Below are 72,089 nucleotides of genomic sequence, written 5' to 3' on the forward strand. Positions count from 1 at the left end.
TTCGTTGAGTTCTTTAAAATCCCTAATAGTCCCCTCTTGCCAAATGTCCCCTAGCGTTACCAACCCCACCGATTCCCAGTAGGTCCTGATAATCACCCTCATCTGCTTATCCCCCCATGTCAAAGCAACCAGCGGTATCTGCGGGGAGCATAGGAATGGATCCTCCATCAACCGGCATGCTCGACGCCACATTTTCCACCCAAGCATCATCCCAGGGCGCTCCCTCATTTCAATCTCAGGCAGCCAAATTATTTCCCTTGAGTAAAACTGGGTACAGTCCTGCCCAAACAACCTGAGTTCAGGGGTCACTTCGTCGGAGAGCCACTTGGCCACATATTGTAGTTGACCCGCCACATAATAAACTTCAAAATTAGGCAGTCTAATACCTCCATTTTCATAGAAGTTCTGTAATTCCCATAACGCCACTCTATTCCGAGTACCATGCCACAGGAAGTCCCTACACATACTGTTCAACTTAGTGTTGTGTAGAATATTACTAAAATAATGTAGGAGCCTAGGTAGGACCACCATCTTAAGCATAACCCCTCGTCCCATCATTTCTAAGGGCAGCTTTTCCCAAAACCTCATACTGTTCCTAATTTTTCCAAAGGCTATTTTGGTGTTGTGTCTATGTTCCTCTTCCATCGTGTGGTACACGTCTATTCCAAGGTAGCGAAAGGAGCCAATCGCCCATGGTATTTGTAGTATCGGTAACCTATCTACAGGTCCCCCTATAGCTACCTAGCGGGAATATGCTGGATTTTTGAGGGCTCACTGCTATAATTTACAGCTCTGCATACCTCTCCATCACTTCAAGAATGTATTGGAGATTTTCTTCCGGGTATTGCAAGTATAATAACAAATCGTCTGCATATAAGGATATCAGGTGTTGTCCCCCCCTACCTCAATATCTATCATATCATATTGTTGCCTGAGGTATATTGCCAGGGGTTCCAGGGCTAGGATGTAAAGCATCGGGGACCAGGGGCACCCTTGCCTGGGGCCTCTACTAAGTTGCCATCTCTCAGATATCACCGATCCTGTTCGAACTCTGGCTAGCGGCTCACTGTATAGGATCTTCGCCCACCTGATGTAACCTGGTCCCACTCCGTACCCTCCCAGGGCCGCCAATAGCCATGACCACTTAACCGAGTCAAAAGCTTTTACTGCGTCTAAAGACACAATTGCCATTTCACCCTCATTCCTGCCACCCCATTCGACCACCCGATGGAGTCGCCTATGGTTGTGAGTTATATTCCTATCCGGGACATAACCCGTTTGGTCGGGATGTATTAATTTACCAATTACTTTCCGCAATCTGTTTGCCAGGACAGCCTATCTTGCTATCCTGGTTCAACATCGACAAAGGTCTATAGGAGCCACAGCTATGCCCTGGTTTGTTGGGTTTGGGAAGCGGTATTATGATCGCTTCTCTGAGCGACTCCGGCTACCTTCCCATCTCAAATGCTTCATTAAGCATTTCTAACATCGGGGGGAGCACTTCCTCTTTGTATACTTTATAAAATTCACTAGGGAACCCATCTGCTCCTGGGGTCTTACTGGTAGGCAACTGCCTCACAACCTCTTCCAGCTCCTCCAAAGTAATTGGTGCATCAAGCTCCTCCCTCTCCTCTTCACTGATCTTGGGCAGTCCTATATCTTCTAGTGTTTCGATAATCTCCTTTTGACCACCTCCCACCTCGTCTCCATATAGCACCCTGTAATAATCCGCAAACTCCTTGTTGACTCCTTCTTGAGTAGCCACTACATCACCATCTTTTTTGGTTATTGTCCTAATCGGAGGCCTAGGGTCTCGTTTTTGTATAGCCAAGCCAAAAGGCGGCCTGTTTTATCCCCACCCGCATGCTGTCTCTCTATGTACTTTTTATAATTGAGATTACAAAGCCTTTCCCAGTGTTCCGCACACTGCTGCTGTAGTTTGAGTACTAGCGCAGTATCCACACTGCCACTTTTTAATGCTTTTTGTAGCTCATCCTCTGCCCTCTGTAGTTCAGCCAAGACCCCGCCCTGTAGCCCCTTTGACTTAGCAATAGCAACCCCCCGCATCACCACCTCAAAGTCTTCCCATACTGTGCCCGCAGAGTCAACACTACCGGTATTCACCTCAAAATAGTTAATAATCTCATCCCTTATATCCTCTCTAAAGACTGGATCCTTGAGCGCCTCTGCTCGGAGGCGCTATGTAGGGTTCCGCGCCCTCGGGGGGCAATATTGCTATCCAAGGATCAGAGGCGAGTGATCCGAAAGGACCCAAGCCTTGTATTCGATTTGAGTAATTTCTGTCATAACGTCTGCTGTGGCAAAAACATAATCAAGCCTTGTATGCAGCTGATGCGGGGCCGAGTAGTGCGAATATTGCTTCTCATTAGGATGTTTCATTCTCCACGTGTCTGTCAAGCCAAAATCTACTAGCAGCGTCTGCAACACTTTTGCCGCTGGGGTGGGCCTATCCATCCCGCCATCAGATCTGTCCACCCTAGGGTTCAACACACAATTAAAGTTCCCACCCCAAATCACTGCACTCCCCACACACATACTAAGGTTGGTGCACAAAGTTCTGAAGTATGCCGCCGTGTTGTGGTTGGGGGCATACGTATTTACAATGCATATCTCTGTTTTCCACCAGCCCTCTCAGTATGACCATCCTCCCATCTGTCTCAACCACTTCCTGTATTAGCTGGAACGGGACATGCGGCGCCACCCAGACTAGCACTCCTCTAGCGTAGGTGGAGTATGGCGAACCCACCCCAGTCCCCTTCCATTTTTTCCCCACCAACTCCATCTTCTCCCGTGTCAAATGCGTCTCCTGTAATAGTGCAATATCTATCCGTTGCCTTCTCAGATACAGCATGACCTTATTTCTTTTCAAGTAACTGTTAAGGCCCCTGACATTCCACATTATTATCTTAAGATCTCCCATAGCTTGTTAATATTCTCCTCCCTGATTTCTATCCGATCCCACCCATTCATGCAATGCAAATACAACACTCTGACTCTTCCATATAGGCTCATGATAAAACTTAAACTCTCCATGACTATGTACACACTCAACTCCTCGCCTCCCTCCCCTCTCCCCGCCCATCCCTTCCCCAACAACACCCTCCCCAACTGTTGCCCAACTCCATTCCTGGATCTCAGGCACCCCCACATCTAGCCCTGTCTAGCGCAAGCTTGCTCAGGGCTCAGTAGGGTCAAGCCGCCCTAAAGGCCGCTAAACTAATAATATATCGGGGTAGGTTGCTTCCATCCTGTTGCTCCTATTTCTAAATTATTACACTTTATATTAATGCTGTACAGCTACCGATTGCATTTTCAGCCACTTTATTCCATTCCATGCCGAGCACAAGGCTCGAGTGTTACTCAATGTTCAGCAGGTCACACTTTCCAGTATAACTAGGTTCACTCTCCCACTTACCCCCTCAGTGTCCATGATACAAGTTCTTCATTCGTCATACTCCTGCCGGTCACGATCCGCTTCTCGGTCTGGGCAACCCTGCAGGTCCAGCCATGTCACCACATCCTCCGGAGTATAAAAAAAAAGCGCTCTGCTCTTATGTAACACTTTCAATTTTGCCGGGTACAGAAGCATATTCTTGATGCCTGCTGCCCTCAACCTCCTTTTGACGACCATGTAGCTGTATCTCTGCCTCTGCACCAGCATCGTGTAATCCGGGTATGCTGTGATGTTGGTGGATGCTCTCTCTATCGTTCTGCCCTTGCGAAAATATTCCAGGATCTTCTCTCCATCTCTATAGTTCAAGATCCTCGCGATGATCGGTCTCGGCGGGGCCCCAGGTCGAGGTTTCCTCATTAGGGCGCTCCACCGTGAACCCCTGTGAAAGTTTATCTGCTCCAATCTCCTGGAGGATCATGCTCTCCACGTAGTTTGTGGGGTCCTGGCCCTCCTCCCCCTCCGGCACGCCGACCACTCGTATGTTATTTCTCCTCGCCTTTCCCTCCGCTTCTTCCATTCGATTTTCTAGGTTAGCAACCTGCTGTTTTAGCACATGAACTTCTTTTGAATTGTTCGTGCTGACATCTGTGTTAATCTTTACCTCACTTTCCAGACCACTGGTTCTCTCTGCCAGCGCCCTGACATCTTGTTGTAACAGGGTAAGTTCTGTTCCCACTGCATCAATTTTGTTCTCCAGGGCCGTTCGTAGGTCCGCCATTGCCTAGCCCCATTTAGTGCTCAGCTCCGTTATAGCCTCCAGGATCTGGTGCTTATCTCCCTCTGGGGCTTGTCACGACCATGCCCTGCACAGATGTTGTGGGGGTACTGTGCGTCTTTGCAAAGACCTTCATTGTGGGTTGTTTGGTCTTGGCTCTTAGATCTTTCCCCGACATAGTGCCAATTTTGTTATATATAGTTGAACGAGTGGAGCTTGGCACTGCGAGAATCCAATACTGGGGGCTCCAACTGAACTCCCTCTGGGCGGGCCCCGCGCGTCCGTTTTGCCCTTTCTTCAGAGGCAGTACTGCGCAATAACCATTGGTGTCTCATCTGGGTCCGGGAGTCATTGTTCCAGTAGTAGGCGATCCAGATGTTGGCCTGTTACGATTCGGCAGGGCCTCCCGTACCTTATTATCAAACTATGCTCTGTCTGGCAGTCCCCCTGCTCCTTGCTCCGCTCCACCATGGTGTTACTTAATGGGTTATAATTGGGCAGTTCGTCTGATCCTTGTCTGGGCGCTCACTGTCAACAAGCTGCTTGCTCATATCTTTTTTGCAGTTTGTTTGTTCCAATTTCCGATTGGCCACTCATGTTTTGCTGCCCCAGACAGATCCCGTCCCCCAGTGGTCGTTTCCTGCTTTCCAATGTCCAAGGTAATCTTCCTATAACTAGCTCAGCACTTGGCATGGCCTAGCCTCTCATCCGAGTACCATACTCGCGCAGCATTCCTATCTGGTTTTCTTCAAAGCAGGTGTTCACTTGTGTGTCTTGCCTGCCATTAATGCGCTGCACTCCCTCTGCACACCGTTGTTAGCCCAGGACTTAGGATATGTGCCTGCTGCTACAATGTTACGCGATGCACTGTGCTTTGTAACAGCTCCGGGTCCGGTACGTTGTAGCCCTAATACTCTCCCAGGCTCTTGTCTGTGTCGGTCGGCTCCCACCGGGCCACTCAGCCCCTATTTCCTGCTCCCCTCCGTGCTCCGGTGTTCAGGGCTGCGGGGGCCGCTGCAGGCAACAGGGTGGTCTCCGCTATGGTCCCAGCACTTCTCCGGTGGGCGGCCTCACTCTCCGGTTAATCTGCCATTGGTGCGCCGCATGTGCCAGATGGCGGTGCAGGCTTTCCAAGTGGGCTCCTCCTCCGCGTGGGGCGCTGGTTCTGACACCCCCCCGCACTGTGATCCTTGCGACCGGGGCTCAGTTGCTGCTCTAGTGCATTCCCAGTGTAGCCGCCAGGCTGGGGCTACCAGTCTTTGCCACGGGCTTATTACGCCTGCAGCTGTTCCGAAACAGTCAGTTCCCCTCCGATGTTATGCGATCCTTTGTGTAGTGGCACCGGCCATTTTGTTTTACTCTCGTTAGTTTGGGTCCGCAGCTTTTACCCGCTTTTCCAGCTTTATTCCTTCATATCTGCGCTCTGGATTGCTCGTAGAGTTACACCGGCGCTTCCGAAGTCCTGCATTTTATTTTTATGCGGGAACGCATGCTGTGGCTTCTGCTTCTTTGTCTGATTATGTCGGATCGACAGGAGCACATACAGAAAGCGTCCTCCTGCATGGCCTTATAGCCACGCCCCCCATTAAAACACATATTTATATCTTTCTCCTACTGCAGCGTGCGGCATATCCCTTCAGCAGCACATTTGCGCGTGTTGCGCAAGTGTGATAATCTATGCCGGCCCACAGTGAGGCACGACTAGTGATTTGTTACCGAGTTGGGGGGCCCCCTCAGCATGGCTCACAGGGGGGCCCCCACATTTTGTGTTACGCCACTGCACTGCCCACCCTATCTATTATTCCTCTGCAATCTCGCCACCTGAATTCCTGAAGCTACTAGCCATCAGCTATCCATTGGGATCCCAGAGAGACCTGTGCCCCCTGCTCTACTAACCAATATCCTTTCCTCAACCTGTGCAGGCGGAATCACAAGATCTATCGTGAACTCCTTGCTCACATCAGGCACATTCCCAGCCACCTTCAAGACATCCCACATCAAACCCCTGCTCAAGAAAACTTCCCTTAATTCTCTTCTACCAGTTAACTACAGACCTATCTCTTATAACCGTTTCATAGCTAAAGTAATTGACCGGGCAGCCTACTCCCAGCTTTGCCTTATAACCTAATGCAACCACCTCCTTGGCCCCCTCCTAGTTTGGGTTCAGACCCCTATGAGGAACTGAATCATCCTTAGTCTCCATCTAGGATGACCTCAAAAGAACTGCAGACTCAGAATGCTGTGTTGCACTAATCCACCTCAACCCCTTGGTGGCCTTTGACACTATCAACCACCACACCCTCACTGACAGACTCCACTCGCTCGGCATCAGGGATACAGCATTGATGTGGATATCCTCCTTCCTCCCCAACAGATCACAAATTACCCATGTACCTCCTTCTCCTCGACCCCATGACCTTTCATCAACGGAGTACCAGAGGGCACTCCCCAATCACATCTGCTCTTCAACCTGAGTCCTCTCCCCAGTCTCATTCGCTCAAACGGCCTAACCTGTTACAACTACGCAGATGACACCAAGATCATCTTCAAGATTCCTAAGACCTCCTCCATCCCCTCCCCTGACGTCACCTCATGCCTCACAGAAATCGACCACTGGATGATGGCCAACTACCTCCCACTCAAACCTGGAAAAACTGAAATCATGATCTGTGGGAAGATTGCCCTCTTCCACCAACCAACTCATGGTCATCCTTCCTAAGGCCCTCCTCCCACTACATCCAACTGAGTAAAGAAACTGGGATGTACCATGGATGCAGATTTGACATTTTAATCAACTCTGTTTCCAAATCATGCTATATACACCTTTGTATTCTCTGATGCATCTTCCCCTACCTTTCCTACGCGTTCAGAGTCACAGCAATCACAAACACTGTCCTCTCTCGCCTAGAGTATGCTAACTCCCTTTACCTGGGCACCCCTGCATATCAACTCAGAAAGCTCCAAAGGGTCCAAAACACTGAAGTTAAGCTCCACCTACGCCTTGACCCAATAGAGTACATCACACCTGCCCTCTGTGTCCTCCACTGGCTCCTTCTCAGGCGATGATCCACCTTCGAAGCCATGTGCATCACCCGCCGTGCTCTGCACGAGACAGGCCAAGAATACCTACAACTCAACCTCACCCATACAAACTCAACAGAAAACTGTGATCAGGCACTGCACTCCTCCTTGTTATCCCCCATTTAAATTGACCAGAATAGGGGGATCCTCCTTTTCCATCCAAGCACCCACAAAATGGAACACGTGTCCCTTTAGCATCTGCCGCATAGAGGATCAGCTCGCCTGCCAGAAGGCCCTCAAGACCTGGATCGCACCTCACCCCCATGTCCTGAACAACCCTTTCCACACCTCAGGCTTTTTAACCCTCTGCCAAAAAGTTCGGGCATAAATGAGTCCCTCAATGCATGTGTTGAGCAATGCAGAGAAAGGACCTAGTAGATCGCAGGACCGGATCTGCACTACGTCAACAAAACAAGAATGCAACCAATACAACCAAGATGCATGGGTGCATATCACTCTCCATGTCAGTGGAACATAGCCGCAGGCATGGCCACCCACATGCACACATCCGCAATCATACGCTACTTGAAGACACATCGCACAACACCTCTGCCAATAGAATGCAGCTAAGTCCCATGAAAAGAATTTGGTCTAGCTGGAATCATACCCAGTCTCCTGGCATTGCTTACTTTCCTGACAACCTCACAGCACCCATCCACAAGCCAGCTCCATATGGGTCACTAGTAGGCACATGGCCACCTATATCTACTTTCGTATTAGCAAACAAGCTTTCTAATCACATCTGATGAACTTCTCATACCCCTTTGGTCCCCTATGGGTATTCACCTACAGCGCTTTGAGGCCATACCAATGGGAATAAGTCAATACAAATGCCATAATACATTACATGTTCATGCTTCTTGTCTTAATCAGCTTAAAGTGCATCATAATTGTTGTATCGTCTATTCCTGCCTGTGTGGGTGAACACTCAACGACTATGTCAGAGAGTGTGTGTGATGTCATGGGCAGAAAGTGTATCTGTATGAATACTAGATATCTCGCAGATCTGTTGTATGCATTGTGCAGTTCCTTTATTAACACTCCATGCTTAGGTGAATTTAGAATACGATGGATGGGGTACGCTAATGATTTGTTCCTTTTAGATAATACCCATCACAGCTTACAATGTTTGTTAGACCTATTATTTAACACATGGAATTAAACAGACTTTCCATCAATGTGACAAAAACAAAATTGATGGTATTTTGTCCTGGAGCTTCTTGTATTGACAGGAGATGCTCATTGAGATTAGGTGAACAACCCATAGAACAGGTTGCCACATATACATATCTTGGCTTTGCCCTTGATCCCCGCCTGACGTGGGACTTGTATTTAGCAGAGCTTAAAGTGAAGGTACGACAATAAATTGGGGTTATTTACCGTTTTGCAAAGTTACATTGCTGCTTACTTCCTGATCTCGTTAATTCGTCTATACAAATCTAAAATTAGGCCCGTTAACTTGTAGAGTATACCCCTCACACTCCAGCTGGGGGGGCGTACATGGACTTTAACTGCCCATCAGCTCGAGCTTTGGTAGGCCAGAGCGAAGCCAGGGCCTCTGCTCAGGCTGCTGGTCGTTAGATCCCATGTACGCTGGCCAGCCGAGGCGTGAAAGCTATTTGCATCGCAGGATTTACCGAAGTGCGGATTGTTTTTATTATTTTTATATCCGACAGGAGATCAGCTCTGCGCGACCCCATCTCCAGTCTGAGAAAAAAAAAAATTGCTGCCGCCATTGAAATGGAAAAGGGACTAGGTCCCTTTTTTCGGATGACAGTGGCCATGGAAAACAAGTTCCAAAATGGTCGCTGTGATCTGTAAAGTGACCTAGTCCCTAGTCTATTTGGATGGCAGAGCGGCCAGACGAGAGAAGCATCGGTGACGAGAGCGCAAGGCTCCAGTCCCACAGGTAAGTTGGGGTGAGGGAAGGGGAATTCGTTTTTTCTAATATGGGAGGCAACAGGGAGAGTTTGTAGAATATAGCCTTCATGCTCCAGCTGGGGGGCGTACATGGCCATTAATGGCCCACCAGCCTGAGCTTAGGTAGGCACGAGCGAAGCCAGGGTCTCTGCTCAGGCTGCTGGCCGTTAGAGCCCATGTACGTGTGCCAGCCAGGGGTGTGAAAGCTATTTCACCCCAGGATTGACTGAAGTGCAGATATTTTTTTTGTTTTCATCCAACAGGAGATCAGCTCTGCGCAAGCCCATCGTCTGAGAAAGAAAAAGTAAAACAAATTGTTGGCGCCATTGAAATGGAAAAGGGACTAGGTCCCTTTTTTCGGATCACAGTGGCCATGGAAAACATGTTCCAAAATGGTCGCTGTGATCCGTAAAGGGACCTAGTCCCTTTTCTTTTTGGATGGCAGTGGCCAGACGAGAGGAGCATCGGGAACGAGAGTGCAAGACTCCGGTCCCGCAGGTAAATTGGGGTGGTGGAAGGGGAATTGGGTTATTCTAACATGGGGAGGCCCTGTTGCCTCCCCCTGTTAGAAAAAAAAAGGAAAACAAAGTGCACCCGGGGAAGGACCTCCGGTGAATAGAACAACGGGCGGGGATTGTGTATTCTCTCCTGCTGTTCCAGCTACCTGATGGGCTGAGCGCCCTTCCCCAGGTGCGAATATTTATTACTTCAGTCCGATATGAATTCCATTGATACTAACAGCCTGAATTTGATTTTTAAGGTGAAAAATGCCCCAGTTGATTCTCTACTTAAGCTAAATGGTCACATGATTCGGTGTACGACTCTAGAGAGTCGAAATGTATATATCCAACAGTTACATAGAGAGCGTCAGCCTTGGTTCATGCACCTTGGAGTGTCTGTGAATGCTTACTTATCAACAAAAATTATGTTGCAGCATAAAATACTAATTTATGATCTAAAGAAGGACCAAACTGCAGTGAATTTATCAACTAAGTCTCTGGCGTGCGAATATTTAAAACAATATTCTGTAAAACCAACTGGTGTAACTGATATCTTATCCTAATAATTGGATTATTATTAAATATCTACGCACACAATTTAATGTAGCTCCTACTGGTCAAGTGAATGGAGGAAGAACGGGTGTCCCAAGGTGTAGGCGTTACTGTATATTGTGTGGATATATTGTAATAGAGACAGCAAAACATTTACTGCAGACATATGAAGCTCTGCACATATTGCGATGATCCACGTTCCTGGCCTGAGCTTGCAAAACCGAATTGCTGTATTACACCCCAATGGCCTTCACACCAAATTGAAGACCTTAGAGTGGTTTGCAGCAAAAAACGGCTTAGAAATAAATAATGGTAAAACCAAGGTGATTGCATTCCTAGGAAAAGTTAAACATTCTCGATCTAAAAACTACAAATAGTTTATTAATAATAAACAGATGGAAATGGTTAATTGTTACAAATATCTATGGGTGATAATAGATCATAAACTCACCTGGAAACAACATTGGTACAAAACTAAAATGAAATGTCTGAGAACTGCGGGCGCACTGAGTCACTTTATAGGATGGCAAGGAGGATTTTCTGTTAATACTGTTTTAATGGTTCCATGTGGTTAATATCACCGTAAAAATATCGCCATACAAAAATATCGGCATATTTTTTCAGCAGTATTAACGCAATGAACCTGCGGGGGATACCCCCGCAACCCCTATATTATTTTAAAGGGAGCGGGGAGCACCCCCGCAACCCCGGATCCCAATAACCCCAAATATTATCCCCACTAAAAATATCACCTATGGCCGACTACCATATATACAGCAATATTTCTGGTGGGGATAATATTACCTGATACCGTTTTAATGTTGTGTTCCTCAAAAATCGTATCCTGTCTTTTATATTCTGCAGAAATATGGGGAATTAATTTTAAACATGAATTGAATAGGTTTGAAGCAGACATTTTAAGTTATTTAGAATGCCAACATTTTTATCATGTGAATATATTTTATTAGACTGTAACATAAGATATGCCAGTGATATACTAGAATATAAAATGGCAATGTTATACATGACATTGAGCTCTCTTAATAATACGTTGATAGTTGAATTGATGAAAGTATATAATGAGATGGAGAATCCTCACAATCTAAGTGTTGTTGATTCATTGTGCACTGTATAGTAGATGGATTAAAGAGAATGCCCTAGCATGGCGCCACTACTCCTATGCTAAAGCTTAACGGCTACTTAAAATGTTGATCTATACCTATGCTAGGTTATTGAAACTGCAGAGCATTTCCTGTGCCATTGTGAGAGTGTTAATCAGCTGCAAACCAAATATCTGAAAAAATATAACAATGCCGGCAACACTGAAAATATGGATGTGATATAGATAACACTTCTTTGAGGCAATGACATGAATCTTATCTTCCATCTGATGCAATTTTATGAGCTTGTTTTAACCACCTTAAGAGATTTGACCTTTGGTATTATGGTTTTATAGATATTTTCTACATGTGATTTTAGCTGTAACTTGTGTACGTGTTTATTTCATGTTTGTTTCATATGTAAACCTTTTGTGGGCTATGCCCATATTAATTATAAATAAAACCGAATTATGATTTAATATGAACTATTATAAGGGTAATAATGTGGCACTAGTTTGCCATATCACAAGACTGTGGATTAGGATTGTCCATTTTTAAAATACTGATTTGAAGAACGCTCTGTGAATTGTTTTATCTATTATTTTAAACTGGCATTTTGAGTTACAACTTTTTTTTTTTTTGAAATTTCAATTTTATTGGTTTTACAGATGGAAACTTCAACAGTATTCGTACAAATATTACTTACAAAGCAAAATATAAAGAAAGAGACAACATTGCCAATATAGCATAGTTTAAGTAAAAATAAGTGTAATTTAATGTCCCTCTCCCCTTCCCATCTTCTATGTCCGTAGGCGAGGCGGAAAACATTCTATTGCTTCGCGTTATGGTCTTTAGCGGAACCTTGACATCAACAATAAACAAAGGCGCTTATATAAAAGGAAACAGCTCTTTACAGGCACAGTCAGCTAATTAAATGTATCTTTCTGAACGTTTTGGCACATTGTGCACACAATTGTTCATGTGATATATTTGGCACGGAATTCAGACCATTCATTTTCAACAGAAGTGCAATCTCCGTGAAGGGCAGCAGTCAGACTATCCATTCTAAAGATATTGCGGGTGACACTTACCCATTCCGCCTTGGTGGGGAGGTTGATCTTTTCCAGGTGATCGTGAGGCAGGCCCTTGCGGCCAGCAATAGCCCTAAGCCCATTTCTGGGGCTTTAAGGATTGTCTCTTTATCTTCAATTAGGCCGAATAAGGCCAGTAAAGGGTGTTTCTCCCTCTCCTCTTAATCTAATTCTTTGATCCAGCTGAGAATTTCGTCCCAGTATGCTTGCACCGCACTGCATCCCCACCACATGTGCCAATAGTCTGCCCTCTGCCCACAGCCCCTCCAACAGTATGGGCTTACGTCCTGGTACATTTTGGCAAGTCTGAGCGGGTCGTATTGCCATCTGTATAATAGTTTGAGTGCGTGTAGTTTGTATTGGCTGAATATCAATGATTTTGCTGTCTGTCTACATATTCGCAGCCATACCTCTTGTGAAAGGTGTTCTCCCAGATCAGTTTCCCACCTATTCTTTAGTTTGGTCGAGGGGGCTGTATTTACCTCTATTAGTGCTGTGTACATTGTGCTTATTAGTCCTCTGGAGCCTGTGCAAGTGTCTAGAAATTTCTTAAAAGGGGTAAGGTCCCTTTGCAATTGTTCTTTCCATACCTCTCGTTTCATAACGCCTTTCAATTTTAAGTATTGAAACACTGATATTGGGCCTATGGCAAGTGCTTCTTCAAGTTCTTGTATTTTTATGAAGGCCTTGTTTCTCCATAATTGTCCTGCTCTCTCTAGCCCAGCTTCGTGCCATGATTGATAGCTCAATGGTTCAGGTATGTCATCACGCACCCAGAGATGTCCCAGCGGGGAAGGCCACGACATGACCCGTTTCATATTTTTATTTGGTTTCCATATCGCCCCAAATGGTCCCAAGGATGGGGTGATTTTTGATGCTATTCCGCAATTGGGGGCCAGGGACTCATAGCCATTCTCCTACAGTAAATGGGCAGAGGTGAAAGCTATCCAGGGCTATCCATTGTACGTCTGTCTGCTGTCTCAGGTGCTGAATTAATACTCGTAGTTGGGCTGCTTTATAGTATAGTTCCAGGTCCGGAAGGCCCACCCCTGCATGATCCTTCCTGAAATGAAAAAGGGATATAGGGACCCTAGGTTTTTTGTTCTGCCATAGGAAGGCCATTAGTGATTTCCTGGTGGCAGTGAAATATTCTTTAGGCATTTTAATGGGGACCATCTGGAATAAGTACAATATTTTAGGGAGGATTACCATTTTAATAGTGTTTAAGCGGCCCAACCAAGAAATCATGAGTCTAGCCCATCTCTTCATGTCTTTCTGCAATATTAGTGACAGAGGGGGTAAGTTAGCTTGGTACAGGGTATCAGGTTCCCGGGTGACGTTGATGCCCAGATATCTAAGTTTAGTGAGGCTCACCTTCAATCCCAAGGGGGGGAACCTATCCACTTCGGTGTCTCTACTTTTATCAATCGGGAACAGGATTGATTTCTCAGTATTAATTTTGAGGCCCGCTAACTGCCCATATTCATCAATTATGTCTAGCGCTGCCGGGATAGAGTCGAGGGGATCGATAAGGTGTAGAAGTATGTCATCGGCATAAAGGCACAGTTTATATTCTCTGTCCCCTACTTTAATACCTCTGGCCCTGTCATCAAGTCTCAGTTTCTGTGCTAATGGCTCGAGGGATAAGACAAATAAAATAGCGGATAGCGGGCAACCTTGCCATGTCCCTATTTCTAATGGGAACCATCTGGAGTAGCCACCATTCACGGACACTGATGTCTGCGGGCATGTGTATAATGCCTTTATGGCAAGGCAGAGTTTTGGGCCTAGTCCTATTAACGCGAGGACCTTTTCTAGGAAGTCCCAGGCAACCCTATCGAAGACCTTTTCGGTGTCAAGGGACAGGAGGGTTGGGTCACCTTGCATTCCCTGTGCTTCATGTATCAGGTGGAGTGTCTTTATCATTGTGTCAGCCCCCTGTCTCCCCATTACGAAGCCAACTTGGTCTGGGTGTATTAATTGTGGCAGGTGGGTTTCTAATCTGGCTGCTATGACTCTTGCATATATTTTGGCATCTATGTTGAGGAGCAATATGGGTCGATATGATCCGCAGTGTTTCGGATCTCTGCCTTCTTTTGGTATGACTGTGAGGAGGGCCTGTGCAAAGGTCAGGGGTGCGAGGCCTGTCTCGAAGATGTCGTTAAATAGGGTTGTTAGGAAGGGGGCGAGGACGTGGAGAATGATTTATAGAAGCCAGGGGTGTATCCATCGTCCCCTGGAGCCTTTCCTGTTTTTAAAAGCTTGATGGCATCCATTACTTCTTCTTCCCTGACCGGTGTTTCTAGGGATTCGGCTTCTATGCGTGTCAGTGCCGGGAGTTTCACTTCTTTGAGGTATTTATCAATGGTCCATGGTTGGGGAGGTGGGTCATTGGTGTATAAGTCTTCATAAAAGAAGGCAAATGCTTCCCATATTCCCTCGGGGGAGGACTCTGTTGTGTCCAGGAGTGTGCCGTCTGTCCTCTCTATCACATCCACCCACCTCTCTGCCCTCTGTGCACGGAGTCGATCCGCCAGAAGGGCGTCTGCCTTGTCACCTTTCTCGTAGTAATTTTGTTTCAGATATTGCAAGGTCTGAGTTGTTTTGCCCACTTCCATTATTTTTAGTTCCTCCCTGAGTTCTTTGGCCTCGTTGATATATTTCGATCTCTCGTATGGAGTTGATTGTGCTCGTTTTTCTGCCGTGTTCAACTTCTCTCTAATGTTTTTTTCTAATAGGGTACGTTCCCTTTTTTTCCGGGCACCCTCTCTGATGAGGATACCCCTCCATGTTGCTTTGGCTGCCTCCCATACCGAAGTCTTTGTGACCTTGCCCATGTCATTAGAGACAAAAAATTGTTTGATCTCGTTTTCAAGGTCATCCCTGAAGGCCATATCTGACCATAATGATTCATTGCATCTCCACTTTGTATTTCGGGGGGCAAATCCCTCCCACCGTATCTCCACCACGACCATGTCATGGTCTGACCATGCAATGGGGTGTATGTTCGCAGTTTGGATTGTTCCTAGGAGGCCCTCGGAGAGGAATAAATAATCAAACCACGTGAGAGTCTTGTGTGGGATGGAGCGAAAGGTGAAGCCCGCTGTCTGCCGGGTGGAGGTAGCGCCAGCTGTCAGTGAGGCCATATATGGAGAGGGTTGTTTTAATGTCGGCTTCTTCATGCGATTGTGGTGGATTGAGTACATCTGCCTTACTTTGTCTGTCTAGGGAACTGTTCATCCAAGTTCATCCAAGTGTTAAAGTCGCCCCCAAGGACTGTATGGCCTTGTGCCATGTTGAACACTTTTTCGGTATTTTTGTGGAGGAATCTTTTTTGACCCTGATTGAGAGCATAGACCGTGGCAAGAGTGATAAGCGTGTTGTGAATGGTTCCTACGACCAGCGCAGCCCTTCCTTCTGTGTCAACCCAGGTGTTCAGAATCGCCATACGGAGGTTCTTCCGGACCAGGATCCCCACACCCGCCTTTTTAGAAATTCCCGAACTCCAGAGGGAGTAACATACACCGCCAACTGGAATCGCCCTTTCTTCTCCCTTCAGATAGCGTGTTTCTTGGAGGAATAGGATGTCAATGTTAGACCGTTTGAATTCTCTGGCCACCAAGGATCATTTCGCGGGGGAGTTTAGGCCCTTTACATTGAGTGTGCACATGCGCAGTTTATTGTTGCTAATTGTGGTCGACATTGAAAGTATTTGCTGTCTGTTTGATTGACAAGTGTGCCTGTTTTAGTGGCTCTGTTGACTCCTGAAACCATATATTAGCTGTTGGTGCTCTGCTACTAGGTTGCAACATGATTGACCTGACGGTTGTCAGTGTGCGTGCCGCACGCACTACGGATAGCACGAATAGAGGTTCATCTTCTTCTCCTTGCCCCCCCTTTAACGCTGAGTTGACCCAGTGTTGTACCCTCCCTACCCTCCACCCTTTGCGGCGTCCGATCCGGCCGGGTTGACATCACCCAGTTGCTTTTGGACCACCAGTGTTAACCGCACAACGAGCGGTCCTATATAATAGACAACTTAACTTTGAGCCGCCAATTTTGTCATTCCAAGTGGGAGGTTAAATACCTCCCATCGCCCCCAAACACTTTAGCCCCAGAGTGAATATCATGTTTGGGCGTGTTCTAGGTCCGATTCATTCCCCCCCCCTTTCCCAACCGGTTCCTCTAATCATCGAGATCTGCTGCTATTCTTCAATGGTTGACTGTTATTTGAAGGTCACCTTCGTCTCGTTGTGACCTTACTCCACTCCCATCCTTTGATGTTTATCCCCAAGGGGAGTGGCTGGATTGATTGGGGGATCAGTGTTCCAGGTCCGGGGAGGCATTCATCCTCCTGAACTTTCTGGATCCTTGTATTGGCCTTCGTAGCGGGCCTCTAATACGCCATTCTCTATCCTCATTCCTCTGCTCACCCATGGCTGCTCCCTCTGCTTGGGCGCCCAACAGGTCCGCTATGCAGGTGGAGATGTCGCTCTCGGAGATTAATTTCATCTTGGTTCCTTCCCATTCAAATGTGAGTGAGAATTGGTAGCCCCACCGGTATCTTATGCCCTTGTCTTTGAGTAATTTGGTGATCGGTAGACACTTTATTCTCAGTGCCACTGTGAGGGAGGATAGGTCTTGGAAGATGGCGATGTTCGCTTCCCCCATTGCGATCTGCGGCATGAGCCTGGCTTTCTCCAGGATTTGAGCTCTGTCTGCATAGTTATGGAACCGAGCTAATACCGTTCTCGGGCCGCCTGGCTTGGCTCCAGCTCTGTGGATCCGATCAGTTTTTGGATCATCCTTAAAGAGTAACTAGGGTTTTCTTTAGGTGTGACTCGGAATTCCCTCTCCGTCTCTGAAATGCCAAATACACATATGTTGTTGCGACGTTCTCTATTTTCCAGATCGTCGACCTTTAAGCAAATTTCTTCTTCCTTGTTTTCAATCTCTGCAAGACGCTGGTCTATTTGTATTTCCAACGTACTCGATGAGGTTTGGTTATGTTCAACTTCCTCAAGCCTCTCCTCCATTTTGTCTATTCTATTTGTAATTTTGTCTATCTTATTCCAATGTCTGCTCTCATGCCCTGCCTTTCAGTGAGCAGGTCAGTGATGTCCGCTTTGGTGAAGGCCGCCTTGGGTCCTTTCGATGCCATGTTCATGCACTTTGATGTCTGGGGCGTGTCTGGAGCTGGTGAGAACTTGTATCTTGCCAGTTTCTGGCTAGAGTCCATAAATAAAGGAACCGCTGATGTAACAGTAGGTAGGGATCTAACTGACGATGATTGGGGCCTGCAGTGAGCTGGGCAGAAGCATGGACAGTGTCCTATGTTGTGATAGGCACTCTTTTGAGCATGACCTGCTGCGGGATTAGACTCTTCTACTCGACTTATCGCTGTCTACTCACAGTTTCAGGGGTGCATCTTGTGGGCTCAGAGTTTGCAGTCACAATTTCATGTCAAGGCGACTCCAGATTGATTCCAGGAACTTAAGGGAGAACTTCGAGGGTCTCTTACCGCTATCTGGCAATTTTGTTGAAGACACAGCTTTAGTAAATAAGATTTACCTCCTCATTCATGCATGGATGGCCTCCCATGGCCTCTGCCTCAATGACGACAAAACAGAGATACTGATCCTGGGTTCTGACTCTAACCTTAAAAAACTCAGCCCCAACTATCTTGCCTTCAACATAGATGGCAATATAATTAAAGTGGCAACCGAGGTAAAAACACTAGGTTTCTACCTTGATCCCACATTATCTCTCAAAAAACCAGTCAACACCATGGCCTCCTCCACAGCATACATCTGCAAACTAATCAGGACCTGCAGGCCCTACCTCACCAAAACTAATTGCATCACACTAGCCAACGCACTAGAAATGTCCAAGCTGGACTATTGTAACGCCCTTTATGCGGGCACTAATAAAACGGTCATAAACAAAATGCAAACACTGCAAAATAATGCCCTTAGAGCAGCCCTGGACATACCTCGTAGAGCTCACATCTCTAATATCAGGAAAGACCACCACTGGTTAAAAATCAGAGACAGAGTGCTTCTCAAGACGTTATCTCTCACCCACAAAGGACTGAACAACAATGCACCTCCTTACATATCGGCTAGACTGACCAGAAAATCTTCCAGTCACCATAGTAGAGCCTCTAACCATTTCCTACTAGAAACTCACAGATTTAGGCGAGTTAAATCGGGTGGTGCTAGCTTCCCGGTTAGATCCGCCCAAGCCTGGAATGCACTCCCCATTGCATTAAGAGCTAATCTTCCCTACTCTAGATTCAGATGCAAGGTGAAAAGTTGGCTCCGGGCCAACGACAAATAACAATCGGAGCCTTTGCACTAGACCTAGGATCACTGCATACTACTGCCCCAATATGTCTGAAAATCTGGATTTTAGACCATCTCATCGCCCTCTCTGGGCCGTGAGATATCCATTAACTTATACTTTTTGCATATATATACTGTAAATATGCTATTATGATATGTATTGCATCAACTGTTTGTATCCTCTGTATGTAACCTAAGCTTAAGTAATCTTGTACATGCTGAGCCTGGCTACCCCAGGGCTTTGAGCGCATTATCAAATAATAAACATAAACATTACTGTGTACTTTTAAACTTTCCTCTTCTTAGGCTTCGTTTTGCTCAGATGACTGTCCTCTTTTCCACTCTTTGCTCTCCGCCAGTCCTCTTTTTACTTCTTCAGGAGGCCTCTCTGGCATTTATGTGCCCGAGAGAAAGCCCGCGCAACGAGCACGCCGTCAGCATGCCAAAAGCGCACTTAAGGCAAACCTGTACCTGCCCGTCCATGCACGGGCCATGCATGGCCTGCATATAGGACTCCTTGAGAAGTGTTAGTCTGGGGCGTAGCGGTATGTCTTCATTAGCCCCTCACAATACTAGATGGCCTGTGGGTTTTGATATTAAGGCACTGCCTGCTGCTGGCCTGCAATAAAGGTTGTTGAACACCCGTTCTCTAGTGGCCAATTCCATGTACTGCCACAATTTAGTGGCAACCCATCAGCCAGATCTCCTCTGGGAGACCTGGCTATGTGAGTCATCTGGCCCTTCTATTGTTCAAGGCCTGCCTCGTAATTATGAAATGGTGCATGTTGACTGCATGGCGGTCCATCCAGGTGGTAGAGTGGCCATTATAAATAAGGCCAAATACAAAGTCGTTTGTATTGTGCCAGAGCACTCCCATAAAATGGAGTGTCTCCTAGCCCATATCTCCTTTTCCCCCACCTCGACACTTACTATACAGGTGGTCCTCCAGCCTGCTGGGGCATATAGTCTGTTCTGTGTGGAATTTCCGGCATTTGTGCTGGAACTCCAAGAACAGATATCCTAACCTACTGACTGTTGGCGATTTTAATCTCTCTACCAGCTCCACAAACGCTGGTCAGGTAGCCAATTTTCTGTCTCTGATGTCTGACCTTGAGTTTCCTCAGCAGACTCTGGAACCTACCCATCAACTGGGCAATATCCTTGGCTTCATTTGTGCACCTAGGGTCTCCACCATATCCTTAACTTCATTTGTGCACCTAGGGTCTCCACCATTGTGTCTTCTCCTTGTCCTGTAGCATGGTCCGACCACATTCTAATTCCCTTTATTATTCATCAGGCAGATCCTATTGCATTTCATTCTAGGCCAGCTATCCCCAGACGTAGCTGGCATAAGGTATCTAACCATGAGCTAATAGGCTCTCTTCAATCACGCTGTGGCCTTGGTGCTCCCTGTTCCCCGACTCTGCTGGAGTCTTCAGTCACAGCAGTAGCTGATTTGCTAGAACCTCTTAGGATCGGCAAACAAAAAAATCATCTGTCTGAGCCCTGGTTCTATGAGGAACTCAGGGGTGAAAATTGGTATGTAAGCAGGCGGAGAGAAAATGGTGAGCAAGTTACTCCTCCAAAGCAAAATCTGTTTTTTGCCACGCTCTGTCATTTTATCAAAAAGAAATTACAAAGGGCAAAAAAGGTGGAAAACACTATTAACCAGCCTAAGGCCCTGTTTGAGCTGGTCCAATGTTTATTATCATCCCCCACCAAGGTGGGCCCATTGCATTGCCCTCACAGGACCTTTGTGACTTGTTCTCTTCTTTTATTTACACAAAGATCACGACTATCTGTACAAATATTGATGGTAGGGCAGGTCAGCTGTCTGCTGATTCTACTCCCAATGATTTATCTCCTTCAAATTCTACCTGGTCTATTTTTCCTGTCTTTTCAGACGAAGAAATACTGGGGACTATTGGTCATCTTAAATCTGCTTCTCCTGCTGATGCTATTCCTCTGGCCCTTCTTAAGGAAATCACAGGTGATTTGATCTCTTTACTTACTACATCAGTTAATGCCTAATTTCGTGATGGTGACATTCCCACCACTCTTAAGCATGCACTAGTGATCCCCCTTCTTAAGAAACTCTTCCTGGACCCCGCAGTACTTGCCATTTCCCTCCTGCTGTTTCTTACGAAGCTGCTAGAGGTCTTGGTCTCGCCTCTGCTCTCCACCTTCCTGGAGTCTTCTGGGTTTTTCAACTCCTTTCAATCGGGTGTCCGTCCTGGAAGGTCTAAGGAATCAGTTTTGAATTCTGTACTGGATGACCTAGCTCACTTGGTGGATCAGGGCAGTCTAGGAGCTGTTCTGCCGTTAGACCTTTCAGCCGCTTTCGACGCGGTTCATCATCCTACCCTGATCTCCCGTCTATCTGCAGCTGGTCTATCAGGCCAGTTCCTGGTGTGGTTTACTGCTTTTCTGACTGATCGCTCCCAGTCAGTTTCTCTTCCCCCCCCTTTTGCTCCAAAGCTGTACTGTTGTTGTGCGGAGTCCCTCAGGGTTCCACTCTTTCAACAATATTATCCAACATCTATATTAGGCCTCTTCTTCTTATCTTATCCCATGTGCTCTGGTACTATTCCTATGCCGATAATGCACAGATCCTGGTCTACCTGGACCTTACCCGTTCTGATACGGCGGCTCGGCCCAAAGAGGTGCCTTAATGATCTGTGGTCGTGGATGGTGGCCAATTGGCTAAAGTTAAACAGCAACAAAACTGAGGTCCTGGTTGTTGGTACCAGTTCCCCTCTTTCGTTTTGGACAACTGATTTTTGGCCTGCATCTCTGGGCCCCTTTCCTCTGCCGTCCCCCTCAGTTAAGAATGTGGGGGTAAAAATTGCTTCTTCACTTTCAACGGATGAGCAGGTGGCGGCGGTATGTAAGGCTGGTGACTTTAAACTGTGCATTCTCTGGAAAGTTTTCCCCTTTATTTCGGCTAAATTTCGAGCCCCAGTCATGGCCACCCTTGTCTTGAGCGCAGTGGACTATTGTAACTCATTGTACCTGGCTCAGCCATGGTTTCTTATTAACTGTCTCCAACTACTTCAGAATGGTGCTGCCAGGGCTATTCTCCATCCCCCTATTGGGGCCCGCATATCTCCTCTGCTTAAACAGCTCCACTGGTTGCCCCTTGAGAAGCGGATCCTTTTTAAGTCAATGTGCATTATTCATCGTGCTTTTTATGGACCGGGGGCAGAATATCTACAAGCGAAATTTCAGTGCTATGTTCCATCTCGTTGTCTTCGCTCTCTGTCTGCCCTAGTAGTTTTTGTTCGCCGTGTTAGACTTTCTCGCATGGGCAGGCGTGCTTTTTGTTTTTTTCAGCTAGGGGCTGGAATGTCCTCCCTCTTCCTCTCCATGCTACGGCTGACCATCTGGCATTTCGCTGCTCACGGAAAACACTCTTGTTTTGAACCCTCCTTATAAAACTGTTGCTTACCTGCTACCAGTGCCATGATGCCTTCGGGCGATCGTTCGCTTAACAAATGCTGTTAACATAACATAACATCCCCGGCAAGACCTGTGTTGTTGACCTCATAGAAGGGATTAGCTATGCGCAGGTCCTAGCTCCTGAGAACAGATATTTGAAAAGTTGCATGATGGCAAATAACTCTAAACCGACATCTCCTACGAAATCAAAAAAACATAGCACAATTTCTACTGGACAGACAGTTTGGTTTAACCACAATAAATCACTAACAAGGGATAAGTCTTTTATTTTGGATGAATCATTCCTGAAGTTGTGCCGCATCATGGAGGTTTCAAATATACACCATAAGGAACGGGCTTCTTTGAATTGTATAGAGATCTCTAATGGGTTCTTCGCAACCAACGGCTATCCTTGAGGAAAATTATTTCCAAAATGTTATTGATCCTAACTTCTTAACACCCAAAAATATTGCCATGAGTAGACAGTCAAACGTGTTACCCAGTGTGGATTCACTGGGTCCTACATCAATTTCAGCCCTACATTTGGTTTTAGAGTTGATGCTTAGGCTCCATGATAATATCAAAGAAATTGAATCAACGAATGCTCTTAAATTGACATCATTGGAAGCGAATATTTTAACCCTGAATGACTCGCTTTTTAATGGCAAATTTCTTCAACTGAACCGTGTGGACACAGAAGAAAATGTGCTGTCTGCCACAACAGATAAACATCTGGATCAACAGAATCTGGCCACTGCTTCTCCTATTTTAATGTCTGCTACATCGGATGAACATTTGGATCAACAGAATTTAGCCACAGCTTCTCCTATTCTTATCAGCCAAACACTGATTAGTCCATCCGTTTAGACTGATTTTGTTTCATGATTAAGTATGTCACCTGCTCTTTTTGAAACATCAGAACCTGATCATATTTCTTCAATTGGGCCAGAGGTTCACAAGGCTATTATAGTTTCGGATTCCATTCCACAAATAATTAACACCAAATGAGCAGCTAAGAAAAATAATAGGAAGGAAAAAAAATCTAAAAACTTACCAGCGGCAAAAAGGTATCAGCGTAACTCAGCACTGAACTATCTACGTCAACTACCTGCGTCAGACAGTACCATTGATCTTGGAGCACAGAAGAATGTAGCTAGGGTTTTGTCTTCTGACCTGGTCTGTCGTGGGCATATAGATAGGCAAAATGGAGGGACGCATACATCCAGGTTGGCAACCATTCATTGGGATTGTGTGAACATATCCACCATCTTGGACATTGGCACAGATCCTTGTTTCCCACCTTTACTAGGTGATCGAAGGTAACTGTTTGGCAACTCTACCTTGCCTGTATTGGATACAACTACTACTTGCCAGGAGGATGGCTCAGGGGCAACGCGCTCGCTTTCTAAGCAAGACGAAACAGAGCAACACACGTTCAATCCGCAGTCAGCGCTTAGAAACCTCTTGGTATTAAGTGTGTTATAAATAACCAATTATAAATTATAAAAACTACCATTCTCAGACATTCAAGGGGTCGACAATCAAAAATAACATCCTTTTTACAAGCTACCAGAAATCCCACTATTCAGTTTCTAAATACACAACCCTCCCATATTGAGACCACTGTTCAACCCGTTGCTTCTACTATTCTGCCACCTACCTCTGAGGCTAGGGCTGAGATGCTTCTACAACAACCGGCAACTTTTGCAAATTAGATGGGAAATGATGAAAAACATTTCCAGAGGGATAAAGAAATGTCCTAAAGGAAATGCTCTAAATCCAAAATTGGGGGATGGTAAAGTATTTTGACACAAAATGATTTGATTCATTTGAATAGAACTAAGGTTTTTGACATTTTTCATCAGATTCCTCTTCTGAGATTTCTGCATTCGGATGGTATTGACTTAATATCTCTCCCCTTGGTAAACAGCAACCGTATGATATGTCATTTTCACTCGGTTTTTGTATCTAGAATGGTCTGGGACCAGTGCATAAATCTACTCTTTGGGGTATGCTATATATGACGTAAAGACAGAAGATGAAGCAGTCATTTCTATCTATCCCTCCACTAGGGAGAACCCCTGGGTCACACACATGCCAGTAATTCTGTACAACATTCTATTGATTCTATGGCAGTGCAACAAGATTGGTCTTGGGTGGAGATGGCATTAAAATCTTTGGCGGGTTTGCAGCTGGGGCAGATTCACTCATAACCCTCGCCAGATTAAGGCTCTCTCATGGAATGTGTGTGGGTTGGTGAATTTGAATAAAATGTTCTGTACCTGTGACTTTATGAAGGACCAGAATATACTTATGTTTCAGGAGACTATGATGACTGCCCATTTTGATTTATCAGGCTATTGGACTTATTCTGGTCTGGTCACTGTCATGGCCACATGGCAAGGAACACAAGTTACATCACTTAAAGGGTCCAGTTGGACCCAGTCGCAGCGCCTTTGGTGCCAGGCTCATGAAAAAGTGTGCTCTCCACACTTTATTCCTAGTGCACGTGTTATTTCATCTCTTGTAGGGCCCCCACGTGCATCCAGGCCGGGCGTGGCCATAGGAATGCATTGGGCTACACGTGCAGCATCTTCTGAGAGTGGCAGGGTGAAGCCATCAAGCAGAGCAAATGGGGCGTGGCTGGGACCAGGCTATTTAAGCCTGCCCCGCCCGCATGCCAGCTCTTCGCGTTAGTCTGCTCATGCAGCGTAACGCTCACTGCCGCATGAAGTGCTTCTTACCTGATTCCAGCAAAACCATCGCCTGAAGCACTTCTTACCTGTTTCCAGCAAAACCATCGCCTGAAGCGCATCTTACCTGATTCCAGCAATACCATCGCCTGAAGCGCATCTTACCTGATTCCTGCAATACCATTGCCTGAAGTGCATTTTACCTGATTCCAGCAATACCATCGCCCGAAGCCTACCATCGCCAGGAGCGCATCTTACCTGCTTTCAGCAATACCATCTATCATCGTCTAAAGCGCACCTACCTGACTCCAGCAACACCATCACCTGCAGCGCTCCTTACCTGCTCTGCAGGTCCGACACTTACGCGGGAGCTGTTCTCTACCGGCATCCTCGCGGCTGCAGCCATCCCTCACCTACCAAAAGATCTTCGGACAGCTGCTCCTCATCGGACGTCGCCAGGACATACCTGCAGGAGAAAAGGACAAATAAGGTCAGAAACCGCATAAAGACAATTCGCTAAGGTCGCACACTACACAACCTTCATGCTGACCCTAGGGCCCAACCTTACCATCTATTTTGGGACATTGTAAACTCTTCAGGGCTCTGTTTGGGCTCACTTCCAGCACTGCGACTCCGCTGGGCCTTCATCACCTATTGGGGAGAAAGAAAGACATTACTATGGGCCTCATTACGACCCTGGCGGTAAGTGAAAAATGATGCCGGTAAAGAATTACCGGCATCGCTTACCGCTAGGTCCGATTACGATCCGAGTAAGTGCAATTAGCGGCACCGTAGTTAACTGTGCCGCTAACAGCACCACGGGCGCGGGAACGCGACCCCCCCATGCCAGAAATAGCGGCATGGCGTAAATTGGGGAACATCACGAGTCAAGCGGACATGCTCTTAACGCCCTTGCGAAGGCCGTAAAGTACCTTACCGCCATGGTGCAAATACCGCCATCGCGTACCAACCGTAAATGGCCATGTGCAGTGTTCCCAGCTGCCACAGGTGCACACAATCAGCACAGGTGGAGGCAATACAGACTCACCAAGTACAAAAAGAGCACACCCCACCCCTTCCCACACCCAGCCACACCTCACAATGATTCTAGCAATGTTGGGGCTGGAGGACCTGATTGCAATGCAAGTGCTACAACAACAACAACAGGCAGCACAGAGGAGACGCAGGAGGAGAAGGAGGGCAAGGCAGGGCCAGCAAGCCCCACCAGCACAGCCAATGCCACCACGCAGGCAGCCCCCAACCCACGCATCAGAGCTAGTCCACTCAACCTCACCACTGAGCAGATCCACACATTGTACCGTGTGGACCGGGACACCATCACCACCATCGTGGACATGATACAGAACGACATTGTCAGCATGATTGAAACACCCACCGCCACCCCCCCCCCTACTGAAGGTAGTGTCCGTGCTCCACTTCCTGGCCACAGGCACCCACCAGCACACAGTGGGGCACTTGCATGGCATTTCACAACCATTATTCTCACGTACGCTGATCCAAGTGCTCGATGCCCTCCTCAAGCACACAGACAACCACATTTCCTTACCACGGTCTGCCCAGGAGATTGCAAACACCAAAGTGGGTTTCCATGCACTCGCCGGCATACCTGGTTGCATTGGTGCCAACGACTGCATCCATGTGGAATTGGTGGTCCCACATGCCATTGAGGTAGCGTACCGCAACCGTAAACTATTCCACTCAATCAACGTGCAAATGGTATGTGACTCCAACAGGATCATCACACATTGTTGTGCGCGATTCCCCGGATCAACCCATGATGCAATGGTCCTGCGTAACTCCACAATACCACGCTACATGGAGCGACATGCAGGGCCAAGATCCTGGCTACCCGGTGAGTCTCACGTCATGGCCATGGAAATGTGAAGTGGGTAGGTGATTTACGTACCAATGCATACTTTATCTGGCTGAAAGGAGGGGTGGGGGATGCATACTTTACCTGGCTGAAAGGGGGGGGGGGAGATGCATACTTTACCTGGCTGAAAGAGGGGGGGGAGATGCATACTTTACCTGGCTGAAAGGGGGGAGGAGATGCATACTTTACCTGGCTGAAAGGGGGGGGGAGAGATGCATACTTTACCTGGCTGCGAGTACCATAGGCAATGGAGCCAGCTCATACCCTGAAGCAGCCCAAACTTTAGATGACACCTGAACACATAATGCCCAATGTAAGCAGCCCTACCATGTCAATGAAGGTGTGTCCCAACCATGACACAACCATCTGCAAGTGCACTGTACTGAATCGGACCGCATCCACCTCAAAGAAATGCACCTACATGCAATGACTTCAGCCAATACACAGCACCAAACACCATCAACTGAAAGGCCAGTCCCCCATAACTGCGCACAAAGGAGGCACATGATGGACATAAACATCAATACACCACTACACAGACACAGAGGCCAAAATAAATTGCATAACAACATTTGTAGTGCTCAGTGAGGTCATCATGAGGCTGATAGCAATGTTGCTATGATGAGAGCATTGATATCACTGGACATCTGCCAGATCACCAAAACAACCGCTATGGACTAACACAGTGGATGGGCACTGGACCCCCCTTAATACACTGGTTGATGGCCTGCAAAACAGTCCATGAGAGGAATACACATATACCAGTCACATAGTGTGACTCCATTCGTGCATGTAAATGTGGTACAAAGTAAGAGATGAATGCATGCCATGCTGGCACATCATGATTTTAAGTTTGATGTCATGACTGACACATACATTGTTGCCCACATACAGATGATGCAGGCTATCCCTTGAAGAGGTGGCTCCTTACCCCAGTCCGGAACCCACAGAACCAGCACGAGGAGGACTATAATCGTGCACATACACGAACCCGTGCGGTGATTGAGCAGACATTTGGCCTCTTGATGGCACGGTTTCGCTGCCTCAGCAGGTCTGGTGGGGCACTCCTGTACTGACATGAGAAGGTGGCGAAGATCGTCATGGCATGTGGAATGCTACACAATACGTGCATCAGACGAAATGTGCCGCTGCCCCCTGAAGCTGAACTGCAACCACCTGACAATGAAGATGAGGAGGGTGCAGATGGGGCAGCACCTCAGGGAGGAGGCGATGCACAGGAGGGACGTGCCATGCGTCAAACTCTCATTAACCAATGCTTCTAGCACACACGGATGGTGTGTGTCACATGGAGATGGCACTTGGGGCACTGTGTGTGTCTGGGACATGCACACTGTGGGCTGTTCACCAATAAAGCACACATACGCAATGTCCAGACATGTGATTTGTGCACAAGCAAAAAGTGTATTGATAATGTGATTTAAATTAACCCAACCACTCCCCCCCTCAACTCCCCAACACACCCACTCCCCCCTCCCCCCTCAACTCCCCAACACACCCACTCCCCCCTCCCCTCTCAACTCCCCAACACACCCACTCCCCCCTCCCCCCTCAACTCCCCAACACACCCACTCCCCCCTCCCCTCTCAACTCCCCAACACACCCACTCCCCCCTCCCCCCTCAACTCCCCAACACACCCACTCCCCCCTCCCCTCTCAACTCCCCGCAAAAGTGTGTGGATGCCTGTGGTGACGTGCATAATGTGTGATTGTTCCACTGGGTGGCCTCTATTGGCAGCGCCCTCTTCCGGCCCCCGGGGCACCCCTGCCTGAATTCCGCAGGTTCCTGCCCGATCAGCAGACGGGGCTGCTTGGGGTCGAACTGGCAGCGGAGAAGGTACTTGACTGTTCACGAGGACGCATGTCCCTCATTGTTTGAATGAGCTCCGAGAGCATGTGCCGCACCGCGGGGAGTTCTGCACAGATATCTTTGGTGGAGGATTGTATGGCTGCCTTCACAGTATCTGCACATTGGTGCATTTCCGCCCTTGCACCTCCACATTCGGCCACATGCTGAGTCAGGAGTGAAGACAGTTGGTGTTGGCGTGTGATGATTTGGTCCAGCGACTCTTGGTTTTTTTGGGCAATGGATATTGCCAGTGGCGTGTCGAAAGTGCTGCTCCCCTCCTGCACATCTTCCACTGGGCATGGAGTGGCTGGCCATGAGTCATCAGGGGATTGCCCCTGTGTGCCATCATCATGCTGGCTGCATGGGGACAAGTAGGGGCAATGAGGGTGGGCAGTGGGGGGACATACTACAACATCAGCATCCTCCACATCACTTTCCGAGCTAGCTGCAATGGCAGCAGTCTCCCCAATCGTGCTGCTTCCTGCAGACACAGTCCCTTCAGTAGGCACCAGTTGATGGATGTCTGTTGCTGGTGGTACCGTGGTGCTTGCCTTGGTGATTATTAGTGCCCTGGCCTGTGTTGTGGCTGAAGATTTTGGCTGCTGTGGGGGTTTGTTTTGTCCAGCAGAGGTGGAGGGTTGGTGTGGTGGTACTTCGGGCCTGGCCTTCTTGGCAGGTGTGGTGCCAGTGTCTTCATCGCCAAGGTCTGAATGAGAGCCTGTGGTGGAGCAAAGGAGGGAAAGTGTTATTGATGGGTCTGCGGACATTGAACAGGCATTGTGATGACTGCCATCATTTTGATAACTAGATGGTGCACATTGGAGGCAGTGACATACAGGTTGTCTCCCTTTTGGGTGGAAGAAGCATGGAGGAATGTGGGTGCCTACAGGAAGGGTGTGCATACTGCATGTGTACAGGGTGGAGGTCAAAATGCCTGTAGGCAGTCTTCTGCTGATGTGTCGCGTTAACCCTATTAGGCAACATTGTGCTTCACATGATTCTGGAATTCAGTAAGTTTGGCAAGGCTTGATTTAAGGCACTTACCTGAGTCACCTGATGTCGGGGCTCCTCTCTCCATTTCTCAGACCCCCTCGATGCTCTCGATGCCAATGGTTGTGGCACATATCTCCTCCCACAGCTGCAATTTTATCGGTGACTCTGCTCCTCCACCAGTTGCCATGCCCAGACAGTATACTCCTTACGCGGAGCCGGAGATCGTCCCACCTTTTCCGGCACTGTCTTGCATTGCAGGGTGTTGTGCTAACTGCACTGACCCGCTGTGCTACTATGGCCCATATGGCCTTCTTCCGTGCTATCGCCGGTCTGGTCATCTCTGTTGAGAATACGACATCAGCTTTTTCCTGTAGGATTTCGGCCAACATGTTGAGCTCCTCCCTAGTGAAGCGCTCCTGCCGCAGCCGATCGCAACTTTTTTTTAACAACTTTTGGCATTCGGACGATGGGTGGATGTAGGTGGAGGTTTGTGGCGAGTCTGGGGGTCAGATGTCCACTGGTTGCGGAGGATGGCAATGGATTGTGTTTTTAAAGATGGCCGCCGTGCTCTTTCCCGTTCCGTAGCGATGACGCAACTTCCGGATCCGCTTATTTACGTTCAACGCTAATATCGGTCACTGCTATTTGCGGTGATCGCTAATATCTGTGGGAGGGGTGGCGGTAGTGCACCTTGCACGGCATACGATGCCGGTAGGTGCCGTTTTTGGGACGTTACCGGCATTGCGCAGATTACATTAACGGCATGGTGCAATGCACGTGCCCGAGAGGTCGTAATGTACCGCTTTTAACGGTTTCTGCCCAGCACGGACACGTTAGTTGCGCCATGCCGGTAATGTCCATTACTTACTGCCAGGGTCGTAATGAGGCCCCATGGATACAAACACTAATCATGGGAAAAAAGACATTGCAAACGAGTACAGACAATAATCATTGTTGAAGAACACTTTCTTTGAAGTGGATCAGTCACAGCCGGTCTGGGGTGCCACGCGCATGGATCAGAAAAGGAACTAGGTCCAATTAAAGCGCCCCTGCACCTGAGAAGCAGGGCAGAGAGCTCATCCTCATAGTTAAACAGGTGAGACTATATGGGCAAACGCATGTTCAGCACATCCTGGGAAGAAGGATTCGAGAATTACAGCCATATCACAGCATCCTCACGACCTCTCGTATCCTCAAAGGGGCAGTTTCAACCACCAGAGCAGTCCACAACACGGGAGCAGGGGAAGAAGCCTGATCCAGGGAAGCAAGATCCTGGGAGGGCTGCAACCGTGCCCCAACGTCCCCACAGAGTCCAGGTGAGCATAACAGCCACTCGAGCTGACATGGGTCGACCGAGTGGGTGTCTCATAATTGCCATAGACAATTCTCTTCAAATAAAAACAGAGCTAAATAGCTCAACAGATTTTTTTTATGATGGTGGGAAATTTGTCAAGTCGTTCCAATGTAGAGGTCCCTCCAGGCAGAGTCTGAAACACATTCACTTTGCACTGACATGGTTGTTTGAGGAATGACTGGTTGAAGGCCATGCCCATTCCATTGTCCTGGCTGGGGATGTTAACTCAAATTGTGTTGAAGGCTGTATATTGAATGCAATAAGTGGGAATACCCATTCTTCCAATTTGGGTATAAATAGAGGGAGTAAATGGGATTTGTTTCTGTCTGAATGGGAGATGTTTCAGCTCCAATGTGTACCAATGGATGAGACACATATCTACACATGACATAAAGGTCTCTATCAGTCTCAGATTGATTACATTTATATGTCCTTCCTATTAAAAGGTAACTGCGGCCTGTGACAACTTTTTGATCCAGAATTGGGTGACCATCTGATAATAACTTTTGCTTTTGTCTGTTTGCATGTGTTATTTGAAAAATGTCCTCTTGTATCTTGTCTTACCCTGGATGGGGGGTGGGCATAGAATTAAGTGGAACGAATGTGTTATCTCTATATGTGTTTCAAACTCAATCATTTTCCGACTAGAGAACATATTAAGGGCTGGGGTATATATGAAACACCAGTCTCTAACTTGAATTGTAGATTCTGTCACTGATTGACGACGGTATTGAAACCTTGCGACATTGGGTTTTGGAATGCCCTACTGTCAGTCAGAAGAGAACTAAGTATTATAAACACCCTGATTGCTTTGATACTACTGTCTCTAGGGTACTATTGTGGTCTAGACTCCTGTGGTGGGAAAACGTTGCCTTGATGATCCCCTTATGCCATTTTTTAAATGATCGTTTGGGCTGTTTAGTTTGAATGCAATTCCTTTTTTGTATTTTCTTGTTAAAAAAAACTTTGAATATTATGGATGTATCTAATTTATGACGATATATGTGCTATTATAATGTTTGTGTAAGGTTTATTTTAAACCAAATCACAATAAAAAATAAATAAATAAACACCCTATGCTCCCATTGACTCCATTGCACCACAAATTATGAGGCAGATTGCACCATTCACCTTGTCTCTTATCTCGCCTCCCTCTTTAATATCTTCTTCTAAACCCACACATTTCCTGCCTGGAACAGAGTAGCCACAGCCATTCCCACTCTAAGAAACCCATCACTGACCTTAGCAATCCCCCTATCTGCAAACCCGTCCCTCGCCTACCCGACCACTCCAAAATCCTTGAGAACTGGCAACTACTAAACATGGGAACTACTATGAGGTTCAATCTCAATTTGATACCCTCCAATGAGGTTTCAGGAGTAAACACTCCCCTGAAACAGACCTTTCTTTTTCAGCCCACATATGCTCACCAATTTCTTGACTACTGCTCACTTATCCTACTTCTCTACTGTCCTCATCCTACTTGATCTGTTTGCACCCTTCAACACTGTGGAATGGCCCTCCCTCCTATACACTCTCTCCTCCCTTGGCTTTAAGGACACTATACTGGAATGGCTGCCCTCCAATATGTCTGGCCACTCCTTTCATGGAACTCTAACACCTTCCTCCCTTCATCCATTCCAGTGGGTGCCCCTCAGCATCGGTCCATGACCCACTGCTCTTCACCCTCTAAATCTCCTGCCTAGACAAACTAATGTCATCCTTTGGCTTTCACTGTCACCTCGTTTCTGAAAAAACCCATAATTATTTTCCCTCATTCAGCCCGTCTATCTCCAAACACATCAACAACTTCCTCATAGATGTCTGCTAATGGATGGCTCTATGCTGCCTGATATTATACTCCTCCAAGAGCAAAGTAATCTTTCTTCTTCATCGAATGCCAACTACCTTCCCTCTCATTCTCTCACAACCTCTGCATGTCATCATCCAAGGTTTTCACCATTGGGGTTCTCTTTGACAGCTACTTTAACTCAAATACTTCACTTCCACTTCCACTGCTGCCAGGATTAACCTTCCCATTATAGGAAGATCCGCTGCACCTCACTAACTACTGACCTAACCCCTGAGATCCTCTTCTCTCCACAAACATTTCATCCGCCGAACCTCATTTTGTCTCATGCTTCCTTTACTTCTCTCTATTTAACCCCAACCACTGGAATGCTATCCCCCTTAGGTACCAAAGCCAACCCATCAGTGAAACGATTCATGACCTAACTCATGCTCATTTAGCTCGCCTGTGAAAGGGCATCTCCAAACCCTCTCTATCCCAAAAAAACTGGCCCCATTCTAAATCCCCTGGACACCCCAAACACAAATGTAAATATCTACATTTGCTCTGATGTAGTTGGACTCTGGCACTAGGTCCTTAGTGTAAAATGTATTATGCCTGTTCCCCAGTCTATGCCTCATTATACCACACCACTATCACCTGGTGCTTTCCAATCCAAACAACCATTGCATATTGTAAAGTCAGCCAACCCAGGGCATGCTTCCACCAACTGTAATGATTCCAATCTAAGTAACTTCTGTTAGAAATTACACCATTATTATTTTTCAATCAAGTAAACTTACCTGCCAGATGACATTTCTAAATACAAAACTGAATTTGGAAAAAATGTTATGACAGGGCATTGCACTTTGGGATGCAAGGGAGGATATCTGCATTTATGGTTAGGGTGCCTGTGGAGCGGAGTGCAAGATGTGGATTGGCCTTCAACCACAAGCCTTTAAAGGAGGGGGTGAACATGAAGAGGAATTGAGGGAGCAGAAAATGTTGGAAGTCATGAACATCATGGAGGAGGAAAGAAAGCAGAAAAGGTTGAAAAAAAGGAAGGTCAAGTAGGAGGGGAGATAGCAAAAGAGGTTGGATCAAGAGTGAGAAACAAAGCAACTGAGGAGAAGCTAGAACCTGTGGGATACTTTCATCCACGCATCCAAGCCCTACCACATCATTGTGCATTACTGGCATGGGAAACATCATAATGGCCGCCGGAAAGCATGCTGCCTGCCAGAGATCATCCAATAATGCGCAGTGAAAACCTGACAGATAGGCCACCATCCACTTTTGCCTCTGTCAGTGTTAATACAGGAGACCATTGCCAGCCCCATCCTTTGGCTGCCCACAGAGCAAAATCCGTGCAAAAGAATATAGCGCTGGTCAAAATCCATTTTTAATTGATGTCAAAAATGACCAAAATCATGGCTCACAGAACCACTAAAAACGTCCCACCTCCTTGTTGGGGGGTCAACATCATTCTCCCGCAAGAATCTACATGAATCTGAGGTCCACAGAAGTGCACCTATATTTGAACAACGTATAATTTGAGGACTGCTTACTGGTAAGGCAGTTGTCAAAAATGGCTGCAATACCGGTGCTTGACACTAACCGGCGCTAGCGATCTAAATTCTGACAGGAGACTTGTATTTCAGAAGCTAAACAGCATCCTAAGTTAGCTGAGACTTCAAAAGGCTTGCTGGTCAATGAGAATTCTTAACACCTACTCTTCCCAGGCCCTAGACCAACAGCACAGGATATCACAGGGTCCTGTTGATTAAAAGGGGAGGAGAGTTTCCCTGCAGCCTGGAGGAAAGAGACAATGGATGCCTTCAGCTGAACAGAATATGCTGATTTTGGGTGTAAACTATCAACATTGCTCTGGGGAAGGCAAGACACATGATCTCTGAGTCAAGCCAAGTTCCCGGGGGCGGGGGCAAACAAATGGGTGTACTGAATTGAGAGCAAATGTATGTTTTATTAAATTGCTTATAAAATATTGTATCAAGCTGACAGAAATGTACAATTTGGGGATTCTTAATATGAAAGTTTCACTCACAATTTGAGACTAAGCTGGACGTTGTGTGATGTTCTGAGACCGAACCCCGCGATTTATTAATATTGCAGACACTGTGGTTATATCAGAAAAATGAAAACTTACTGTAATATGCGCAGAGAGGGGGTGTACCTCCGTGGAAGATTTGATGAAAAAACAACATGGCGAAAACCACTAAAAGCGCAAAATGTTGTCATTTCTGAACCCAACCTCTTAGAAATATCAGGGTGGAACAGAGACCTGTCTTAATTAATCTATGATGTGTACATGTAATTTCAACAACTTGTGTATCTGGGAAATCTGTGTTTTGGGTAAAATTGATTTTCTATACGAAACCAAAGGGGAGTGTTCTTTCCTTAAAGTCATAAAAATGATACCTGATGACACAGGATGACTCACTACTCTGTTCTCCAGTCAGAGGACAGTAAATCCTTTAACCTATCAGAACCCTTAGTGGGTTGGGCATAGATAGTCAGCCTTACCACCCACTTTCAAAAGACATAGAAAGAACCACTGAAAGCCAGATAGGGACGGCTCTTTCCACTTTCTTGCGCAGCACTTTGCCGGACCAGACAATATTCAGAAGGACCATAGACTCCAGATAGTCTCCAGAACTTGAAGCAGAGAGGCCTGAACCAAAAGCTGAATCCTTCTCAGCAGGCCTCAGAATCCAGCCACCTAACCAAACTATTGAACAGCCGGGCGAGCTGTTTTATTCTTGCTAGAACCCTGTGCCAGAACCATACCCAGACCAGACTGCTGTGCAGTGCCGGTAGCAGACCCAGACCATACCGCTGTGCAGTGCCGATAGCAGACCCAGACCAGACGCTGTGAGCAGAACCAGTGGCAGAGAGTGCAGTCCAAGGCCCCTTCCGGTCCAAAAACTAAAAGTGAGTATTCAGCCAGATCTGTACAGAACCAATCTCTTAGTTTAAAATAATCTTATCCCATCCATTTCAACCTGTCCCGAACTGCATAAAATCTTGTGTCCATTCTGTGATTTCCAACGTGTCAAAGCGCAATTGTCATTCTGAAATCTTGACTTCATTCTGAAAATCTACCTCCACAAAAAGGTCCCTATCTTTTGAACCGTATGTCCTAGAAGCGAGATTTAACTTTCATTTTAAAGCTAAGAATCTGAGCTTTCCAACAAACCTAGTATAACATCCTTATGGTTTTTCTGTAATCACGGTCGACGCACTCGGAAAAAGTGCCGCAAATTGCAATTTGACTCAATTCTGCCACTTGTAAAAATAGCTGCTTCTTGCTTTCCACTGCTGAAATTCGTTTTCACTCTGATAATCATTCCTGAATCATTGCTAGTGTTGACCTGAACTAATTCAAAGTAGCTATCACCTACCCTGAATCTCCTATAAGAAATTAAAATCATTTTTAGCATATTTTTCACTTCATTGCAAATCACATGTAAAAGTATTTTTGACTGTTTAAAAGCATACCGGTTGCTCTAAGCTTGATAGGGGGGAACTGAAGTGCTTTTGATTGTATTCCTGAAAACCTGTGTGCTCTTCTTTCCTTCTCTTTATATGGCATCAGGGGGGGAGTGAATCGCCACAAGGGGAAAAGTGATCAGATTATCTCTTGTTGAAACCATATCCAGTTTATTCTGTGCTGCATTCTTTCCATCATTTCTTTTCCTTGAAATCATATAAAGTATTCTCTGCTACCTTATCCTTTCTATACCAACTCCTAAGTAATTAAAGAAGTGTGCTAGTGTAATATTATCCATTGTTGATCACTGTTATATTCATAAGTGTGCTATCAAATATGAATTTATTCATAAAAGTGTGAGATATATATATATTGTTTAATTTTACAAATAAATCTTTTAATTTGCAAAACAAACATACTTCTTGGCTCAGTGAGGTCAGGGGGATTCAAAGAGAGGGGCGTTATATAAGGGTTCATCATCCAGATTTATGAACTTGTCATAAAAATATATAAATAAGGGCTTCCATTGGGCATCCCAGAGTAGGCATTGACTTAGTTGGAGTGCTGAATTGAAGTCATTTACAAACCGTGGCAGCAAAGAGGGAAGGATTGGAGGAGAACCATGAAATTGGGAAGCAGGATGATGGGAAGTCCCTTGGAGGGGTAGGGACAGTGAGTAAGACCTCCCAAGACTGTTGGTTTTCTGGGAGGAGTGGGAGGAGGCATGAGTAGTTGGCAGAATGTTAGATGACAGCCAGCTCAAGGGACACTTATGAGGTACGGTGACAGGCTCTGAGGCATGAATGAGCATGAGGTATGCAAGGAGTAAAGTGAAGCAGGATTGTGTAGCATTACGTTAAGGACCCCAAGTCCGGAGGTAAATTGGAACCAAACCAGGCAGCTAGAAACCCACCTGTCCTTCCTCACCTCTCGGAGGTGCACTGAAACTTGCTAAAATAGAGCCGGGAGCTACAATGTGATTACTTGAAACACCTCAAAGCGCTACCCTACCTGTAGCCAAAAGAGGAAAGGTCACCACTGACAGGACATCATTGGCCAAAACTATGTTGTAACTATAGATTGTGAGTGACACTAGGGGGACACTTTTGCAGAAACCTTTTGAAGCTAGAAGACTTTCTTTGTCTGCCATTCTGACCCCTTTTCAGTTACCCAATCTTATGTAGTAGTCTCACATAAACTAGTTTGCACTTCATTGGCTGTGACCTTGGCTTCATGACATTACACTTTCTAGTACAGAAGCCACATTTCAAGCAGTAAACAACTCAGATTAGTATTCTACATTAGAATCTAACATTTCCCTCAATGACCTGTGCACATCACAAACTAAATTGTGCTTAGCTTGCTCAAATATTAAACGTCTTTATTACCACAATCAGGTGGCACTCATTTACTTAGAATCAGAACGAAAAAATGATCATTAATCCCGGCTGAGATCTGAATCTGTTACAAATGGCAGTGCAGCGGAGACACTAACCTCAAAACAATGTTCTTCTGCCCCAGCATCCCTCTGTTTCCTAAACCCACTCTTAAAGAGAAGTGAGGTGAGGATAGGGCAGTGGGGCTGATTGGGGTGGGGCTACCCTCGGTACCATTAGATCACCATGTAAAAGGACATGATGTTGAAAGAGACGAGAGTGGGAAGAGCAGAAGACCATGGCATCTAAAAGAGCGATGGGCAGAAGATTTGTATCTCCTTGCTTTGTAAATAACATTTGATGTGCTCCGTGCAATAGTCCAACTATACCCAGTTAGCCTGACAGTAGCTACCTAGGTGCCAACTTGCACAAATGAAATCACCACAGATCTTTTGACAACTCCAAAATGGTAGATTTGAGGGAAGCCACTCAGCAGTGTTTAAATAGCAGGTAGATAACACTGTTAATGTGCCCCATCAAAAACTAAGGATATTGCAATGACTTTCCACACATTTGGTAGGCCATATAAGAAATGGACAAATCATTCAGTGTTCCATTTTGCTATTAATTTCCATCAGATAAAAACAATCATCTTTATTTTGATCCCTGTAAAGCATCATGCATTCTTACTTTGTGCTCATTCGAGCTGTCATAACATATGATATGCATTCCCACGTGCCAATAAGATATTATATTAATTACATTATGCATGTTTATACAATGCTTCAGCTCTAACGTGGTTCATTTTTAAATTATTTGGGATGAAAGCCTTTCACTGTTCCTATTCACACACAAACACGCACACATACTAGTGCGTTTGGTCAAATTCCAAACAGTCATTTGAGCATTCCTTCCAAGTGACCAAGGGCTTCATCCCAAGAATGCCGGTCCTGAAATAAGGTGCCAGGAACAATGTGTACCGGCACCTTTTACGGACTACCATACTCCGAGTTCAGACCCCTACCAGAGAATTCACTGACTCACCAGCACCATTAACTGCGGTGCCGGTGATTCAGTGGTTCCCATTCGTTGGAATCCTATGTGGCTCAATGGAACGGGAATTTACCGTCGTTGGTGGCGCCCACAATATCCCAGTAACACCGGGATATCAGGCGCCAGTTACTGCAAGACGAGACAGCCGGTCACCCGCCGGTGCTACCGGCGGGTTACCGGCAGTCTCGTAATGAGGCCCTAAAAGTTGAGGAACTTTGTGATTGGTTTAGCTCAAAAAGGTAATATACACAATTTTGCTAAATGAATCTATTTGTACATAGTATGTTTTACTTACCAAGTAAAATTAGGATACTTTTTGCCACTGTAATTTAATTCACTCATCTTTTTAGTGAAAATGTGACTCATCTTTTAAGAAGTTGATTCATTGCACCACATCTTTTTTAAAACATTCTTTTATTTGGTTAGTTGTTAAAAACAACTTTTTAAATATTTTACATTTTACAACCAACAGAAAAAGAAAACAATACAGCATCTATCTATACAGATATTATACAAATTACAAAGTTTTTACAATATAGTTACAATATTTCTCTTTAACAAAAAGAAAATCACAACAACCACAATGAACATAGGTATTTACATAACTAAACCTCTCAGTCAAACATGTACCTACTCATCAGTGATTAAAGACAGAAAAACAAAGCATAGCTAAAAAAAATCATTATTACAAATGAGAACAAACAGATTGTGCGAATACCATCTAATAAAACTGAACTCAAGTCCCTGATTACCTATGTTCTCCTTTGCACTTAGTGCTGTTATTTTGACTCAAAATCGGGGACTGTGGCTTCAAGAAAGTGCACAATCGCAACCTTTAGGCCAATCCTGGACTTGTGAACACTAATTTCCGATTGTGCTCACATCCAAATCAGAGAATACCATAAAAACATTTTGGAATAATTTTGCTCGGAGCAAATTTAGACAGGCGCATACCACAATCAAGTGTTGCAGAGTTTCTATTTGCTGTTTATCTGCACAATATCGACAGTAGTTTTGGTTTGGGTTAATTTGGTTTCTCCTCTGCAATATTTCTCGGGTGTGCCATAAATCTTGGTGAAATCTCATGTATTGCCGTCACATATGGGGAGATGGACATTTGATTAGATATTCAGCTATCACACTATATCTTTTTGAGCCAAAAACTGAGATGTCAAAGTCCTTACGTCTGACAAGCCGCTATACTCCTAATCCAATCACATTCATAGATTTTTTTTGTTGCTAAATCTGGATTGGTCACCAATGTCTCAATACTCACCACAGCATCAGCCATTTCATTATATAGTAATGTACACCAATCTCTGGAAAATCCAGTTAAATTGGAGAGCAAGAACTGTGCTACAATGCCTAGTACATTCGCGTTGTAAAGTTCTAACTGGCACTTCCGCAGAAAAGCACACATTTTCCACAAAACCTGTGCATATAGTGATAATGAGGCAGCTTACAGAACATGATCATATACTGATCATGATACATACAAATAGAGAAATCTCCAAGATTAGATAGTTTTAGCATTTTTTATGTGAGTTAGAAAATACTAAGTCTATCATACATACTAAATATTTAAAATTAATGTATCTTATTTTCTATTGTTTTTTGTATTCATTCATGTCTCTGATATTTTTTGTTGAATGTGATATCGCCTTTAATTATTTTCTTCATGTTTTGAGAAATGCAACTTTTTTGTGCTTTTCTTTTCAATAATTTATTTTTCAAGCTATGTTTGATTCAATGTTGTTTAGTTTTGAATAATTTACTTACAAGCTCTATTTGGATTCACTGCAATTGTTTTTGAAAATACTTTTGTTGTATACTATATATATTTCTTATTTCAATTCATAAATGGTCAATACTTTTCCAGGTGTTTTTCTGGTAATCTCCTACTTGTGACTCTATATATGAGCACATAGATATTGTTTGGTAAAAACAAGTAAAACTAAGACATTAATTACTATGTCATAACTACAGTGTGGGTTGCTCCTCTTTACGTTTATCTTTCTGTCTGCCCCAAAATCCACACTGTACACCTTAGGGGTTACCCTACCCTTTCATACAATATAGGGATAATGAGCCCAACTCAAAGCGTATCATAGGGAGAGGAGTGTAATTTGGGAATTGTAGCACTTGCCTCCAGTATTTGGCCTCTATTTTATCCCAATGACGTCGATTTTGTGGTTTTACGGCTTCCACTCCATATAATAATATAGCGACTACCTTCATTTGATAGAAGGACAATGCATGTTTGAGCGAGAATTTTCCAAATCTGGCCACAAGAATCTTAGATTGCGAGGTCAAAGTCTGTAATTTAGATTGTAGTACCCAGTTCTCAATCTTCGTTTTGGCGGAGTGGGTAAAAACAAAGCCTAGATATGTATAATGTTCTACCACTTCAAGTGCCTTATCTTGACTTGTCCAAGTGTAGCTCTTTGTCTTGCGCTTGAGAGTATTATGACGGACTAGAATTTGAGATTTTGTTGAATTTATTTGTAAGTGATTAGCTAATGTGTACTGATTCAGTTTTTTTAACATTTGTTGTAAACCAGATGGTGTTTGAGACAGCAATACCAAATCATCTGCGTAAAGAAGATAACTAACTTTATTGTTACCCAATTTTGGGGGGTCGCAGCAGATGTTTGTAAAGATGTCTCCCATATCAGATGTGAAAAGGTTAAACAAACTTGAGGCCAAAAGGCACCCCTGTTTCAGTCCTCTCATAATCGGGATGGAAGCAGAGAGTATACCCTCATAGGTTAATCGTACCTGCATTGTTGTCCTTACATGCAGTAGCACCAGAGGAATTAATAGGGACTTTGGGCAATTGTGCTTTCTAGCTTTTTATAGAGCAGCACTCGATATATAGAGTCGAAAGCTGCCTTAAAATCAATAAACGCTAGATAAAGAGGCTGTCCTCGCGCGGCGTAATGGTTCTTAATCAAATTTAAGCACAGTATGTTTTGTATTGTTCCCAAACCAGCTACAAATCCCGATTGGTAACTGTCTCTTATTTGCATTTGGATAGTCCAAGCATTAAATTTCATCAATAGTAATCTGCCGAAGATTTTTCCTGAAACATCAAGAAGGGAGTTCGGGCGATAGCTACTAAGAGCTTGGCAATCACCCTTCTTGAATATCAGTACTGTACAGTGATGGAGTTCGTCCATGTTTTCGGTAGAACTTGGGCTGCATTAACTGCTGAAAAAATGGTATATAATATCTATGTCGACATCTCAGGATGAAGCTTTAGGGCATAGTTTGAGAGACCATCTGGTCCAGCTGCTTTGGAATTGGATGCTGTTTTTATTAATAGCAATATATCTTCATAATCAAACTCAAACTCAAAATGGTCATCAAAAACATTAGCATCAGAACATTTCGCACCCTGAGGTACTGAGTATAGCTCAAGGAAATGCTGTTCCCAGGATTGTTCAGTCACAGCATTTGCCTGAGCCGCAATTTGTGAAGCCCCGTGGCACAGTTAATCATGGACCACATTTTTGCAGTATACTTTGTTGCCAGGGTGCACAGCATGACAGCACCATAAGTTTTATACATCTTTGCACGGTGACATTTTGTCCAATTGTCATACTTCATCTTGATTTTCTTTACAAGTAGCCATCTAATGTCCGGAGGATACCTATAGGCTTGTCTTAATTCAGCACACTTCTCAGCTTTTTTTAGTTTTATGACTAAGTCAAAACTATGTCGATGTTTACTTTTTGGTTGCGAATTCGATCTTGGATTCTGAAAAAGTTGCATTGTGTTACTATATTGCAGTGACATATTATCTATGTCAGTGGGGATATTTCGAATCGAATTTACCGTGTATTGATTAAATTGAAATAAGGTATCCTCCGACCATCAGAGTCTATTGAGCCCCAAATTCACCTGTAGAGCACCACCTTGGTGACCAATGTGATCAACTTTTCTCAGATCTTTCTGCCTCCATTTCATTGTTAAGATTCTGTGATCGCTCTGTTCAGCATCATTGACCACAAAACTCTCAACAATTGGGAGCAGAGTATCATTCACAAAGATGTAATCGATAATTGATTCCAATTGGCCATTGTGCCAGGTTGCCCTCGGGGGTGTATCTTCTTTAAACATACCATTTAACATGTATAAATGATGGGATTTGCTAAGCATGTGCCATCTATATACTCTGCCCTCACTTGATAGAATTTTCTTGGGTTGGAGATTGATATTTAAGTCTCCAGCCCCTATCAAGTGAGAGACTGCATTGTCCATGGCAACCAGATCAAGTAATGTTATTATGTCATCAAAGAATGCGTTATCATCTATGTCATGATGCCTACCCCCGGAGCACCAGGACAGGCCCAGCACCCCCGGGAGCAGGCATCATGCCCTCGGGTAAAAGCCCAGCGGCCCCTAATAGGGGCTCTTTGGACTTTGTCCTGGCGCCTTTGGCGCCAGGCTCATGTTGGACATCAGTCCTGGCGCCATAGGCGCCAGGCTCATAAAAGAGGGTGTTTGGTGCACTTACCTGACGCAGACCATGCTGCATGAAGCCTCAAGCCAAACGAAGCTTAGGAGGGACTATTTTATCAAAGGAACTATTTTACTTGGGTGGGGACCGTGGAAGAATACTTACCTGGAACGTCTTCCAAGGCTATTTAAACCACGCCCGGACTGCCAGACGTGCTTCACGTTGCTCTGCATCTACCAGCTGAACGCTCACCGTGCCTGCTCCTGCATCTTTCCTCCAGCCACGCCCGCCTCGATCTCGGGATACCTGAAAGGAAGGAAGGGAAGAGAAAAGGTGAAAACCAAGAACTTAATCTAACTTCCTACCTGTGTCTGGAACCATCACGCCAGCAATCCTGAAGATAAACATTTTTTAAAAGCATCACGCTACTTGTTGCAGCGCCACGCATCACTTACCTGCCTCGTGGGCTCTTCACTATCCACCGCGACCTTCTGGGCATTCCGCCACATCTCTGCACCTGCAGGGGAGAAGAAGAGACAAAAGGTGAGCAGGAGGAATAAATGAGGAAAGCCTGATTTTCCGTCACAAGACTTACCTGGCCATATTTGACGGAACCACTCCTCATTTCGGGTAGGCGCCACTTCTTGGCCTGGTACCGCTCCCCGGCCCCTAAGGGGAAAAAAGAAAGACATTACTAGAGGGATTCAAAGTCATTTAAAGGGATCATTTTATCACGAACTCACCTGAGTTTATCCCCGGCAATATCCCTCGAAGCATCACTTCCACTCTGCACCTGAAAATAAGGACAGATCGCAGGTTAAGAAAAGCAAACAAAGAGAAGACTCTACTCTGGAACTTTTTAAACTGCATACTTACGGCATTTCGCCTTCCGAAACCAGTGAAGTAACTGGTCAAATACACGCCCCTGCGCCAGAAGCAGGACGGGGAGCTCATCCATTCAAACATTAAGGTGAGCCTTGATTGGGGATTTCGGAGGTGGTCAGAGAAGAGCAAAGGGGAGGTGGGAAGCAGTCACAATACTCTGCAGATAGTTAATCCCCTTTCTCCACCTACAGAAAGATTTTTCTACGGGCCAGACAAGCCAGATTTGGGGGTCCAGTTCAGTCGGTGTTTCGAATCCTGTGCATCACGCTTGAAGAGGTCACAGCAATCCAGACCAGGTCAGCGCCTCCGTGGGAGCCAGGTGAGCGTTACAGAACGCGAAGCCTTCCTACAAATTCCCACCCAGGCGCTATGGAAACTTCTGAGACTGATATGTTGGCCCAATTACTGGGGGAATTACGGGCCGAAGTACATGCCGCTCGTCAAGAGACTAATGTCCTCAGGAGGGAAATAATCGTATCTAAGGAACGAACTGATGACCTGGCTAGGCAGGTATTGCAAGGCCAAGCTGGGCAAACCCCTCTACCTGGTTCCGGGGGGAATTCTGTTCCTGTGGCTTCAAGTAACCCTGTGCAAATCAATCTACCTGGAAATATGCCACTGGCCCCACCTGAACGCTTTGCTGGGGACCCCAAACGGTTTGGCGTATTCATGAATCAATGTCGTTTGCACTTCCTATGCAGACCTGGGGCCTTCCCTAATGACCAGACCAAGGTAGCTTTTGTGTTGTCATACCTTAGCCGCTATGCTGCCGATTGGTCAGTACCACTGGTTACTCAAGATGACCCAATCCTCCGGGATTTCCAAGGATTTCAAGCAAGCATGGAGAGGTTATTTGCTCGACATTCTCAGGGACAAGCTCTGGATGATGAACTTCTATCCCTGCGACAAGGCAACCAATACCTCCTCTCCTACATAGCAACCTTTAACAGACTAATCGTGGAAACTGGGTGGCCAGAGGATAAAAGAATCACATTATTCTATCGGGGTCTACGCAGAGAACCTAAAGATGTCTTGGCCCAAGTTGTAAATCCGCCCCAAGAATGCACAGAATATATAGACTTAGTGGTCCAATTGGATCACAGGCTCCAAAACCGAAAAGCGGATCGGTCCAAGTTTGAAACCCGGGTGTTGGTCAAGACCCACGTCACTCCCAAGGGTGCCGATGTCTCCGAGCCTATGCAAATTGGAGGGGTTAGAGGACCTTTAACCCAAAAGGAACGTGAAAGGAGGCGGCAGTTAAAATTATGTCTTTATTGTGGGAACTCTGGACACTTTCTACGAGATTGCCCGGCAAAACCGCCCAAGAAGGTGGTAGGAGCCGCTGATAAAAACCATGAAGACTCTGTTTCGGGAAACGACTCCGCCCGACAAGCGTAGGGGTCCGCTTGCCGAGCTTGAAAACTAACTCTCAGACCTCGCATTTCATTGTGCCAATGGTTCTCGTAGATCCGGAACAGCCTAAGCGGTTGCATGCAATAAAGGCATACATCGATAGTGGGGCTATAGGAAACTATTTGGATTGTGAATTGGTCTCTAGGATTAACCTCCCTCTGCGTCCAAAAACCAGCAAAGATGTCATCACCACAGTCGATGGAACTGAAATTGCCTCAGGACCGGTAACACATTCCACTACTGAGGTGACTCTTATTGGTCCGGACGGCCATCGGGAGGCAGTTGTGTTTGACGTAATCAAGGCCCCACAGTTTCAGGTTATTCTTGGAATTCCTTTGTTAGAGACACATAATCCTCGAATTGATTGGCGAGCAAAGAGAATAACCTTCCCGGATTGTGCACAAACCTGCTACCCAGAAAATCTGAAGATTAGTCTAGCATCTGTAACCTCTGTCTCCATGCAACTACCTCCGGAATACCAAGACTTTCAGGACGTCTTCCAAAAGGAACAGGCCAACACGTTACCCCCCCACAGATCGTACGATTGCCAAATCGATCTGGTGCCCGGTGCACAACCCCCTAGTAGCAGGATTTATGCCCTTACTGAACCTGAGAACCGGCATTTGAGACAATATTTAGATCAATACCTAGCCAATGGTTTCATTCGCCCGTCAAAGTCCCCGGCATCCTCGGCTTTGTTCTTCGTGCCCAAAAAAGAAGGCGACCTTGGAACTTGTATCGACTACCGCGCATTGAACCAGATAACGGTTAAAAACCGTTACCCTCTGCCTTTGATCCCTGAACTCCTTGACCAGGTGAAGGACGCTTGCGTATACACCAAGTTAGATCTCCGGGGGGCTTATCATCTGGTGCGAGTAAAAGAAGGCAACGAATGGAAAACGGCCTTCCGTACAAAATATGGTTTATTCGAATACCAGGTGATGCCTTTTGGGTTGTGCAACGCGCCTGCTGCCTTCCAATTCTTCATGAACGATGTCCTTCGGGAACTTATCGATGTTTGTGTTGACGTATATATCGATGACATTCTTGTGTACTCCTCTTCGGAATCTGATCACAGAAAGCATGTCCGGGCCGTCCTTGAGAAATTGCGCCAGCACAAACTGTTTGCTAAACTGGAAAAGTGTGTTTTCCATACCACCGAGGTGGAGTTTCTTGGATTCATCCTGACACCTAATGGGGTCCGAATGGACTCACGGAAAGTGGAGGCCATCCTCAAATGGCCATCTCCTAGCTCGGTAAAAGGGGTCCAAAGCATGCTTGGTTTTGCCAATTTTTATCGCAGATTTATTCCGGAATTTTCACGTGTAGTACAACCCATCACTGCACTCTTGCGGAAAAATAAACGTTTCGAATGGACCAAGGAAGCCGAACAGGCCTTTCAGGAATTGAAAGCTAAATTCACGCCTGCACCTATTTTGAAGCACCCGCGTCCCGATCTCCCATACATAGTCGAAACTGACGCGTCCAGTTTAGCCATGGGAGCTGTCCTGTCTCAGAGAGACCCTGAAACCAACCAACTGCATCCTGTAGCATTTTGGTCCAGAAAGTTCTCACCGCCTGAGGTAAATTATGCAATTACCGATAAGGAATTATTAGCCATTAAGTCCGCCTTTAAGGCTTGGCGGCATTATCTTCTTGGCGCCAGGCACACCATCACCGTGATCACTGATCACCGAAAATTTACAATATTTAAAGACTGCCAAGGCTCAATCATCACGTCAGCTCTGATGGGCTTTGTTCTTTGCTGAGTTTGATTTCGTAATCACTTACCGTCCCGGCTGTAAGAATGGCAAAGCAGACGCACTATCTAGAATAGGAATGGGAGAAATAGACACTAATTCAGAACCTGTGCCGATCATTCCCGAACAAAGAATTTTGGGATTAACCTCCTTACAAACTTTTGAAGACATTCAAGCACGAGTAAAACAACTCCTGGACTCTACCGCCTTGCAGGATTGGATCCAAAGGGGGTCTTACTTTTCGGTCAACGATGGCCTACCTTGCTTCCAAGGACGCTTATTTCTGCCAGAAAAGGAATTACAACAACTGGTTATTTCCCGTCATCATGATACCCTGATGGAAGGACATCCTGGCATTGCCAAAACTGAGGAAAAAATTAAACTACAATTCTGGTGGCCTTCCTGGCGAAAGGATATTAAATCTTTCGTGATGTCCTGTGGAGTTTGCGCCCAAAACAAAGGCCAAAAGTCAAAACCCGCCGGTCTTCTTCAGCCTTTAGACATTCCACCAGCGCCTTGGCACACCTTGTCACTAGATTTTATCACAGACCTGCCCCCTTGTAATGGATACAATACTATTCTGGTTGTGGTGGATCTATTTTCTAAAATGGCTCATTTTATTCCGTTGAAAGGATTACCTTCAGCTTCTGTCCTTGCTAAGGAATTCCTCGAAAATATCATCTGCTTGCATGGATTCCCGTCCATATTAGTCTCCGACCGAGGAAGCCAGTTTATTTCACATTTTTGGAAAAGGTGTTGTCAACTGGCACAAATCGACGTAAGACTCTCAACCAGCCATCACCCACAGACCGATGGTCAGACGGAGAGAACAAACCAGACCCTTGAACAATACCTACGGTGTATGTTGCACCAATCGGAGGGTAATTGGAAGGATTTGTTATGGGTGGCCGAATATGCATACAATAACTCGGTGCACTCTGGAACTCGACAAAACCCCTTTTACACCCTATATGGACATCACCCTCGTACTTCAGACCTGGACTCTCCTCTGAGCATTGAAATGCCCGCAGTAGACCATTTGCATTCCACTATAACTCAAGCATTCAAGAATGCAACTGCCCATTTGCAACAAGCGAAAGAGAAATACAAGAAAAATGCAGATCTGCATCGGAAGGAGGCGCCTTCATACCAAATAGGAGACCAGTATGGTTGGCTACCAAACATTTATTGCTCAAGGCACCTCGAACTTTTAATCCAAGGTATTTGGGCCCTTATTCGATCAAAGCTATCATTAATCCAGTGGCAGTCAAGCTCGATCTGCCAGCTAACATGCGGATTCATCCCGTTTTTCATGTGTCACTTTTGAAACCAGTGCAACCAGGAACCAGATTAATAAAGCCACCAGAACCAATTCAGATAGATGGGGAGCCTGAATTCGAGGTGAAGAACATTTTGGATTCTAAAATTTCAAAATCAAAACTTTTCTATCTAATTGATTGGAAAGGGTACGGGCCTCAGGAAAGGTCTTGGGAACCCCCCAGCGACCATGTACATGCACCTCGGCTGGTAAAAAAGTTCCATCGGGATTTCCCAAACAAACCGAAACCTCCAGAGGAAACGACCTTGGGAGGGGCCTTGGGGGGGGAGTGCTGTCATGATGCCTACCCCCGGAGCACCAGGACAGGCCCAGCACCCCCGGGAGCAGGCATCATGCCCTCGGGTAAAAGCCCAGGGGCCCCTAATAGGGGCTCTTTGGACTTTGTCCTGGCACCTTTGGCGCCAGGCTCATGTGACATCAGTCCTGGCGCCATAGGCGCCAGGCTCATAAAAGAGGGTGTTTGGTGCACTTACCTGACGCAGACCATGCTGCATGAAGCCTCAAGCCAAACGAAGCTTAGGAGGGACTATTTTATCAAAGGAACTATTTTACTTGGGTGGGGACCGTGGAAGAATACTTACCTGGAACTTCTTCCAAGGCTATTTAAACCACGCCCAGACTGCCACACGTGCTTCGCGTTGCTCTGCATTTAGCAGCTGAACGCTCACCGTGCCTGCTCCTGCATCTTGCCTCCAGCCACGCCCGCCTCGATCTTGGGATACCTGAAAGAAAGGAAGGGAAGAGAAAAGGTGAAAACCAAGAACTTAATCTAACTTCCTACCTGTGTCCGGAACCATCACGCCAGCAATCCTGAAGATAGACATTTTTTAAAAGCATTGCGCTACTTGTTGCAGCGCCGCGCATCACTCACCTGCCTCGTGGGCTCTTCACTATCCACCGCGACCTTCTGGGCATTCCGCCACATCTCTGCACCTGCAGGGGAGAAGAAGAGACAAAAGGTGAGCAGGAGGAATAAATGAGGAAGGCCTGATTTTCCGTCACAAGACTTACCTGGCCATATTTGACGGAACCACTCCTCATTTCGGGTCGGCGCCACTTCTTGGCCTGGTACCGCACCCCGGCCCCTAAGGGGAAAAAAGAAAGACATTACTAGAGGGATTCAAAGTCATTTAAAGGGATCATTTTATCACAAACTCACCTGCGTTTATCCCCGGCAATATCCCTCGAAGCATCACTTCCACTCTGCACCTGAAAATAAGGACAGATCGCAGGTTAAGAAAAGCAAACAAAGAGAAGACTCTACTCTGGAACTTTTTAAACTGCATACTTACGGCATTTCGCCTTCCGAAACCAGTGAAGTAACTGGTCAAATACGCGCCCCTGTGCCAGAAGGAGGATGGAGAGCTCATCCATTCAAACATTAAGGTGAGCCTTGATTGGGGATTTCGGAGGTGGTCAGAAAAGAGCAAAGAGGAGGTGGGAAGCAGTCACAATACTCTGCAGATAGTTAATCCCCTTTCTCCACCTACAGAAAGATTTTTCTACGGGCCAGACAAGCCAGATTTGGGGGTCCAGTTCAGTCGGTGTTTCGAATCCTGCGCATCACGCTTGAAGAGTTCACAGCAATCCAGACCAGGTCAGCGCCTCCGTGGGAGCCAGGTGAGCGTTACAATCTATGGCAGCCGCATTCCAATAGATATTGAGGACCGCATAGCCGATTCCCTCGACTTTGACCTTCACCAAGAGCATATGCTTGTTTGGACAAGCCCAGGTTATAGCTGTGAGTAGGCCAGAAGATGGTCTGCCAGCGGATGGTCTGTAGGCAGCGTTGACGTGAATGTCAAAACCATTCCAGACTGGGGGATCTATAAGCCAGGTCTCTTGTAAAAGAATTAAGTCATGCATTCCGAGCTGGTTTGGGTCATTATTAAGAAGATGAGTGAACCCTCTGGTGTTCCAACTCAACAGGGAAAGCTGATCCTGCCAACAGACAGGATCTAGTTACAGATGTTCATGGGCACATTTACAGTGGCACATACTAACCTATTGATTGCACCACATCAATGCTTCATAATTGCTGGTGTGTATGGCTAATTATGAACCATTACATTTTATATAGGCTTTATCAATTATGCTATTAAATATGGAACATGATCATATAAGGCAGTTACGAAAATTACATCCACTAGATAAGGCCACTAATAGTCCAAAAACACTAATATGTATAGAACCCAATAATGTCCCTATCATATACATGGGTCCATGTTGAACATGTGATTTAAATATATATATATATATATATATATATATATTTATATATATATATATATATATATATATATATATATATATATATATATATATATATATATATCCAGGTGAGAGTTTCACAAGCAATTTGACTAATTTGACAGCGTTGGCCCGTGAAGCCCTACATGTTCGACATATACTGAGCAGAATGTTAAGGTTGGCAGTCTACCTTCACTGTCCATCTGAGCTGTGACATATTTGTATATAGCAAAGCCTGTCTCATTTAACACATTACCATGACACATATATGAACGTCAAATGTTGCTGCGCTGGAACGTAGCCTGCAATGTCTGCCAAGCACCACCGTGTTGACCGGACTTGATGCAGAGCGTTGAGAGAAAATGTATTGAGCCGTGAATCGAGCACATGCTGCAGCGCTCTGCGGTTATGCAGCTACTCCTCTCGCTTGGCCCTTGAATGCAGACTTATTAGAAATCTGTAAATAGTTTTGTAAAGTGAGCACTCATCCATTTACCAGTCTCTGCTTGGTGTGCTAGATCAGCAGCATGTTACTACAGACTCCTTTTTTAGAACAGGCTTGAAAGCTCGATTCTTATCAGAGAACTTCTTTGATGTGTGCAGGTCAAACCTGTAGCTGTAACCTGAACAAGGAGGGACTCAAAAGAGACTGGAGACTCAAAAAGACCAAAAGAGACTGGATTTTGTCATGGTTCCCCCCTAATTCCTCTACCCTCACCTCTCTGATCTGACAGTAAGCTCCATGATTGTATCTCTTTTCTCTTCGCACCATCTGGACTTGCCTAGAGCCACACCAGAACCTCTGTGCTCTCCCTATCTAGGAGTTCCTTCCCCTCCTGATATTTTTATCTTTTCTGTCTCTTTGGAGGTTGCCACCAGGCCTGCTCTGGTCTTTCAGTACGCTGCTGCTACCTCTAAGCCACTTCCTCCTATGGGTGTTATCTTCTCCAGTGTATTCCCTTCTCCCCTATAGTTACACTTCCATCATGCTCCATGCCTCCCTCACCACCACCTCCACCTCATGGTGCCCCAAACAGTACCTCATCTGTATTACCTCCTCTTTACCACTTCTGGCTCTGATGTTATGACCTCCTCCTTCTGTGTGGGTTTCACCACCTCCTTCTGCACCCTGATTCCTATCACATCATTTTGCCTTCTACTCCCATCTCCTGATGTTATCACATCCTCTTGCAATCACTCTACTTATGAAACCACCTCCTCTGTAACTCTCACCACCTCTTCATGTCCTCTCTGATGTTATCATGCACTCCTTCACCTTCGGAACGTTAGTGACCTCCTCCTGTCTTCTCTTACCAACTGAAGTTACCATCTCCCCTTTCATCCTATTAGCTCTCGTTGCCTCCCCGTTCTCCCCTGTTGCCACCTGTCCACTTACTTCCGTCTCGCCAGCCTCTACTTCTACTACTCACCAGTTGTTAGGCAGAATCCAGTGCAGTTCCCTTAGGGCACACTACACCAGATTAAGACTACAGGTATGAGCAAGAAAATCCCCTTTGGTATCAGTCTGTACCAAAAAGATTTATTTGGTATCTGTGGCTAAGCAGTCAGACTTATCTCAAGAGGGAGATGAGCAGTATTCAGGGTTTACACAATAGGTATTACAGCACTATGGCACAAGTAAACACTGACCAAAGCTTTGTATCAAAAACAGAATATATAGATTTATTTTATACACATCTAAGTCAACACATCAATCACAGTTGATAAAGCAAGTTAAATTTAGTCAAGTAAAGTATATACAACTCCCTATTCAATTGTAGACAAGTTTGCGGTAGAGTGAAACCTGAGCAAAACAACACAGTGAAAACCAACTACAAATGGCACTCTAACAATTTAGCGAAAGGGAGGGAAAGCACAAGTTAAACTAAAATATCTTCAAACACCCCCTAGCAACACTTCCCTGAAATTTTGTGAACAAGTAATGCACAGTAATACTTTAGCAGAAAGATAAGTAATTGAAAACTGAGCAACATGGCACTTCACAAGTTGAAAAAGTAGGAAGAAAGAGGGGTTTAGAAGATTTAGGAGCATCAACACATTTCTTATTAAGAATCGATCTAGTGAGAGCAGATCTAACAAATCAACCAGAGTCAATAGGCCTGAGCCAGAGTCAGTGGTACAGTGCCAAGAGCTAAGGAGCAAAAATGTTCTTGTAGCTGCAGTCGTCTTTGGTTAACGAATGGTGAGAAGGTAGATGCAAGGCGAAAGACAATGTTAGACGAAAGGGCGGCCAACCCAACAAGTATTTGAAGGATTTAAAACACCTTTAGGGCTACCACGCAGAAGGGAGGTCTGGCGGAACAAAGTACCTTTGAATGAAGAAGTGGCTCCTGTGGTGGTGGTTGTTCCTGGTAGTTCCTGCAGTTCAGGGGATCCAGCAGAGGAAGAGAGGCTCTCATCATGGAGGAAGGTTCGAGTTACTGCACTACCCAGGGATGAAACCAGCCGCGGTGCTGCCCAACAAAAAAAAGGTACGCTCCTTTAAATCGCGGTTCGGGTGGATGGCTGCCTGGCTATCCGGCCTCCAAGTGTTGGGCACTGGCAATTCGACCAAGGCAGGTCCGAGGAAGCGATTGACGAACTGGTTGGTCCCACCAGCTCAAGGGAAGAAGGCTCTTGCAAAGAAGATCTCCTCTCGTCATGTGGAAGAAAAGTGGTGAGACGCTGAAGCAGGGCTTCACCGGTGGTGCAGGTGCTGAAGATGTCTGTGGCTTCTCTCCCCTTCGGTTCCGTAGTTCCAGTGGCGACGGCTTGCTCTTCCAGTCCTCAGGACCCTGCTTTTATGCAAAAAGAACCCCATTCATACAGCCTAGCTGTCACTCACACAGTGGAGTGGTCATCTTGGCGGGAGACGTTCCAGCCTATCAGGATAGAGTGTGACATGGGTTGCGGAGGCAACCCTGTCCAGGGGGCCTACTCCCCCTCCCACACAATGGACCCACCCCAGACTCAGTGGCGCCGAAAGGAGGGCTTCTTAGCAGAAGCCCACCAAAAGGACGAACAAAGGAACCCCGACCTGGATTAGGAGTTTAGAGTAAGACACGAGAAAGAATTTATATTAACGTTCTGGCAATTAAAACCCAACGGAGTAAAGTTAATAATAAAATAGACCGGCGGTATGTTAGAGGCTGTCAGAAAAAGTGGTAGCCTCGAACAATGAGAAAATCCCATAGGAAAATATTTGCCGTCAAATATTTACAGTAGTAACCACTGCCACCAGCCAGAAACTTTAGAGAGAGGGACTTTACGGTACCCCCTTGAAAAGGAACCTAAGGGAAAAACTATTAACCCTTTCCAGTACCTCCATAGTAAGATGGGTTGTACTGGTTAAGTTCATAAGAATTGACTAGTAAAGTCAATAGGGACTTTACATGCCCTGGGAGACAGTAGTCAGTCCCAGGGTATGGAGTCTATGTTTGGGGGTCGCTACGACACCCCTGTGTTACTGCACTGAGGGTGCTGTGTAACACATGTGAATAAAGATGGTTCCTATGGGGGAGAGAAAATCCCATCGGCATTAAACACAAAAATAGCGTAGAACACACATAGCAAACATGCCTAAGAGTGGGGAAAAGAGCCTCACTCTTAGCAGGTAACAAGAAACAAACCCTTCAAATCCAGCAACGCTGCTGGGGGGCTCTATAGGTAAGGGAAATTAGCCATAGAATGAGAATTCTCCCTAACACCAGTCCCCAGCTTTCTCCAAATGAAAGTCTCCAGCTCCTGCAACCCACCATTGTCCAATCCCCAGACTTCTGCAAATGCAAGTATCCTGATCCTGCAATCCATACTGAGCTACTGGGACTGTGGGCTTCTATACCATCCTCTATCCATCCCCACGGGTTGGACTCTTAGTAACTGTTTGCAAATGGGGCTTGTAATTGTGTGAGGACAGGAATTGGTTGTTGTTCCTGAGTGCACACGGAGTGGCTTTGGCTCAAGGGGCTGGAGCAAGTCTATAATTAGCCTTTCTACCATCTTGGACTTAAATTTTCCACCTCTGACCCTACATGGTGCTGCCTGAGCTCAGCTGATGTCTTCAGTGTGTCTACACAAATGAAATACTGGAAACACACTGGGTACGTTTTTTGAACTATTCAATATGTGTTTTCACACTCTGCATGCAGTGAAAGTAACACATTGTATCCTAGCCTGAGAATCTCGTGCCAGGGTACAATACTTCTGGGACTTTACTGACCCTGCTAGATTCTCAGCATTTGAGAAGTCGCAGACTATCAATATAGTATCTGCAGAGTTGCAGCATTTAATGTTGGTTCCGCAAACTCAATTAAATTACTTCTTTGATGCTCTATTAAAACACCCACATGTATATAGAATGGGTCAATTTTGTTTATGGGGAGCCTCACTCGAACATGGGGCTAATATCACGCAAAGAAAAAGCGAGTGTGAGGCTACTACTCCCTCTATTGTGCAGGTAAATCAACCAATGTCTGGAAAAAGTGCATTTGTGAAACAAGTACTACACATGACCTCAAATTTTTCATACAATACTTTTATTTTAAAAAATCTCATTAAAATAAAAACACTTATAGGCATTAAACAAACGTGAAATTCCTCCAAAATTTCACAAGTTGCCACAGATTTCAAACACAACACAAAAGACATAATTGTAACAAACAGCAGCAAAGTAGGTGCAGAACAGTTTTCCTACTCCTTAAGGTGCATCAATACCATTATAATACATCAAAATACACAACATTCTTGGGGTTAGTGCAATAAAGTGCCCTATGTGCAGTACAACAACCATATTTGGGACCTTGTTCTATTCTTGCAGGTAGGAAATGGACATGCAGATAGACCTGACTTGTTTAGACCTCCTGGTTGGTGGTGCTTGGTCTAGCTATTCCAAATTTAGCTCACAGTACTTGCATTGGCTTCTGCATGCTAACATATTCCAGCCGTTAGATTGTCTTTTTATATTCCGCAATATCGAAGGATATTTTAAACAATATCTGGTCAGTGAGCAGAAGCCAATGCAAGAACTGTGAGCAAAATGTGGAATACCCAGGATATCAGGCGGCGGAAAATGTTATTCCCCATTCCCATAGAGTCCAAGAGGACTCCATGGGAATAAAGACTCCGAAGCACCGGCACCATCAATAATGGTGCTTGCATGACAACTGTGCCTACTGGGGCCGTTGCGCTTGGCAGGTCAGACTTGCCGTGCGCAATGGTGCCGGCAGTGTCGGCAGGAACTGTTGTAGTCTGCTGGTCCGGAAAGAGTGCCTGTGCGTTTCTGCCGGCGCAGTATCCAGTTAAAATTTCAAATTAACAATTTCGAATGCATTTTAATCCGAAAAAATGTCAAAAAAAACTGTTGAATATATATTTTTTATTTTATGTTTTTTTGGGTTTAGTTAGTAAAAAAAAGTGTCAATAAAAAAAACAGGGGTTAGGGGGGAACCCCCATGAAAAAAAATCAATAAAAAAAAATGCAACATTTTTTTTCCCGGCATTTTTCATTCGAGAAAAATGAATTCGAAATTGTGACATTCGAAAATGTCACTATATACCGGTGCCCTTATTTCCAGACCAGCAGACTTGTAGTGAGGCCGATACTCTCTTCCAATCTCATCTTCTGCTCGTAATCTTGGAGTTATGCTGGACTCCACTTTTTTTTTCTCTTCTCATATTTCAGCTGTCTTTTGCTCCTGCCGTTTTCACCTCTATAATGTGCACTTTCCACGGCAAAAAAAACCCTGCTTGCTTTGCTAAATTTCTCCTGACTTTTCTACTGCTCCTCACTACTGCTTGGTCTTCCCGCTTATCAACTTGCATTGCTCAGATCTGTCTGCAATTCTTTTCTCAGACTTCTTTTTTGACTTTCGGCTCGTGATCCTATTGCACCCGCTCTTCATTCCCTTCAATGGCTGTATTTTGAATCCCGTCTGCTGTTTCACTTTTTTATGTACTATTTTCAAAAGCCTCCACAGTATCGCTCCTTGTTATCTTTCCTCCCTTGTCTCTTTATTTTTACCTACCTGCCCTCTACGCTCTCAGTCTCAATTCGTCTTACTGTTCCCCACCCTCCTGGTGCTCAATTTCAATTGTGTTCCTTCCCAAGTTCCAGAATACCCTCCCTTGTGACATCCGATCCGATCCGTTTCCTCCTTTTCTTTATTTCGCACTCACCTTATGGCCTATCTACTCTCCTCATGTCCATTCTCACGATTTGATTTTAAATTGTATCTGAATCGTGTAGATTTGCTAAGCGCTTTGGCGGAAAGTGCTAGAGAAATTCAATGAAATGCAAATAAAGTATGAGCGCTCCATTTAGAAATGGAGTAGATTTTTCTCAGCTACCCAGACAGGAAATGTTTTATGCGGGCTGGTTTCAGCCCTCTCAGCAGACAGACTCGTTGGCAGTTTGAAGGCATTTCACACATAGTTTCTGCCTAAATGTAATCCCCGTCAGTAGTCAGGATCTGCCGCAGTGTCATCACCGAGGTAATTACTTTAATATCCTACGTGCATCATGGATCTTCTGTCCGAAGTGAGTGTATTAACACGGCATTTGAATACATTTACTATAATCTCTTCTCAATGTGCCCCATTCAATATGGGATCTTGAATGTAATGGCGTAGAAAATGCTGTGTGTTCTCATTTGATGGGCCCCGGTTCCTGTCCAAAGTGCTTTCTCACTTTCAGAAAGAATACAATACTTAAAAGCTGATGCCTTGGTGTGTCTCGATAACCCAGATGTTTTTTTTATAAAGTAGGGCTTTTGGTACTGCACGTTTCTTGTGGTGGTCTGAATTACTGAGGAGCGCTTTTGTGAAGAAAAAGCACGTCATTTCTGCACTGAGGAAATGCACCAGTGTGAAACTTAAAACATACACTGAATGACGTACTTTGTAGATCGTGAGATGTCTGCAGTGCAGTGGTCTGTGTTTTGATCTCAGATCTTTTGAATCCAGAAGATTTTAGAATTCTCAAAAGGGGAGCCAGACTGATGCCAAAAAGTGATTTAAGGAAGTGGTTGATGAGATGCTTCATAACCACTGGAAAGTACACCCTTCATATATTATGGTGCTATGCAAAATGGCCACTATAATGGTTTTACAGTGCCGAAACTTGTCCTAGAAGTGCCAGGAGCGTCCAGACCGGAGTTCATACAAACAAAAGGTAGAAGAAGAAGGGAGGGGGGAAAGTGGTTATTTAGTATTGGACCCAAAGTGAGAAAAACCTTTGGAAATCGTTATGCAAGGAGAAGAAGGGGGCATTCTTTTTGTTTCTTTGGGGTCATGTTGATCTGCCGGGTGATTCAACTGGAGAGGGAAGAACTGGGGGTGCCAAACTAAAAGGAGAGCAACAATGAAGGCCACAAGTAAAGAGCACTTCCCACTAGACAGTGATCTATAGATGTGTGATGGGCTAAAGGTGTGCTCAATCCTTTGTAATATGAAAGTCTGAAACGTGCTTGGGCAAACAGGTACTACCCAATGCAAAATTCCCAGAATCACAATTTAGGGAAATGCACAGTTTGCCCGCAGAGAGTAGCAGAATAAAGATAAGACTGGACTTTGTAGAAAGGAGCATGTGAAAGGAGAGCATAGGGTCAGAAGTGGGGAAGGGAAGGAAAAGAATGTGTTCACATGATATGATATGATATGATATGGCATTTATAATGCGCCTATACACAAGTGTTTCAAGACGCAACGAGGCAAGGGGGAGGGAGGGAGGACAGACAGCGATCCTACTAGGCCAGGTGTCATTCAGATCACGCAAGTGCATGGATGGGCTCCGGTTCATCTGGTATCCATAGAGTAGATAACATAGATTGGCCCTATTTTATGTGGGTGTGTCTAGTCCAAAGGGTGAAGAAAAGTGTAAAGCAAAGGGAAAGGCCTGCCAAGCTGATACAGTTCTTAATAGCAGACACAAGTCATGAGCTAATGTGCACGCATGAGAAAATAATATAAAAACAAGCTTAAGACAAACAATTAGTACAACGGGCATGAAGATTAGATTACCTGGTTGAGATGGGTAGCTTAATTATGAGGCATCTTATGTCAAAGCCCATAGGATTCATTGCAGTCAGAGAGGTGGCATAAATCGTGTTGGGAATAGAGATTAACTGATACCCAAACGTCTAAGTATACCCTAACAAAGAACTGCCTTGTTAGGTCTATGGACCAATCAACTCCCATATATGGTAACATGCAGAGGCTTAGAAACCAAGGCTGTATTGTGGAATTGGAGTTATGTGAAAAGGGACCTGCTAATTCACATCAAACATTACAAATAGAGTATATCTATACAATAGTAACATGTTTATTATGCCAAAAGAATACAAATTAATACAGTTAATGTTAATAATATATGTTGGTGAATTTTCATGCACTGGGTGAAAGATACATAAGAAAAATTGTTTTCCCTGTAAACATATCATATAACCTCAATCATTGAGTCACAGCTGCATATATGTATGTGTACATTACAGAGTTGGAAATAGCAACTCTAGTCATTGTCAAGTTAATGTTTCCATAGGAAGAGGCACTTATAACTTTGATGGCACTTGATGGATTGACACAGGACAGGCAAAAACGCTGGATGAATGTGTACCAAACCTTTGTTAGGAGTTGGTTCCTGGGTCAACTTGAGTGCTTTGCTTGATTTGCTGCAAACCTATCCAGCGTTTTTGTTTTAAAAAAAGAAAATCTGTGGCAATTTGACATGTATTTTTTGCCATTGAAATGAGTGATCTGCAATCTTGAAATGAAAAGTTTCAATTTGATTCAGTAAAGAGAAAATACTTATATTTGATTGGCTGGGACCAGATCCACAGATACTCGTGGATCCAACACGTTAGAATGTAGTGCCTTTGGATGGATGGATGAGCTCTGATTGGAAAATGTGAAATGCTTACCATTTTGGATGCACAGGTCCCATGCAGTATTAGTTGATCAAGTATCAAATAAGGGTTTGTTTGTTTGTTTGTTTGTTTGGTAATGCGCACCAAACCCTCAGGTAGCAGGACACAGCAGTTACAAGAATATTTGAAGCTTGGTTACAACATAAAGGTCATTACAGTGCATACAATTTGGGTAGGGGGTACAAAATACAAGATAAATACAGTAATAGGGTAGATAGTGTGACACATATAGGACCTAGAGCATCATCCAAAGGTCAGAAGCACAAATAGGTAGAGTGGGTGAGAGACTTATTAGATGCCCTTGGTTTGAAGCCAGTTCAGCAAATTACGTCTAAATCTAGAGTATGGTTGTTCTACTCTAAAAGCAGTGGGGAGTGCATTCCAGGAAAGAGCAGCTTAGACTGGAAAACTAGCACCACCAGCTTTGGAGAATCTAAATCTTGGAATGTCTATGCAGAGATGGATGGAGGATCTAGTATGGTGAGTAGAGATTCTTCTGGTCAGTCTGGCAGAGAGATAGGGAGGTGCAGCATTGTTGAGGCATTTGAAAGTGAGAGATACCAGTTTGAGGAGTATCCAGTCGCTAATTTTAGCAAGTGCTGGTCTCTTCTGGTGTTGGATATATGCTCTCTACCGGGTATATTCAGAGCTGCTCTTAGAGCATTATTTTGCAATATTTGCATTTTATTTAGGATATTTTTGTTGGCGCCTGCATATAGGGCATTGCAGTAGTGTAGCTTAGACATTATTAGTGCATTGGCGAGCATAATGCAGTTAGCTTTGGATAATCAGTTTACAGGTATAAGCTGTAGATGAGGCCATAGAGCTAACTTGTTTTTTTAGTGATAATGTAGAATCAAGGTAAAAACCTAATGTTTTTACTTCAGTTATTATTTTGCTTACGTTACCATCGATGTTGAAAGCGGCGTAGCTGGGGCTGAGTTTTTTTAGGTTGGAGTCAGAGCCCAGAATCAGGATCTGTTTTGTCGTCATTCAGGCAGAGACCATGTGAGGCCATCCATGCCTGAATGAGGAGGAATATCCTATTTACCAGAGCTGTGTCTTCGATGAAGTTGCCCGAAAGGGGTATGAGGATCTTGGTGTCATCAGCATAGCTAGTGTATGTGACACCCAGCCTGTCAAGTTTGTCAAAGAGTGGCTTGGTAAAGATGTTTTACATTGTTGGTGAGACGCATGAACCTTGTGGAAGACCACAGGTAATTTGGATTGGGTCTGCTGAGGCTCAGGGGGAGAACACTCTCATCGTACAGTTAGCTAGGAAGGATTGTACCCAGGCTACATCATCGCTCAAGAAATGGGCGGCTGACGCTAGGTGTTTGCATAATACTGCATGATCCACCAGGTCAAAGGCTGGCAATAGGTCAAGGAGGAGTAGCATAGCTGTTTTACCTTTGTCCTTCAACTCGTCGATTTGTGTCTTTAAGTCAATTAGAGCCGTTTCAGTGCCGTGTTGTGGTCTGAATCCAGATTGGTGCGATGCTAGTAGTTGGTTAGCCTCAAGATAGCTTTGGATTTGGAGGTATGCTACTCTGTCAATAATTTTGAGGAGGAATGGGACAGTTATAATGGGTCTGTAATTGGTGGGGGTGGCTGGCCAGAGGATGTAACGAAAGTTTGTAAAAGTCCAGATGTTAGGCTATTGTATCCACAGATCCTGACCAGAGCCACAGATGCGAGGATGTGGGGAAAAAATACGGACTTGTGTTACTTAGGATTGTTTGGGGTAATTTAGAGGTTAGGGGGTGAGGGTATGATGAATTATTGTGGAATGTCATTTTCAGTAGTGGAATAAATGTGTCTGTAGATCTTCCACAGTCCTGAAGATGTCTAGCTGTGATTCACACCAATCCTGCACGAAGAATGCACCTGTGGTTTATGTGGAATGATTTCTGTCATATCGTAGCTGTACAGGTATTTTTGTACAGAGATGGCACCCTTGATCTAACATCCCCTATCACAACACCCCCCCCAAAAAAACATTCTGGGACAGGAAACAGGTTGCAAGAGGCAATCTGTTCCTTTTTAGGCACAGGTTCTGCATCAGGTTGCCTCTGGACAAGGGCCTACTTTGGGGATCATACAACTATTTCCTACGCATTATCCCATTCCAGCACCTCTGCTGAGGACAGGGTCTCTCTCTCTCTACTTCCTGTGTGTTTGAGCTTAAATAGATGGTAAAATGTTACGATAAAGTGTCATTTGATGCAGTGATTCTTCTTGGGACAGGTTTTCTCATTGATTCCCTTCAGATGTTGACACTCCCAATGATACACGGGCTACAAAATTAACCATTGACAAGGGAAGGTTCTTGTCAGATTTGGACCCAAATCCAGTTTTTTCTCTATAACATTTATTAGGAACATAACCCGTTATTGAGATATGGATTTTTCAAACCACACAGGTTTGGTGCTGCTGGTGGGACTGCTTTCCCTGCAACTCAAGGAACTCCCATTAAAAACGTTCTCGGGTGCAGAATGCCACGAAGTGTGTGGGAGTGTAGTTAGCTGTAGGAGGAACTTTGGCATTTTGTTTGCTGCTGGTGGTGGGACTGCTTTCCCTGCAACACAAATAACTCCTATTAAAAACCTTTTGAGGGCATGGAGTGCACTTGAGTGCAGTTAGCTGCAGTTAACTGTGGTTGACTGTGACTGTTCATGGCTTTTGCTTCCTGCTTGCCATCCAACGGGTTTCAACTTTTAACTCAACTCAAGCTATGGTGCTGCTGTGAAGCAAGTTGGATTCAATTATTTGCTCACGCATTTCCATTCTTGTTTTTATGGCAAAGTAAGGTTTCCTCATCATCTCAATCCGAATTATCTCTGAACAATGTGGACCCTAAATTTAACAACGAAAAGGGCAAGATTGTGGCATACTACACTTCTAATAGTCCAAAAACCGGGCATGCAATTAATGTAAGCATTCCTGGAATAATCACATGTCAAAGCCCTGCTTCTACAGTGATAGATAACAACTTGTTGCTGAGCTTGTGTTATAGCCTTCAATAGGAAGGTGCATTTGTATTAAGAACTGTTACAGATCCCATAGAGGACTTTGGTACTGCTCGGCCGTTAGAGCAAGACCCGGGGCAATTTATTTCTATGAATCCTGCTATTTCGGATGATTTGAGCGGTACACCTGACCTGTGCACAGCACCTGTTACCTGCTGATAGCACTGCCTCATCAAATGCAACATCACCCAGAATAAAGCTGAGCTATTGAAACATCTTCTTAGTGCTGCAACAACACTTGCCTTAAATACCATCATCAAGATTTGCCATTCCATCTGTGCCTCTCAACATGAGCAATGTAAATTGTCAAATAATGGAATGGTCGATGATATTGGTATTGTTCTGATGCTGGAGGAAGGAATTATGTTGATTTTTTTGTAAAAACGTTTTGTAAAAAACTAATACAACAATAAAAAAAATAAGAAATTAAGATTGTTTACAATACACAATCACGCTCGTATAGCCATACTTGTGAACACACAGTTAGCAATTTAGTAGAGCCCGTTTTACTACCCTGGATGTTTTATACAAGGAAAGGAAGCAGATGTCCCACAGAGTGAACCACAAATGGGCTCTTTACAAGATGCTCACAAGAGCAGCGTCACTCATTATGGCCCAAGCAGTGAGGCTGCAATCGTGTTGGAAGAATATATGCATTTTTTGGGCAAATGCTGGGCTGGGCTCACGTTAAAAAGCATAAATTGAAGGATTTTGAGAGCACAAAGAAATTTGTTTTAAAAATAAGTATGCCCTCAAACTACAGCTGTATTGTGACTGTAAAAAATGATTATTACGAACTCATCAATGTTTCTTCCACCAACAATAAATCTAAACAAGGGAGGAAAAAAGAGGAAAAGATAGTTTGCTGCCAATTCGGACGACTGGGTCATTAAAAGCCCTACTCAGTGTGAGGATCCTGTATCTGAATCTGTGGCTGTGACCAGAGTGGTAGCTACTGAGGCTCTATCAGAATTAAATCCTAAAATGTCTAAGCAACCTGCTATTGACGATTAGGATTTTAGTGAACTGGAGAACCAACCCACACTTTTTCAATGGGAGGTCATTTCGGGGGATCGCCAGGACCCCTGGCAGCTTCTGTGCTACCCCAAGCTGTGTCTCAGGGACACCTGTGGTCTGCAGAGGCTGCAGAGGCTGAGAGAAACCGAAAGTAAAGAGGGCTCTCAGACAAGAGAGAGACCTTTTTACATTCCTTTGTTTTTTTTAACTCGGTATAGCTTCAAAAATAAATTATTTCCGTTACGGTTTTAATTTCTTTTTTAAGTTAGACTGACTTCAAAAAGAACCCTATGCCTCTGGCCTCCACAGGACAGGGAGGGCTCTGTCTCCCCTGCTCTGCGCATGACAGGAACTAGAGCTGGTTCCTTGTGTGTGTGTGGAGAATGGGAGATAGGTCTGCCTGCCGAGGAGTCCCTCGTCGGAGCAGCAACGAATTTGGAATTAGTAAGAAAGTGTTTTTTTAAAATGTTGTGCGTGCATGAAAGGGAATGTGTATATGTATCTATTATGTAATGATGCACTTACTAACAGATGCCTGGAAGTGTGAGTGAATGGTGGGTGGGTGCAGTATAACTGAGATTGTGAATGATGTGCTTGTGTTAAATACCTCCATTACTTACCTGTAATCTTCATTACTCCTAGTCCTACTCTTCCTTGTCCCAGTACTTGCCTATGAAGCACCTTGCCTCATACATAAGTACTGGGACGAGGAAGAGGGATGTGGAAGTAATACTGGGCCAAAGTGCTGAGTTTGGGGATGGAGGGATAGGGGACATGCCAAGATGGTGGGGTGGGGTGGGTATTTGTCCCACTACCACGTAATTGGCATCCACGATAAAGCAGGCATGAAATGTGTTATTAGTGTCTAGACTCAGATTTTGGTACAGCAAGTCAAGTCATTTCTTAATGTGGCATGCCATTTTTGCAGGGCATCTATGATAAAATAAGTATGGTAAGTGTTATTACCTGTCTAGACTGGCGTTTCTGTTCAGCCAGTATAGTACTTTCTTACTGTGCATGACATTTTTACAGGGCATCTATAATAAAGCATAATAAGTGTTTATTACTTGTCTAGACTGGCATTTGGGTGCAGCCAGTCCAGTCATTTCTTACTGTGGGATGACTTTTTACAGAGCATCTCTAATAAAGTAAACATGATAAGTGTTATTACCTGTCTAGACTGACATTTGGGTGCAATTAGTCTAGCCATATCTAACTGCGTCATGGCATAATGTTCTGGGCATAACAATGAAATATGCATCATAGTAGTTATAAGGCGCTCCAGAACAACAGCAAACCCATCTTAAATGAATGGAAAATAGTCTGGCGATATTGCAAGACCTGAACACATCGGTAGACATTTTAAAGTCAAACCAAGGAATGGTGAAACGAAAGCTCCTCAATCAAGATTGGATTACCACCGGGGAAGCAGGAAGAAAGATTAAACTTTTTAGGCAATGCAGTTTGGAGCATAGATCCAGAGATAAACTGCCAAAATACCTGGTAAGGTTTCCCAGCAGGGTTTTAAGAGCTCAATTCATGCGATTTCGCTTGAACCTGATGCCCACTAGAATAATCATGGAAGTGAGAAAAGATAAAAACTTGAGAAACTATGATTGTAGATTATGCAAAAATCAACCAGAAACACTGTTCCACCTGGCCTTGAAGTGCCCAGTCGTGAGAATTCAAAGAACCAGGTGGTTGGGTACATTTGTAACACATTCTTCCACACAGTCCGCAGGTGACTGGTGGAATATTCTACTCCTAGGTGACAGAGTATCGGTAACATCGGCACTTTTGGCTTTGCTGAAGGAAATATTTGAAATCATTGGCAAAGAGGGCGAATCCTAAATTGGAACTTGAACGTTTTTTTTTAATTATTTATTTGGTTGGTTGTGAAACAATCTTTCAAATAATTCGTACAAAAGGAATAACAATATAATACAATCGCATAAAATATGTACAGGGTAATTCATAGAATTTCGCAGAACAGTGTCGCAAGCGGCTGGCGCAGATTGTCCGCGTGCGATTGTCTGCGCCAGGCACGTGCGCTAAAACCGATTTCCGCGCACAGCGTATTCATGGATTTTAGGCTCCCAAACCAGCCGTGGCGCAGAGAATCGCAGCGACCATGCAGCAGCGCCAGTAACGCCCCGAAGAACGCCCTTGCGCAAGGAAAAGCCATCAAAATCGCTAAATCATCGCAAAGGGCTGCGCTAACCCTGGACCAGTTCACCGGGCTGGCAAACAGCAAACGGCAAGCGGGGAACGTGTATTTCAGGGGTGCGCGGGAAGTTCCACACGCGATTGGGCCAGTGCGAGCAAGGTATGTGAATTTCAGGGGTGCGCGGGAAGTTCCACATGCGATTTCAGCAGGGTACGTGTATTTCAGGGGTTCGCGTGAACTTTCTCAAGCGATCGGGCCTGGGGGAGCATGCTACGTGTATTACAGGGGTTCGCGTGAAGTTTTACACGCGATCTGGCCTGGTGGAGCGGGCTACGTGTATTACAGGGGTTCGCGTGAACTTTCTCACGTGATCATGCCTGGGGGAGCGGGCTACGTGTATTACAGGGGTTCGCGTGAACTTTCTCACGCGATCGGGCCTGGGGGAGCGGGCTACGTGTATTACAGGGGTTCGCGTGGTTCGCGTGAACTTTCTCACGCGAGCGGGCCTGGGGGAGCGGGCTACGTGTATTACAGGGGTTCGCGTGAACTTTCCCATGCGATCGGGCCTGGGGGAGCGTGCTACGTGTATTACAGGGGTTCGCTTGAACTTACTCACGCGATCGGGCCTGGGGGAGCGTGCTACGTGTATTACAGGGGTTCGCGTGAACTTACTCATGCGATCGGGCCTGGGGGAGCGGGCTACGTGTATTACAGGGGTTCGCGTGAACTTTCTCACGCGATCGGGCCTGGGGGAGCGGGCTACGTGTATTTCAGGGGTTAGCGTGAAGTTTCTCACGCGATCGGGCCTGGGGGAGCGTGCTACGTGTATTACAGGGGTTCGCGTGAAGTTGCACACGCGATTGTCCCAGTGCGAGCAGGGTACGTGTATTTCAGGGGTGCGCAGGAAGTTCCACACGCGATACTCCCAGTGCGAGCAGGGTACGTGTATTTCAGGGGTGCGCGGGAAGTTCCACACGCGATAGTCCCAGTGCGAGCAGGGTACGTGTATTTCAGGGGTGCGCGGGAAGTTCCACACGCGATACCAGCAGGGAATGTGTATTTCAGGGGTTCTGGGGAGTACTACACGTGAATTGGCCGTGTGGGTCCTCCCAGGTGTACGCTCCACAACCTCCACGGCCCCTGCAGGCAGCCCACACCACGGGGGACTACCCTGCACCCCTGCCCATGTCCCGCAGGCAGCCCATTCACCATGGGCATGCCCCCCAGCCAACCCACATGTCACCTTGCACTACTGATCAACAATGCATGTCTCCCACCACCCCCACCCCCCTGCCACCATGGGCAGCCCCCACCAGGCCCCCACTCATGTCTCCCACCACCCCCACCCCCCCGGCAGTGCAGGGTCACCCTCCACCAGGCCCCCACTCATGTCTCCCACCACCCCCACCCCCCTGGCACCATGGGCAGCCCCCACCAGGCCCCCACTCATGTCACCCACCACTCCCACCCCCCAGCCACCATGGGCAGCCTCCACCAGGCCCCCACTCATGTCTCCCACCACCCCCACCCCCCTGCCACCATGGGCAGCCCCCACCAGGCCCCCACTCATGTCTCCCACCACCCCCAACCCCCGGCAGTGCAGGGTGACCCTCCACCAGGCCCCCACTCATGTCTCCCACCACCCCCACCCCCCGGCAGTGCAGGGTCACCCTCCACCAGGCCCCCACTCATGTCTCCCACCACCCCCACCCCCCTGCCACCATGGGCAGCCCCCACCAGGCCCCCACTCATGTCTCCCACCACCCCCACCCCCCGGCAGTGCAGGGGCAGCCTCCACCAGGCCCCCACTCATGTCCCCTTGCACCACCAACCCCAGCATCCAGGGTCACCCTCCACCAGGCCCCCACTCATGTCTCCCACTACCCCCACCCCCCGGCAGTGCAGGGGCAGCCTCCACCAGGCCCCCACTCATGTCCCCCTGCACCCCCACCCCCCAGCATCCAGGGTCACCCTCCACCAGGCCCCCACTCATGTCTCCCACCACCCCCACCCCCCTGCCACCATGGGAAGCCCCCACCAGGCCCCCACTCATGTCTCCCACCACCCCCACCCCCCGGCAGTGCAGGGGCAGCCTCCACCAGGCCCCCACTCATGTCCCCCTGCACCCCCACCCCCCAGCATCCAGGGTCACCCTCCACCAGGCCCCCACTCATGTCTCCCACCACCCCCACCCCCCAGCCACCATGGGCAGCCTCCACCAGGCCCCCACTCATGTCTCCCACCACCCCCACCCCCCGGCAGTGCAGGGTCACCCTCCACCAGGCCCCCACTCATGTCTCCCACCACCCCCACCCCCCGGCAGTGCAGGGGCAGCCTCCACCAGGCCCCCACTCATGTCCCCCTGCACCCCCACCCCCCTGCATCCAGGGTCACCCTCCACCAGGCCCCCACTCATGTCTCCCACCACCCCCACCCCCTGCCACCATGGGTAGCCCCCACCAGGCCCCCACTCATGTCTCCCACCACCCCACCCCCCGGCAGTGCAGGGGCAGCCTCCACCAGGCCCCCACTCATGTCCCCCTGCACCCCCACCCCCCAGCATCCAGGGTCACCCTCCACCAGGCCCCCACTCATGTCTCCACCCACCCCCACCCCCCAGCCACCATGGGCAGCCCCCACCAGGCCCCCACTCATGTCTCCCACCACCCCCACCCCCCGGCAGTGCAGGGGCAGCCTCCACCAGGCCCCCACTCATGTCCCCCTGCACCCCCACCCCCCAGCATCCAGGGTCACCCTCCACCAGGCCCCCACTCATGTCTCCCACCACCCCCACCCCCCAGCCACCATGGGCAGCCCCCACCAGGCCCCCACTCATGTCTCCCACCACCCCCACCCCACTGCCAGCATGGGCAGCCCCCACCAGGCCCCCACTCATGTCTCCCACCACCCCCACCCCCCGGCAGTGCAGGGGCAGCCTCCACCAGGCCCCCACTCATGTCCCCCTGCACCCCCACCCCCCAGCATCCAGGGTCACCCTCCACCAGGCCCCCACTCATGTCTCCCACCAACCCCACCCCCCTGCCACCATGGGCAGCCCCCACCAGGCCCCCCTCATGTCTCCCACCACCCCCACCCCCCGGCAGTGCAGGGGCAGCCTCCACCAGGCCCCCACTCATGTCCCCCTGCACCCCCACCCCCCAGCATCCAGGGTCACCCTCCACCAGGCCCCCACTCATGTCTCCCACCACCCCCACCCCCCAGCCACCATGGGCAGCCTCCACCAGGCCCCCACTCATGTCTCCCACCACCCCCACCCCCCTGCCACCATGGGCAGCCCCCACCAGGTCCCCACTCATGTCTCCCACCACCCCCACCCCCCTGCCACCATGGGCAGCCCCCACCAGGCCCCCACTCATGTCTCCCACCACCCCCACCCCCCGGCAGTGCAGGGGCAGCCTCCACCAGGCCCCCACCCATGTCCCCCTGCACCCCCACCCCCCAGAATCCAGGGCCACCCTCCACCAGGCCCCCACTCATGTCTCCCACCACCCCCACCCCACTGCCGCCATGGGCAGCCCCCACCAGGCCCCCACTCATGTCTCCCACCACCCCCACCCCCCGGCAGTGCAGGGGCAGCCTCCACCAGGCCCCCACTCATGTCCCCCTGCACCCCCACCCCCCAGCATCCAGGGTCACCCTCCACCAGGCCCCCACTCATGTCTCCCACCACCCCCACACCCCAGCCACCATGGGCAGCCTCCACCAGGCCCCCACTCATGTCTCCCACCACCCCCACCCCCCTGCCACCATGGGCAGCCCCCACCAGGCCCCCACTCATGTCTCCCACCACCCCCACCCCCCTGCCACCATGGGCAGCCCCCACCAGGCCCCCACTCATGTCTCCCACCACCCCCACCCCCCGGCAGTGCAGGGGCAGCCTCCACCAGGCCCCCACTCATGTCCCCCTGTACCCCCACCCCCCAGCATCCAGGGTCACCCTCCAACAAGCCCCCACTCATGTCTCCCACCACCCCCACCCCCCAGCCACCATGGGCAGCCTCCACCAGGCCCCCACTCATGTCTCCCACCACCCCCACCCCCCGGCAGTGCAGGGTCACCCTCCACCAGGCCCCCACTCATGTCTCCCACCACCCCCACCCCCCGGCAGTGCAGGGGCAGCCTCCACCAGGCCCCCACTCATGTCTCCCACCACCCCCACCCCCCTGCCACCATGGGAATCCCCCACCAGGCCCCCACTCATGTCTCCCATCACCCCCACCCCCCAGCCACCATGGGCAGCCTCCACCAGGCCCCCACTCATGTCTCCCACCACCCCCACCCCCCGGCAGTGCAGGGTCACCCTCCACCAGGCCCCCACTCATGTCTCCCACCACCCCCACCCCCCGGCAGTGCAGGGGCAGCCTCCACCAGGCCCCCACTCATGTCTCCCACCACCCCCACCCCCCTGCCACCATGGGCAGCCCCCACCAGGCTCCCACTCATGTCTCCCACCACCCCCACCCCCCGGCAGTGCAGGGGCAGCCTCCACCAGGCCCCCACTCATGTCTCCCACCACCCCCACCCCCCAGCCACCATGGGCAGCCTCCACCAGGCCCCCACTCATGTCTCCCACCACCCCCACCCCCCTGCCACCATGGGCAGCCCCCACCAGGCCCCCACTCATGTCTCCCACCACCCCCACCCCCCTGCCACCATGGGCAGCCCCCACCAGGCCCCCACTCATGTCTCCCACCACCCCCACCCCCCAGCCACCATGGGCAGCCTCCACCAGGCCCCCACTCATGTCTCCCACCACCCCCACCCCCCTGCCACCATGGGCAGCCCCCACCAGGCCCCCACTCATGTCTCCCACCACCCCCACCCCCCTGCCACCATGGGCAGCCCCCACCAGGCCCCCACTCATGTCTCCCACCACCCCCACCCCCCGGCAGTGCAGGGGCAGCCTCCACCAGGCCCCCACTCATGTCCCCCTGCACCCCCACCCCCCAGAATCCAGGGCCACCCTCCACCAGGCCCCCACTCATGTCTCCCACCACCCCCACCCCACTGCCACCATGGGCAGCCCCCACCAGGCCCCCACTCATGTCTCCCACCACCCCCACCCCCCGGCAGTGCAGGGGCAGCCTCCACCAGGCCCCCACTCATGTCCCCCTGCACCCCCACCCCCCAGCATCTAGGGTCACCCTCCACCAGGCCCCCACTCATGTCTCCCACCACCCCCACCCCCCAGCCACCATGGGCAGCCTCCACCAGGCCCCCACTCATGTCTCCCACCACCCCCACCCCCCTGAAACCATGGGAAGCCCCCACCAGGCCCCCACTCATGTCTCCCACCACCCCCACCCCCCTGCCACCATGGGCAGCCCCCACCAGGCCCCCACTCATGTCTCCCACCACCCCCACCCCCCGGCAGTGCAGGGGCAGCCTCCACCAGGCCCCCACTCATGTCCCCCTGTACCCCCACCCCCCAGCATCCAGGGTCACCCTCCAACAAGCCCCCACTCATGTCTCCCACCACCCCCACCCCCCAGCCACCATGGGCAGCCTCCACCAGGCCCCCACTCATGTCTCCCACCACCCCCACCCCCCGGCAGTGCAGGGTCACCCTCCACCAGGCCCCCACTCATGTCTCCCACCACCCCCACCCCCCGGCAGTGCAGGGGCAGCCTCCACCAGGCCCCCACTCATGTCTCCCACCACCCCCACCCCCCTGCCACCATGGGAATCCCCCACCAGGCCCCCACTCATGTCTCCCATCACCCCACCCCCCAGCCACCATGGGCAGCCTCCACCAGGCCCCCACTCATGTCTCCCACCACCCCCACCCCCCGGCAGTGCAGGGTCACCCTCCACCAGGCCCCCACTCATGTCTCCCACCACCCCCACCCCCCGGCAGTGCAGGGGCAGCCTCCACCAGGCCCCCACTCATGTCTCCCACCACCCCCACCCCCCTGCCACCATGGGCAGCCCCCACCAGGCCCCCACTCATGTCTCCCACCACCCCCACCCCCCGGCAGTGCAGGGGCAGCCTCCACCAGGCCCCCACTCATGTCTCCCACCACCCCCACCCCCCAGCCACCATGGGCAGCCTCCACCAGGCCCCCACTCATGTCTCCCACCA

This window comes from Ambystoma mexicanum, chromosome 6q (assembly GCF_040938575.1).
Source record: "Ambystoma mexicanum isolate Mex_15411 chromosome 6q, UKY_AmexF1_1, whole genome shotgun sequence".
Classification (NCBI taxonomy): Eukaryota; Metazoa; Chordata; class Amphibia; order Caudata; family Ambystomatidae; genus Ambystoma; species Ambystoma mexicanum.